Source organism: Seriola lalandi, unplaced genomic scaffold, assembly GCF_002814215.2.
Source record: "Seriola lalandi dorsalis isolate HSWRI2012SDOR001 ecotype SW California unplaced genomic scaffold, Sedor1 jcf7180002054023, whole genome shotgun sequence".
Taxonomy (NCBI): Eukaryota; Metazoa; Chordata; class Actinopteri; order Carangiformes; family Carangidae; genus Seriola; species Seriola lalandi.
In genome coordinates this window covers 1-64,333 of record NW_019524576.1, presented here as the reverse complement: position 1 = coordinate 64,333, position 64,333 = coordinate 1, and the positions used below count along the sequence as shown (strand labels likewise).

Here is a 64,333-nt window from a genome sequence, read left to right as displayed (position 1 = left end):
TATCTATCTATCTATCTATCTATCTATCTATCTATCTATCTATCTATCTATCTATCTATCTATCTATCTATCTATCTATCTATCTATCTTGACCTTTGACCTTTGATTTACAGCTACTGATTTGAGCCCGTAGAGTTAAACATAAGGAAAACTGCATTAGCCCCCAGTCCCCCCTTCTCAATGGAAACTATACCTTTGATTACCACTACAGTATAAACCCAAGCCAAGGTGTGACTCACCACCACAGACCCTCTTGGTCAGAACAACAGCCATAGTGAATCTGCAGAAAAGAGCTAATTCTTCACTTGTACTCTGTAGCAGCCCACAAATAGCAGCCTCTTCATTCAGCACTCACTCTGATAACAGCAGTGTATTAATAACAGCTCTGGTGTTTTGGGAACCGCTGATTCACCGAGCAGAATGAAAACAACATTAAACAGACAGAGGATGAGGAAACAGCAGGGCACAAAACGCTGTTTTCCTCAGCCCACTTTCCTCCGACCGCTCCCTCATTACCCCTCTGTGTGGAAAGTATTAACTAATTGTGGTGGAGCTGCAGGCTGCGAGCCAGAAAATATATTGGGTTGATAGAAACCAGTTGGAGACGTCGGCTGTTTCCTGTCCCAGAAATAGCCAGCCTCCACCAAACAGCTTTGGCCTGTGTAAACTGTGAGCAGCATCGCCACGTCTTCATCTGCAGCTACAGGAAGAATCGACATTTAAAGTCTTGTAGTGATCATCATGTATATTTAAAACCATCACCATCTTTATCCTCTCATGCGGCTTCCATTCACTCGGTGCCTGTAGCTCCTCACTGAAGCACTGAAACACGTGCTCCATCTTTCATGTGAGCTCAGCGTGTTGCTGCTGTGATGTGATGCTGCCGCTGTGAAGATTCATGTAGAGGTGACTGCTGCTGTCTCCGCAGACACCTGTCTCTTCTGTAGAGGTGAGCGGCCTGACGGGAGCCGACACATTAGCCCCCCGCCTGACACGTATTAACCAGACGGCAGCGTGCAGGACAGACAGCAGGTGCTGACCCGCATTGATTTTAAATCTTTGTTTCAACACTGAATTTAATAACACACATATTTAACTATACTAAATATATATTGCTCAGTCTCAGGGAACTTTATTTAATTTTTAACAAGGTTTATAAGCGATATAAGTGCATCTTTAGTTAGGTTTATAAGATTGTTGCATTTTTCTCAGTCCTGCTCCCAAAACACGTGTCATTTAGAAAAGCATGTTTTAAAGCATGGCAACTAATTCCTTTATTTTTGCCTCAAATGGTTTACTTTAAAGAAATGGTTGGATACATGTTCAAATAATTCATGTCTGTGACTAAGAAATCGCTATATACGACGCAAGTTGTATTTTTCCAAAAACTACAAAGCCATTTTTTAAACATTAGGTTGATGATATTTTTTTATGTAATTGATTAAACAATAGGGAAAATGGTGGACCGAACTTAATTGAGAAAAAATGTGGTTTATGTTTATTTTTTTATAGAAAAACTGGAAGTAGCAGGAATGAAAATTGGGTAAAAGAATTGTGTTTCCTCGTGCCTGTGCGTGCATTCTGATGGAAGTGAGACGAGACGGACTGGAAGGGATGGGGGTGGATCCCTGCTTCACTTCCTGGATTGTGGATTACCTGACAAGACAACCACAGCCCCCCCCCCCCCCCATTATCAGAGTACACACTGACCTCATGTGACCTCTTTGACATTACTCAGTCATTTGATCAGTTCCTAATATGAAAATATTGATTAGTGCAGCTTTAAAAAGCCCCCATCTCCTACACACATCTCAGCATCAGCTGTAGAGGGGTGGGGGTGTCTACCTCTGGCTGAAGACACTGCACCACACTCCGCCCTGAGAGAGAATGCGATGTCACAGTCAGGATGCGGGTTATAAATACATATTGATCAACCGATAATAGACTGCTAACAGTGTATGAGATCAATGCTGTGACTTCTCCAGCTCTACACTGCATCGTTTCTGTTGTCAGACTCACAGCGCACAGTTGAGGTGACGTGGACTCTGAGCTCTCGCTGGAGGTAGAACCACGACAGGACCTCTCTTCACTACATACACCCTCCCATCACAAACCATTTGTATTAATATCATTAGCCATCAACAAAAAGACAATATCGCTGAACTAGAAAGTCAGAACTAAAGTGTGCACAACCCACTGGCTCAGTTTACTAGGTCATTCAAATGTAGAAAAACTTTCAACTTCTCTGAAAAACATCAAATCACATGAAATCAGCTGATTTTTCTGACATCATATGACCACTCATTCATTACAATGACATATCTTCACTTCACTTCACTTGTATTATTATATTATTGTATATATTACATGTTATATATCATTATTTATATTAGATGTTTGTGTTGGGCGTGGATGTTGGCCCGTGGGCGACATGTTGGGGCCCCTGGTGGGGGCAGAATGGGGCAGGACCGCCCTCCCTCTGTCTTACAGGGTGAGTAGAACGAAGTTTGTCTCTCCTCAGTGGACAGACTCCCTCGATGGTCTGGGAGTTGTCCAAAGCAGGATAAGTAAGATGAATTATAATGTTGCCCTAAATCAAGATCCACCCAAATTAAAAACCCTTGATTGGAGGGAAGAAGAGGGGGAAACCCGGCCTCCAGGCGGGTTGCTGCATGCTCCCGATTGCAGTGAAGACAAAGAAAAAAACTATATAGGCTTGACAATAGAAGCGAATGGGACACAGAGTGGTGCTAGTGTGTCTGTGTTTTACCTCAAAATATGCACAACTTTAAAACTCCCATTTTATCTCTGGAAACAGCAGAAGAGTTTGGAGATGTTATTTGCTTTGCTGTCAAAACTAATTCTTCATATGCAGTTTATTTATGAAGGTGTTCTGTTTTTGTGTGTTTAATAGCTCTTTAAAGAATAGAACATTGTGCACTGAGTCTATGGCTCGCTCTTTTCTGATGATTAACATGTTACCTGCAGCCTGTAGTCAGCCTTCTTCTTACCTGACAGCGTCCTGCCGTCATGACAGTTGATGGTTCATCTCTTGACCGTGGTGTTGGCAAACACACCACAACAATCACATCTCTCTGGCTTCTGGATGAGCCAGCCCTCCCCTCCCTGTCCTGAGTGCAATGAATAATGTAAATAAGCCGTCTCTTCCTGTGGAGGGCGAGCTGCTGAGTGACATGAACCCGCCCCGGCTTGTCCCGTCTGGTCTCAGAGTCCTGGCTATTGTTGCCTGAAGAGCTGCCAATGAGGCTGGCACCGCTAACGCTCCTGACTCCTGCAGCCTGTCAGCCACTGACTTCACTGTTTCCTCTGCTGAGCGCTGCCAGTGCAGGAGTTTATTAATCCAGTGAAGTATCCAACACTCTGGTCAGCTGCTGTTGTATATGTTTGTTCCCACAGCGCGTTCTGTTTGTTAACCTCTCACGGGTTTAATGTATGGATTCACTGAGTAAGATTTAAAACAACCTTATAAACTGGCAGAAATTTCAAAGTCACATCTGTAACTAACATCTGCGTCAGTAACGTTGTATATGTGTGTAACAGAGGGAATCTGTAATAGCACAGCACATAACTGCAATAATCTTTCAAATGAGGACACAAGCAACAAAACGGACATGTTTATCCCACTGGGGCCATTCATTTGAAAAATCCCATTAGCCACATGGAATGTCAAAATAAGATGGCCGTCCATTTCTGGGATAGGACACATATCTTTCCAGAGAATTTTACCCACGAGACAGAGTTCAATGATTTTGCAATTTAATCTTGTTTTAGACCAATAGGATGTTAAATTCACAACTGTCACTTCATTAAACTTCCTCAGAGCTTCATTTGTGCAATTTCTAACATGTAATGTGAAAAATTCTGCATAAAACACAATGTATTTGTAAACTATTTATTATGAATGAGGTGCCTAAAGGTTCTGTAAAAGTCAACAGTCTACTTGTTTACTTATCTTAACATTAGCTTGCTAGCAAGATTTTTGTAAGTAATATTTTTTTGTGAGTAAAATTTTTGCTGAAATACGCTTTCATTTTATTTTGTATGTGTAATATGGAGGATAGGACAGGGTCTTTTTTCTCTTATGAAGGTTGAAACTGAGTGAAATGAGCTGAAGTCTCTGAGCAGCATCATGATCACAGCTGTTCCACTTCTCTACATGATGAGGAAAGGAGCTTCAGTGCTTCCTATCTTATCTCCTTTAGCCTAGGAAACACTGGAACTTCCTTTATGAAAGGGAAGGAGAAAATGCCTTCCCACAATTCATTGCTGCAGCAACATTTAAAGTGATGCACCGTTGTAGTTTTACCACAGCAGCTGTTTTATGTTTGTGACATGATCTAGAACTGATGGAAATCTCTGTCTGACTGACTGAAGCCCAGATCTATAATCTCTTTAAAGCTCTTTAAATCCAGGTGAGAAGAACAAGTATATTGAGTTTATCATTATCATAACAATCTTTACCTTAATGTCATTTCAAAACCGTTCAAAATAATATCCCCTCTTAACAAATGTAAAAAGGTCAAAACTGAACGTAGTCTACTTATGTCTGAATATAATTGATCCTGGCCCGTACTCAGCTGCTTATCTGTTAATGTGTCATAGTGTTATAAATCACATTGGTTTAAAAAAATCCAATGTGTAAAAAGTGTAAGAGCAGTCCGATTTTTTTCCTAAGTCCTTATGCACTCTCCTTCTCATCTTTCCTTGACCTCACGATGTTTTCCATCGAGGTCGAGGAGAAGTAGTCAGAGAGATTATTTAGACTTTATCACAGTCAAGTGCTCCAGCCTCTTCAGGTGCAACCACTTCACTATATCACTAAATCTGTCCTCTTCTTGCAGATCAGTCTTTATGGACACCTTCTTCACTCTGGAGACGATGATGATGATGATGTTGATGATGATGATGAACAATCAAACCTTCTTCCAGAAACTTCTATCAGTCCATTCTCGACCTGTTTGCTTTGGTTAAACTGAACTGGTGCCTTGACCCAGTTACTGTGGCTTGTTTGGGCAGGTGAGACAGCTGTCAATCAAACGGAGTATACGCTGGACTAAACAGTCAGACCAGGAAGGTGTGAAACCGGCGCCTTGGTTCCAGTCAGACTTTGGCCTTAGGAGTTTATGATCATAGATTTTTTTAAATCCATCTGCTGATGGTGAACTGATCAGGAATCTTACAGTCAATCTGCAGAAGAAATCTACACCATCATGCAAATCATTTTGTAACCATGGTAACGCTTTTCTCTAATTAGTCAGATACAGTTGAAACTGCAGCGTGTTGAGCTTGTGTCTGTGTCGTCTGGCAGTGAATCGAAAGTGACATACTGATGCCGCAGTAACGGCGTCTAATGTTACTGTACAACAGCTCTATGTTCTGTCTTGCACTGTTTATGATTGTTGATAATAATACTAAAAGAAAGAACATAAATATACAGGAGAGATGTTAACGTGCTGTCAGTCACCTGATGATGTAGAATGACATCACTACAACTGTCTGTCAGTGTGAGTAACATCATGCTCACAGCTGCTGGTCTGTTTGTAAAGACTCAGTGTGAGCGGGACGTCGGCCTGGACAGCACGAACACCTGATCGAAGCACCATCACAATGTTTTTCTGTTTGTCACCGACATAAATCTGCAGCCGGTGAAGCGGCTGTTGCTGTGTGTCTCACCTGTCTGAGCCTCTGAACCTCCTCACACCTGTCACAGGTCTCATGGTGGACTTCCTCATTAGTCTCCACCTGCTCTGGACGGATTTGCAGGAGCTGTGCCAGACTCCATCCACTTCTTGACTGAATTTCCTGATGTCTGTGCAGCGCCTCAACAGCCACAAAACTTAACTCAGACTCAGCTAGGGATGATTATTTGTGGCAGCCCGCTGGCTCTGCCACAGCCTCTAGGCAGAGTTAGCGTTAGTGCCTGAGAGCCGAGCCATGACATAATGATTATTTGAAATGCACAAATTAGTTTTTACTCTTTAATCATTTAAATAAATTACTTCTAATAGAGTTAAACATTATGAAGTTAACCAAAGAAAAATGTGTATTTAGTATTTTCTTTAATGGGCATCATCAGTCATGCGATAATTCAACACAAGCATCCTCCATCTAATACAAATAAATGGGTGTGAAAAGCCAATAAAACCAATTACACAAAGAGATTAATGAGTGATTGTCTGAGGAGCCACAAACTGTTGAGAGGAGACGATTCTCTGGAACTGTTAATGGAACCTGAGGTCAGGAAAAACTGCTCTGCAGCATCTGCTGAGCTCCAGCATCAGAGTGGAGGATGGAGTGATGGAGTTCAGGAGGAGAAGCAGAAAAGCTTCAGGGTGAACAACACGTCCAACCTTGATGTGGATAGAATACAACAGCAGAAAACCATATCAGGTTCCACTTCCTGTCATCAAGAACAGAGACCTGAGGCTACAGTGGACACAGATTCACCATCACTGGACAGCTGAATACCTGGTTTGATGGATCTGGATCTGTGCTCAGGCAGCACATGGTAGAGTCTGAGTCCATGGACCAACCTGCCTGGTGTCAACAGTCCAGGCTGGTGGTGGTGACAGTGCGCCTCCTCTGAGTCTCTGAGTCTCCAGACCTGGAGCCAGTAGAACATCTTGATGTGGCAGAACAGGAGATTGGCAGCTTGAATGTGCAGCTGACAAATTTGCAGAAAGCCATTCGACATGTTCTAATCCTGCTATCACTTTAGACCCTGGCCCTCCCAACTACCAACAGGATCACCCGCAGCTCCTTCTCCTCCCCACTCACCTGCTCTTCATCCCCTCATCAGCTCCTAGTACGCTGTATATACTGGTCCATTTCTACCTGCTCGCTACCAGATCGTCTCTGTGTCAGGTGCTCAGCTCTCCGGCTCTCTGCTCTTTTCCCGCCTGTTTTGAATCCTGATCGTGTTTTTGACCTCACCTGTGTGTTATTTATTTGTTTGCCTATCTGGATTTTTCTATCCCTGTTCTTATTTCCTAAGTAAAGACTCTACTCTTACATCTGCCTCCTGATTCGTGATCTCAAGTCCCTTTTCTGAGAACCAAGACACTGTGACACAATCCACTTCCTTTTCTGATTCTTGTGATGGATTGTGATCTTAGTCAGAAGCATCCACTAGTGAAGATATTTCACTGGATAAGTCAAAACCTTGACCTGTTGGTGGCTAGATGAAAAGGTCGTCTGTGCAGCAGGTTAGTATGACCCAGTTAGGTTATGTTGCTAGGCGACACCTGGTGGTCATAGTAATTATGACAGGAGCAATGTTAACCGCATTGTTATTATTGTAACCATGACGACAAAGATTGTCTAATGTTTAGGTAGTACTTATTTCAACCGGAATGATGATCTTTGCCTAAACCTTACCAAGCCATGGATTGTAACCATGGTGACAATGGTCCGGTACGACGCTCTCAGTACAGTCCACGTGTTTCTTATTTCAGGAGAGACTCCTATGGGTTGTATCAGAGGGTTGGAAAAAACCTTCTGTGTGGTTGTTCAGGTCAGAGGACTGGTTGAAACTCAGGGGGATCACCAAACTCAGTGGGCTTCATCTTCTGGGGGCCATGAATATCTGAATATAGTCTGTCCAATCGCTGTCTAAATATTTCAATTTGGCTGAAGTGGTGGGCCAACTGACCAACTGAGGAACATCGTCATCCCTATAGACCACGCTGCTGATGGACCTCCATGATATTTACTGAGCACATTCCTGCTCCCCAGAGAATGAACCCTTTCTATTTTGAGCAGATTTTCACTTGTGCCACCATCAGGCCAAAGCATCAACTTGACACATAGTGATGTAGTGGGCAGATTGTCGTGAAAACATTCATGTTTCCATGGGGGTAAACCATAAACCCCAGGACATCTCCTCAGGACTCACTAAAAATGTCAGTACTAAAGGAAGACCAGAGTCCCGAAAGCTAAAAGCCACAGGATCCTCCTCCTGCTCACACGATTCCTACCATTTATTTCCCAGTCAACCAAATGATTTAATGCGTCGAATAAGCCGAGGTAATAACTCTGGCCGCCCGGGGGTGTAATTAGCCGTGTGATTTCTCTCCTTTTTATTTTCCCTCTGACAGACTGCTGAGAAAAGTGAAATATTTACAGCATTTCAAAGCACATCATGATGTTTGAGGAACATACTCAATCTTGTGAGAAACAGAGTGATGTCGTATTCCATAGACTGAAATATTCACGCAGAGCAGGTCACACTCATCCAGAGCTGCTTTTAATGAGGTGAAATATTCATGGAAGCCTGACAGCTGGCCTCTATAAGCTGTTATAAATCTTATATTTATTTTCATATTGATACTGTCAACTGCTCATTACTGGACTCATTTCTGGAATAATAATTCCCAATCTTCTGAACTGTTGTGTCTTTGCGTTTTCCTCCTTCAAGGAAAACATGAACATCTTTGTCCTGCACTCCCCTTCCTCTGATGGAGGAGTGTGGGGATGTCAAAGGTGTGTGTGTGTGTGTGTGTGTGTGTGTGTGTGTGTGTGTGTGTGTGCGCGTGTGTGTGTGGTAATGGTACACCACTTCATTCCTTATTTATGCCAATGTCTCTGTAATGGCTTCCCCGGCTCAGAGGGTGAAATCCAGAGATGGATTGAGACGGCCCAGAATGGATGATGGGAAAAAGAGCAGAGAAACAAAGAGAGGAGAATGACACTGAACTCACAGATCGTCCCTTAGGTGCATCGCTATAACAATGATGAGCAGTGTATCACCATAACAACTCGTTCTCTCTCTCACACGTAGGAAAAGATGAAAAGAGAAAATGATGCTAATGACAAACTGTCTCCACTTAAGTCAGAGTCTAACTGGGATCATTCATTCTTTTTTTGTCTCTGTAAATCAGGAGAGATTTTGTTATTAGTCCGTTTAACTTTATTTTAGTCCCCTATTTTCTCGTCAGCGATGTTGCGTCATGACTTCAGTTTCATCTCGTCAGCGTCTTTTCTTCTTCATGGGAAGAAAGAGGTTGCTGACGACGTATTTCATCATAATTTGCGTTGACAAAATCAACACTGTTGAAGTGTGAGTGCTGAACACAGTTGATGCTTCGCCTGAAGGCGTTGAAAGGAGTTGGAGAGTCACTTAAAGGGTCTGGTTCTGAAGGACTTCTAATGTTAGTTAAACACGAGAATTGAAAGCTGCTGACGTGTCGGCTGAAGATGATTCGATGAAATGAGCTAAAGTTAAGTACAGCTTGTGAGTGCGAAAGGGATTTCAAGGGTAAATTGAAGCGTTTGCAGTAAAGGGAGCTGAAGTGGGAGGTGAACTGTAAGCACTGAATTCCAGGTCGTGCTATCAATGTTCTACAGTAGCAGAAAGTGCAATAGCAGTTAATAGTGATTAATTCCCGACGGCATCTGTGATTGTTATTCTCCTGCCGGACCATGAAGGAGGCCATGGTCCAGTTTTGGACAGTTTCATTAAATGGTGCGATGACTCATACTTGCAACTCAATGTCTCGAAGACAAAGGAGATGTTTATTGATTTTTGCAGGAACCTATGTGAAAGCTATGTGTTGCTGTGCACAGGGTCATGGTAGTTCAGCAGCTGAAAGACGTGGTACCAAAGGAAAGTGCTGTTTTCACAGGATGTTAAACCACTGAAAATATTCTGCATGAAGCGTGCATTTAAACAGAATTATGATTGTTTCGGTGGGCGTTTTTAAAAGCCTCTAAAACATGTTTTTTCTCGTGGCTCTGTGCACAGCAACACATCGCACTTGTGGGACACGGAGCATAAGCCAGTTATTAATCCTGGTGTAATGTGGTCCAGTCGACCAAACTAACATGGATGTAAGATATGATGGCAGTTTTTCAATAAGCGCCTTGTAAATAAACAACTACATATGCAAATCAGGCCTTTTGAAGAGAATGGACCCTCTAACCTTTTTATACAGGTTGCAGTGATGAGTGTTACAGGCATCACCAGCAATGAACCTAAGAGCAGTTTCACATTCTTAATAATAACATTCGTTTTGACCGACTTCATCTGCAAAAAAAGGTCAACGAGAGATTGTTCTTCTTGAGAGAGCTGAGGGGTTTTAACGTTGACAGATCGCTCTTAAAAATGTTTCATTCATCTTTTATTGAGTCACTTTTAACTTTTGCAGTGATCTGTTGGTTTGGTAACAGTATGGCATGGTTCACAAAAACAGGCTGGGAAATATTGTTCAACTTTGCCAAAAAATTACTGGCACTAATTTGAATGATCTTGGCCATGTTTATCAAGTCAGAGCCACTCAGGGGGCAAAGGTCATTTTTGCAGACCCCCATCACCCTCTCCATTCAGAGGTACACTTTCCCTATAGAAGCCAAATCAAACCGATATCTAAGGTCATTTGTCACTGCAAATACAAATGTGTTCCTCCAAGGAATGTCGTCAGACATCAACATCCCTGCACTCAAGACAGTCTCAGTCCAGACTGTTCAGGTCTGTGGTTCCCTGATGGTGGAACAAGCTATATGCAATCAGAGCAGGGCGTCCCTCTCTATCTTCAAGAATCTGTTGAAAACTCATCTCTTCAGAGAGACTTCTCTCCTAACACCTCCCTGACATGTTTAAGTAGCTCTGACTATCAACTTCTTTACCTGAGCTCCTTCACTTATTGAATAGATGTACTATATGGATGGATGGCAAATGACAGTTTATCACAGTGAATTGATGATTCTGATAATATTTTGTGTGCAGTAGTGGCAATTATTCTTGAAATCATAGAGAAACAGGCTTAAAACAGTTATTCTTTTCTTCTTGTGTCCGGCTACGGTCATCGTCACACAATCCGCCAACATCTCGTTTTGACATCTTGTGTGGTTCTGTGTGATTTCGGCAACTTACAGTTACACCCACATAGAGTCGCCCCTATAGAGACCCTCTCTCTAAAACCTGCAACGTAATCCACTTCTTTGAGTGTGTTTCAGGAGAGCCCTCACTGAAAGACAGCAGTGAAGTAATATTAGTGGGTAAGACACCAGAGAGAATCTAAATAAAACCCAGTGTCTACTCCACCTTCCAGACAGAACACACCAACCAACCTTAGCATACAGTTCACAATGATGAGTATTATAATTATCACCAGTAATAAGTCTTAATACTGACTGAGAAACAGTTTCCAAGGGCTTCAGAGTCGCAGCTGCACGTATGAAATGTCACCATAACCCATGACTGACAGGAGAGTTGCCACAGCAAGAGTCCTTCTACAGTTCAGAGGAAATATGATTTTCTGGACCTTGGAAAGTCACCACTGTTGAATTGCATTATGGTAATCCAACAGTGTCTGAATGGGTGTTCTTCTACCAGTGTATCTGCTCTCCCAAATCACAACACAGAGTACATCAGACTGTGTCTAACTCACAGTCTGTAACTTCTGCCTCTAGGGGTCTCAATAAAAACAATAACAAAAGATGGCGTTTGGTGACATCATGAAATAGCATTGGATCATGGTAGTTGTTCTTCACCACCATTGCCATAAGCTCCGCCCGGTTTGGATTCCTTCAGTGTCAGTGGTTGTGGAAATCAAACAGACCCAGTGATTCTAAAAACACTGAATGAAGCAGTTTGACATTTAAAGTCAGTGTTGGAGCGATGCTGTACGGAGGACAGAGACTCGGGGAAGAGCTGGAGCTGGGATTGATGCTAACCTTTGTCTTTATTGTTTCTCTGATAACTTATGAAGCAGACGTTCAGCAGGTTTTTACCAGCAGCTGAATTATCTACAGAGGTGTCCTCCTCTCCACAACAAACACCGCAATGGGATTAAAACCAGTAAACTAATAAAACAATTTCCCTTTAACAATCAGAGATTCGGCGACGCTCTTCAGTGACACAGGACAGGACGTCTCCAGCAGCTGGGAGCTGAGCTGTCTAACATTTCCTCAGCTTGTTTCTCTGATAACTTCAGATCCAGACGTCCGACGACTAAAATCCTTCATCTGGTTCAAATATAGAGCTGAAAACCACCAAGGTGTAAAAAGTGTATGTGGCTTAAAACTAGATAAAAGTCAATATCCCCACAGAAAAGCTGTTATCAACTCACATGCATCATGTGACCACCTGTGATATGAGAATCAGTGGTGTTAGCCTTCAGTTGCAGTGGTTACATCTGTCTGATACATTTAAAAATAGCCACATACTAATGAAAGTGAAATGAAACAAATCTCTGCTAATGAAGTGAAAAACTATTATCATTCAGCCAGTGGCAGCGACTGAAACATGAACTTCACACACTCGCTGGCCTGTAATCCCCCAAAGTCACCATAACCTTTATCACAGATCATAGAGAGTTGCAGAAAAAATACAGACACCAGAGAGGTTCACAGTTCAAAGCACTGATATACATACTGTGTGAGAATGTGCATGTGTGTGTGTGTGTGTGTGTGTTTGGACAAAACAGACAGAGAGAGACAGAGCAAAGGAGAGATGAAGAGAGCGATGAGAGAAGAGAGGGAGAGTCAATAAAGCACAGCCCTGACTTCAAACACACACAGATTAACCTTACACCTTCCTCACAGTAGCACGTTGTTTCTGTGAAAAGCCAGAAACCCATTAGTGAGTCCAGGCTCCCTCCTGGAGGATCGTGATGGGGGAAGCATACAGAAAAAAAATCCACCTGGAAACTTCATTCACATACAGTAGGTCACTGCTGCCGGCTTAACGGGCTCAGGCTTTATTTGTAATGATGTGTACATTTGCAGCAGTGATTTAAACAAGGTGAGGAAGAACAGGGGAGCAAGATTGGGGTCATCAGGCAGTAAATACAGCTTGGCTGTTAGTGAAAGGTCAACTGACAGTTGGATCTTAGGGATAAAAACATGATGTTAATTCCTCTCTCCCATGGAGGAGGGGTGGTACAGGAGGCGCCATGACCATGTGCTGAAGGCAGAGTACTTATGTACCATAAGGTCTTTTTCAGGATTCTTGCTAACCGCCTGACAGCACACCTCCTGAGGAAGGCATACAGGGCATACATTGCAGAATGCCCAGGAACGCCAGGCTGTATACAGCACACAGCAGTGGAGTGGGAGAATAGAGGAGTACTAGACTGTCGTAGACCCATGGATTCACTCCACATAAACCTAAACGGTCAGCAACAGACACCGTACTTCAGAAGGGAACACAGACCTCGTACTGGCCAGTGCACGGTCCAGTCAGCTCGTATGGAGCTGGAAGTTCAAGGTCACTCCTGTGTTATATGATTTTCCAGTGACCATCATGGAGGGCCTCGAGTGTAATGTGAGACAGGTTCTTTGCAGGTGGCTGGGCCTACCAAAGAGCTGAAGCAGCATCACCCATCATGCACACTGCAGCTTTCTTCCACTAGTCTGACAGAGGAATTTAAGATCACCAGAGGTAGAGAGGTGATAGACTGAAACCAGAGTCTTCTCTGCAGGCATCACAGTTAGAACTGGGAGGAAGTAGCGGGAACAGAAAACAGTCAAGCACGCAGAAGAAAGTCTAAGACATCCTCTAGCCACACACTACGACTAAGACTGGGGGAGAGAGAGACAGCAGCTGATCCAAGATGAGATCCATGTGTGTAAACGCCCCACCTCTTTGCCCATTTTTTGATTAGCTGGGAGTTAGGGGCGGAGTCAGGGACTGCCAAGATGGTGACGGTGCTGAACTCACAACGTTAGATATGTAGCGATAGAAAAACTAATATATAGCCCTTTTAAACGTTATACTGTATTACACTTGTGTTACACTCATCATGTTACATCTTACAATAAGAGAGTGTCAGTCTTCCATTAGTTTAACATTAAAAGAAACATATTCTAAACACTGAAGCTAAACATATCAGCTGCGTCCATGATGGTTTCTGTCAGCGTGCAGGAAGCATTCAGGGTCAGCTGATGTAATCTGAGAGGGACGCTGCTCATGCTCCATAAATACTTTACTTAAATACTTTATAAAAAGTGATTCAGCTCTGAGCTGCTAGTGCACAGCCAGGCCGCATTATCCCTGAATAAAAGTGAGAAGAGTTTTTTCTTTGGTTTCTTAGATCTAAATGAGCAGAGGTGATTGATAAAGGAAACTTGAAGATCTGCAGAGATTTTAAACAGTGGAAACAACACAGACATTTGATGTTTGATGCAAAGAAATCTGACCATGACCCTGTCTTACTTTATTTAAATGTGTCTCTGTGAATTAGATGCATATGATGTTGGATATTTAGATGACAGATTAAAATGTGTTTCCCACAGTGTGTGCTGTGGGAACCTTTTGCATCACACAGTGTGTGTATATTATCTCTGTCAATGTCTCTCTGTGTTTGTTTTTGTGTAGTATAATATATGACAACTTGAAATACAGACCAGCCTGTCACAGCTCCTCCTGTTCCACTGTTCTGTGCTAAAGCTAATAAAACACTGATATAGAGCGGAGGAGGGAAAACATACTTGGAAGGTTATTTCATGTAATTCCATCCCTAATGATGATAAATCTACTCTGGGGAGTTGTTCAAATATTCATTCTTGAGAGGGAAATGAGAAAAATCTTGGCTCATGTTAAAACACGATTAATCTTATCAGCTGTAAGAACTGATCTGCAGTCAGTCTCACTCTTACACAGCTCATCATGTTCACATGATGTCCTTTTAACTCCTAACCCACCTGGTGCAATTATTTTATTTTATGTACTTTATCACACACATTCACACACTCCATTACACAACAGTCCATCTCTCAGTGCTGCTGTGCCCCCCCCCGATCCAGCCCCAGGGAAGGCCACTGTCACTTAGCCCGCCGCTACCCATCTGCACCTGTCAGGTGGCATCTCGTCTCTGCGGTTAAGCTAGCAGAAAATAGCCCTGGGAACAGAGAGCACCATGGGAGCTGCAGAGCTGCACAGCTGGGCTGAGCCTGAGCTCTGACCGGGCAGCAGATCGCTCCATTGCCATGGCAACCCAATGGTGTACTGAGCCGCTGTGGACTTTTTCAACTCTGATCACTTGTTAGCATGTTTCCTGGGCAGCGTGCACACAGTTTATTTAACACAGTAAGAGAAAGGTCACATGCATATGCAGAGTGTGAAAGACAACACACACTGACATCCAAGACGTGTTCCCAGTGTGGTGCTTGATGTATTGACAGTGCTGCTGCATCCAGTCCCTGAGGTAGAGAGGAAACATACAGTATCTACGGAAGTCCATAAAACACATCTGCTCCTGCCTGAATAAAGATTTAATCCTCACATAATCTCACTTAATATCAGTTAAATTATCATCCATTATGACATTTCAGTCTAAATGGCTCCATACACAGTGTATATTACACATAATAATTTGGTTAATTGTGTAAAAACACACAAATCACCATCGAGGTAATGAGGTCAGGAAAGTATCTTTTCTTAGTAATGTTATAAAAGATGCTGCTGTCAGAGGCTTTACAGAAGGACTCACCTTCAGTTTCACCTCGAGATAAATTGGTTGAGATCATCTAGATCAGTGGTTCTAAAAGTGGTCTACCTCAAGGGTCCTTAAGGGGGTTCCTGGAGGTCCAAAGGGGAATCATTTACTTTCATTATAATTCCATCCATAAGTAACACAATGGCAGAATGTATGACTGTTTTGATTCATGGGTTTAAACACTTTCTGTAATAGAATGTGGGACCCTGGGACCAAATCTTATCAGATGGGGGTCTGTGGTCTATTTTCAGTTAGGGTCCTTGATGTGAAAAAGTTTGAGAACCACTGATCTAGATGTGGACAGGAAGGAAACAAGAGTCTAGCATTAGGACCCTGGTGAGGGACCAGAGTCTATAAAAAGAGGTGGGGGAGTACATGGAGCAGCTGAGGCCAGCCTTTCTTTGGTGCTTGAGTTGGTATTTTACACGGTTAAAAAACATGATTCTAACAGGGAAATTGAAGCACAATTATGTGTTTCTTTTAGCTGATTAAATCAAATTAAAGAAATGTTTTTAAATGAATTTTAGTCCCTTTACTGCAACATGAACACGTGTTTTTATAAATATAGACTCCAGTCACCTGTATGTCTCTAACTGGGGGAGGTTGCTGTGCTCCAGTTAAGCGAAATATATTATTTACTTTTTAGTTTTTAGACAAAGACCCTGCGAGAAGAGCCAACCACTGTATTTTCCGTGCCTTGAGATTTTCGTGTACTGTGCCCCACATTGTTTATTTCCTTGGCTTTTTCATTTAACATTTGACTGGGTTCATACATCTATGGTACATTTTACCGCCTCACTCCTTTAGTAAGGCCTACACTGAGGCCTCCTATAGAGAAACTCCCTTGCTGCTTGTTGAAAGTAGACAAGCCTTTTATTCCATGTATTGTAAATAAATGTATATTTTGGTGCAGCAGTCTCTGGTTCCAGTTTATTCTGGGTGTATGAAGTATGACCCGGTCACATAGATAATAACTGTTGCGTTGTTTACAGCCTCATTATCTGACTGTTTGTGTTTTCGCCCAGTCAGACGTTGGTGTAGTGATGTCTCTGTGGACGGAATTCATGTCCAAATCTTCATCAAATACAAGACCAAAATGATAATAAAGTGGATTTTTCGTGGTTAGATTCCCAGAGAGCACGTTGTGATTCCACCCGCTGTCCAACCTCAGTAAGTGAGCTGGACTGTGGACGACGGCTGGTCCTGCAAAGCACTGGTAATCACTTCTTCTGCCAAATGCATGCTGGGATTGGCTCCAGGCCACAGTGACCCCGTACAAGAATAAGTACAATTAATTACTGAATGATTTTTTAAATGATGATGGTAATTAAAACTGTTTTCCTCCCACTGTAGAAGACTGTTACTCATCTACTCCAATCAGAAACATGTGAAACTGTTTGTCAGTGACTGATACATGTGCACCTCCCCCTCAGTCAGTGACGGAGTGATTATAAAATCTGACCTGAGCTGTGTCGGCTGCAGGAGAGATAACAGATCACCCAGCTTTCATCCACAGTTCACACTCAGAGTTCTGTTGGACTCAGGGTTAATGGTAAACTGTGGCCTCAGGCTCCAGTCTGCACTTCCTCTTGTGTGGCAAATGAAATATAAAATGTGATTATGGATTAACCTGCTCAGGGGCCCCAGGACTAAATTAGCTGTGGGGCCCCCCATTCCTCCCAATGTGTACAGTGTCTATAATGCAGTCCTATGTGGTCCAAGATTGGCTGTGTGGTAATTTGATAAAAAAACAAAAACAGATGAATTTATGAACTTGTAACCATCAGGAAACATGAATCTGAAATCGCTAAAGGTCTTAAATTTAGATTTTGTCGCTGGGCCCCTCCTCGACAGGGCCTGATTAAAGCAGAGCCCGTCAGGCCTTTCTCATGTCAGTTGATGTTGTCAAATTCTCAGTTAAATGACCACAAACCAGCTGGCACACATGAACTTGGAGCATGCGGGGTCTCTGGGGTTTCACAGCAGCTTCCCTCTATGTATAAAGTGAACTTGAGAGTGTTGTTCACTTTCTTACCAACAGTGAAATAAGAGGACTGATCCCACTCTCATGTCTATAGGCTACATATGAAGCTACAGCCTGCGTCTGACAACATCTTGTCTAACAAACCGAGCTGTGACGACAGGTTGTGGTCGTGCCGGACGACTTGTTGGCTGGACACAGGGATTTAAAGGTGATAGTTCAGGTTATCTGACGTGGGGTTGTGTGAGGTACTCATCTATAGTCAGTGTATTAAGTGCAGTAGATTCGGCGCACGCTCCTTGTTTGGAGAAGCAGCAGGAACACTGGCATAGAAGCGGAGTGATGAGCTGGTGTGGACGGGGTCAGCAGAAAAACACATTTCAGCCACTTTAAAAAAAAATACCCACAGAAAAAAGCTAATATCTATTATAGTCAGTTCATTTTCAACAGTTTCACTACTTTATGGTCTGTTTGGCGGCAGATAAAGCGGTGAAAATATATAAAGCGTCCCATTAAACTGATGTTAGCTTTTCTCTGTGGGTAAGTGGCTAAAACAGGTTTTTCTGCTGACCCCGTCCACAGCAGCTCATCCCTGTGCTGAATCTACTGCAGGTAACACACTGACTATAGATAAATACCTCACACAACCCCACGTCTAATAACCCAAACCTTCATTTTAAACTGCCAATATGTTCCATTAGAGCTGCCTGTTGGATGGACAAAAAGCCCACAGACCTCCTCCCCCGGCACCTTTCTGACATCATAACTGGGGGCTTTGTCCAACAATTCATGCGACTTACTGTTCTGCAACTGACAATCGATCATTCACGCGCTGACTGGCCGGCTGAGTGGAGGTGAGCTTGGAGGCGAGACTGTACAATTGGTTCTCTCTTAAGCTTTCTTCTTCCAGGATGAGACTGTCTGAAAATGTGCAGCCAGCAGGGATGTGGGACATCGTAAAACCAAAACCTGAGCTCAAATGAACCTAACCAGATACAACATGATAATTAGTAAGAGCGTTAAGAGGTGCTGACAGGCAGATTTTGTTACCTTAGGACAGAAACAAGCCAGTTGTTTGTGTATCCATTCTTCAGGCTAAGTTGTTGCTGTCGTGTTGACAGACATGACATTGATGAGACATGATCAATCCTCTCATCTCACTCTCTTTGAAGCTTAATTGTACAATTTTGGAACACAATAGCTGTACAGTTTTTATTTGTTAAGATGGAACCATAGACTGACATTAATCTAACCTTTTCCAAACAAGGAAATGCAAATATAAAAGAAAATCCCGACAGCACAAGTTCAAAAGAAAATGTTCTTCCTTCCAGCAGAAAAATTTGGTGCCAAGATAAAAGGTTTATTTAATTGTGTTTTAGTACTAATAGTATCCTCATATGTTTCTTATAATCTGTTTTGTTATAACTTTATTGTCAAAAAACAAACAAAAAAGCATTTTAATCCAGACAGACGGGTAAGAAATAAGCTTCTTTATTCGATCTGACAAAGAAACTCCAAGTACTGCTAATGTAGAAAACAGAGACACTCTTCTTCTTCTTCTTCTTTCACTCAGCACAAACAGTACGGCGTCTCCACTGAGCTAGGACACACAGATCTAACAACAATACAAACACATACACATCTACACAATCACATCCTGCACAATGGCTCCAAATAATCTCTTAAAAGTGCACAAATGAACGAACACAACTGCATCCGAGAACTTCAGAGGAAATATAAGTGCGGTGAAAAACTGAAAACGCATGGCAAAGTCCAAATCATTACAGACGCCAGTGTAATGTTTCGAGGACAATAATAAGAATGACACTATAAAAACAATGGCACATTATAAAACAATATGTTGGTGGCAGTGTGTTGTCTATAAACCATCTGCTACATTTCTATGACCACATCAGTTATCATTTTTACACTTGTAATTAGCGCCAATTAGAGAAGAGTATTTATTCATCCAGTTATAAGACATGAGGAAATCATTAAAAGGTGATGCTGTTACAGAGCACAACATCCTCCATTAACCAATCTGAAATTACACAAGTCTTCATTGATTCGAGTGGCATTCAAGAAAAACTCCTGCTTGACACGTCTGTTACACAAACCTTTTACGATGTTATTTTAGAGACAATGTTTCAAGCTGAATCAGACGGTGAGAAATTAAAGGAAAAACTGGTGAACTGCCTGGTACCATTAATTATAGCTGCTCTGTGACAGGTATAGAAATGCTGATCAGGCCCAGCTGATTCTGATTCTGTAGCAAGAGGAAAAGGGACTTTCAAAGAGGGTTCATTGTTGGAACTTCTGTCACAGAAACTGGCTGGTGTTTCCGTAGTAACAATAGCCGTGTTTTCATTAAGCTGCTCAATTTGAAATTGCGAACTTAAAAACGAGTAAAAGAAAGACGTGAATTTAAAAAAAAGTATTCACTCACGAGGTGGTTTTTCAGACTGTTCGACAAAACTGTTTTTTGCAAAAGTGAAACGGAAAGACTTTTTCCACTTTCAAGTCACATGACATCTAAAAACATTGCAGACTGTTATCTCCCAAAAATCCCTGATACGTGGCCGCTGCCTTCCTGTCATTACATGCCCCCAGACGTCCTCGTCACCTTCGGTCAAATACTACAGCACCTGCTGTGGTGGACGCATTCGTCCCAACAATTAGCAGATGCTGCAAATCCGTCACCACGTTTACTTGGAATGATATCTTGAAGGGAGAAAACCCAGCTTTGTTCACATAACATCACTAGAAACAGACCATTCACAACTGTGTTTAATCGACTTTTCTGAAAAAGAATTGGTTGTATATTGCGCAAAACTGCGGTGGAAACACAGCTAGTGACTGAAGTGACATCTGCATTTAGCTCTATGGGACAGACGTCAGTGAACAGGGTCAGACATCAGTGTAATATGTAAGAAAAACACAATGACTGACTTGACGTCCACAGGGGTCACTGATGGTCTGATGAGGATGAAGATGATGTCAATCATATGCTGTGGCCTTCACAGTCACCAGATCTCAGTCCAGTTGCACTATGGCAGGTGTTGGACAGCGCTCTTACCACCATCATCTAAACACCACATGAGGGAATATGTTGATGAAGAACGGTTGGTCCTCCAGTATAGGTCAGAGACCTGGAGCAATGAAGCTGATGTGGAGACAACAACACCTGACTGAGACACTTTACGTCGTTTCCTTTAACTTGTCACCGTCTGTGTGAGAGATCATAACATGAAAGAGTGATATGGCATGAATGATGACTGGCTGAACTAACATGGGAGAAGTTGCTTTGGTATTGGCTCATTTATGCAAACATGGTGTATGAAATTAAAGTGGGGAAACTAAGCCACACAGATATCACACACACAGTAAACATTGGACAAGTCAAAAAACATAAGAAATCTTGCTAATCTAAAATCTCTCTAGCTCTCCACAGAAAAGCTACATTGCATACTGTAAAAGGTAAAGAACCAGTGTTCGGACTAAAACTAAAAAAACGTGTTATATATTATTCTGCACATAAATAAATCTGCTGATCTGAATTCTGTTCTTATCAGTAGAAACACAGTTAAGCACTTTATTTCCTTCATAGTTACATGAAATATACTTTCCATTCATTAACGGCTGTTGAGTTGAGTTCTGACCCTGTGGTTAAAATCTTCGTCCAGTTCGTCCAGAAGTCACTGTGCTCTCGGCGCTGGGCGGGAAAAAGTCCAACAGCCTCTTCTAGGTTTGTAAAAACAAGTCACAACATTGTCCTGACTGATTTCATGTGATTGTCTGGAACAAGCATGACTCAACCTTTGTGTGAAGCTGCGCAGCAACAAACTGGCGAGGTGTTTGTACTAGGTCCTACACATGAGAACATCCGCAAACGGGCCCAGGAGGTTCTTGTTGAAGATACACCTGACCCACACCAGGTAGGTGGTGAAGGGCTTAATGTTCTCTGAAAAGGTGTAGTTCTGCTGGGGGAGGATATAAGGCATGTAGGTGTTCTCTCCTTGCTCCTGGATCCACACCTCGTACTTCACCTCTCTTACCTTCAGGTACTTCAGATTCCACGGGATCTGCCAGGAGACTGTGAGTTTGGCCTCGTTAGTGGTTTGTACTGAGGTCTGACACTGAGGCTCTCTGACTCGGCCTGGGTGGACCGTGCTGGCCGGTTTTGACTTCTTCAAGCTGGGCTTGGTCTTCATGCCCTCTTTCAGGACTTCCAGGAAGGAAGGGATGTCCACTAAAGTGTCCTGGTAGATCCGGAAGAGCCACTCTGGGTTGCGGCAGCACAGGTGCCTGGGAACGTCCTTACTGGCCAGTATCCGCTGCTGCTCCTCCTTCTCCAGGTGAACAATGCCTCCTTGTTCCCAGGGTCTGTCTGGGTGGGTGATGGTGTTTTCCTCCTTAGTGTTCCTCCAGGAGATATAGTGAAGGTCCATGCCTGGAAGGGAGGCCAGGGTTTTGTACGGGGTGTACTGCTCTGGGTTCACAGCGAAGGGGAACAGTTCCATCACAGTAGCTCCTCTGGGGAGGAAGAGTGAGGTGATGAGCTGAGCTCCGTGCATGCTGACTAGCATGGCCGTGCCGCTGATCACCTGGACGATGCTGGAGAATGACTGTTCCTCCAGGGACACTGTGACCACTCTCATCTGGAACTCCTGGGCCAGCGCCATGATTAGCTCCGCCTCATTAAGTATCAGCCTTGTTGTTGAGCGACTGAACACGACAATGTAATCATCCTTCTTCTCTTTCTCCTTCTCGTCTTCAGCGCTCCCTCCGTCCTTCTCGGCCTCCTCCGCCCTGGTGGTGTTCATTTTCTCCATCAGAGCCCTGGCAAACTGCCGGATCTCGTTCCCTGAGACCAAAATGTTGGCTTTAGGCCCCTGCGGCTGGACGAACCCATACTGGTACCATGTGGTCATTTTGGACAAGCCAACATAAGATTTGGTAAAACACATTAGCTTGCCAAAGTTTCTTAGCTGTTCTTTGAGGAGTGGCTGCTTGCTGCTAAGGAGTCGGTAAAGGTCAAAGTGCGGGCCTTCACTCCACCCCTCCATGAACACCAGACGAGCCTCATCATCCAAGTCTGAATACTGTTTCATGGTATAGAAGACTGGGAGTAGGTCGTCGTGGAATACGTGCATTAAGTTATCAGGATTAAATCTGTTCAGGATCAGCGTCACGTCTGGTACGAATACAGGCTTGGGCATGAACTTTAAAGCCGCGGCTGGCAGCTCTAGAAAGTTGAAGTATTGGGTGTTGTGATCCTCTACTGACGACAAGTCCAGCAGGGCGGGTTGGAAGCGCCTAGACCCCAGGTTAGGCAACATGACAGAGGAATTGGAGTGGAAGAACACAAACTCCTCTGCCTCAGAGCTGTAGCAGAGGTAGTCGAAGCGGCAGATGCGGTCGGTGTGCATCTTCCCGGTGCAGACCATGCGGGTGCCGTGGTCCTGAAGGTCCTGCAGGGCAACATGGTAATCGATGCGGGCCTGCGAGAGCTCCTGGGACTGCCGTGTCATGTGCAGCTCCTCCTCCAGCAGGGCAGCGTGCTCGCTCAGCTTGGAATACTTCCAAAGCAGAGCTGCGACCACGGAGACCAGCAGCCCGTTAAGGAGCGCACCCACGCTCATCCTGCAGCCTGCGACTGAAGCTCGCATCACTGCTGCTGCTGCTGCTGCTGCTGAGGACCCGCCCCCTGACTCCAACTGGCCTCTGAGCTCTGAGGGAAGCTACGAGACATCTGCCGCCAGGCAACGACTTAGAGAGGAGAGGAGAGGACAAAGGAAGGTGGGAGGAAAGGACAGGGGAGGTAAGGAGGGGAGAGAAGGAAGGACATCAGTTAAAGAACAAACTCATCATAAAGCTAACCCTAAAAACACCAGTGCAGCAGATATAAGAAAGCACTAATATAACAACAATAGCCAGGCCTACAGTAAAATGCTGCAGTGCTCTTTATGTAAGCAACACAATCCAGTGATTCATCAAAGCAGGCTTCAGCTCTCACCTGTGAGAATAGCAGTTGTTTACCTTGGCAAACAAATGAGACATTTTCCTAACCTTACAGCCCCTGTCACCCTCCCTGGATATATCAAGACAAATTACACTTTGAGGAGGCACAGAGACAAGAACAAGGGTATCGCTCTCAACGATGCTCATCTGCATAACGAGAGAACAAGTGAGTCATTGAAACCAACGGCTACCGGCCAGCAGCTGGCTGCACACATGAGGCAACTAGCATGTTAAATACCATCCAGGGGCTGGCTTAACCGACTTACAACAAAGGTTTCCACATGAATTCAACACCCGTCATCTTATTCCTCCCTTTTGCAAATTTGTGCTCATATCAATATGCACCTGCACACAGCTGAGAGGAGGGAGAGGGACGACCTCAGGTCAGTGCTTTGATATGACACTGAAGCAACTCTTTCCTTCTCGAGGCAGAAACTAAACTACACACACACACACACACACACACAGATATGATACCAGATATGAGGATAAACTTTTTTTTTTTCTTTCCTCTCTCAGTTCAGTAATATCCCATATTTTTATATTTCTATTACTTCTCTAACTTTGTCATGACATTTACTTTATAGACCGTGTCATTATATTCCCAGTTACTCTCTTACATGATTTACACTTTCCTGCTCCCTCGTACTCGAACTCTCTCCTTCTTTTCCCGCTCCCTCCTACGTTTCCTTCGTGCCGCCTCTGTTCTGCCGGAGCTGAGCTGAGTCCCTGGGCTATTTCTGACATCGCCGCCGGTACAATATGTCACAGGCAGCAGGGTCACTCTTTGTGAAGGGAAAACGCACAGGCACAATATGGACAGTTCATGCAGCAACGTGCAGCTGCTACAGAAGGACGACGGACGTAACAAGTTTTCCTGCTGAACAACAGATGTGTTAGAAAGATGTCGCTATCTGTCGTCTGCTTTGTGATTAAAACACACTGTAACTAATGTATGTTTACACTTTATGTGCTTCACATTCACCTTATGGATAACTACTGTTTTTGTTCATTTTCCTGGATGAAGATAATGATGATGATGATGAGGATGATAAGGTGGTGACAGAAGAAATACAACAGTAGGGAAGTCTGTTTTTATATGGAAAGCTTTAAAAAAAAAAAAAAAACTGTTCAAACTGTTTGCATATATATATACACACACACACACACACGCACACACACATATATATTAGATAGCTATGTCTAACTAAGTATTAAGTATCTAATTAATTTTGTTATTTTTGTGACAGTGATGGGTTTCAAGAAGCTTCAGAGAAATAATGGATGACAAAGCCTGAGAGAGGAAGTGGAAGAGCAAGGAGAATGCAGCTTCGTGACAAAGCTGAGACTGTGGCTCACTGTCGAGTCAGTTTTTATAGCTCAGCAGCCACTGTGTGATTTCATAGGTCAGTCATTGTGGAGCTCACACTGAAGACAGGAATGAAGCTCCTGGTCGGTTTTGTCCATCGACAGTTCCAATAAATTAAAAAGCGTGAGAGACTGATTTTATGTACGCCATCTGCAATGCATGCCAAACATGATCGGTATCAGCAGTGGACTGGCCGATCTCACAGATACAGAGGAGAGAGTTGGTAAAAAAAAAAAGACTTAATTTTCAGTTGTCAGAATAGCTGCAGATTAATTGGACATCATTGGACTTGGTCATGCTGTCAAGATTTGAAAACAACTTTCAGCTTTTACTCTCCTTTCAAATTAGTCTGGTTACAAATTCAGAAAATAAATAAATGTATGAAATAAAAAATAAGAAAATAAAACTCCTCTTTTTCCTCTGTCTGCTATATTTTGTTCTCATTAGCCTGATGGGTAGAGAGAGACCAGGCACAGAGCTGCATGATGTACACACTAATGTTCAGTGCCCTTCCCATGACCGTGGACATTATTTATTTATTTTAAGCCTGAACTGTTCACCACCCTCCACTGAATGATGACCAGAGGCGGAGGTCCACAGTCGAGCCTGTGGCCCTGATGGCTCCTCAACTGGTGACCTCACTATAACCCACAATACTGTTGTGTGAGAGTGTCGTTGTTGGATAAGCCATAAGTTCAAAGAGAAGACAGTGAATCTGGATAAGCAGCAGGGAGAAAACACTTCGTTTATATGCAAATAAATGGTCTAAAGCAATCCTTCAGAAATCACTTACTGCATAACAAGACGAGAAAGAAGCTTAATGACAAAACGTCACGGAAAAGCAGAACGAATGAGAATCAGAGCACCACAGACAGCGTGCGCTGTAGCACCGCCTCGATGCTGATGCGGCAGCCAAAATAAAGTGAAATGAAGTGTGAAGAGGAGGCTGCTGGGCTAACATTAGCTTCCCGCATGCCTCCTCAGTCTGCAAGGACAAGGGCAGCACGAGGCTCACAGTGCCAGCAGTGCTGCTTAATCCCTCTCACTGCACACTGGCTCCCACAGGGACACATGTGAATGCCCTCTGCAGCGAGCCTGAGCCAAGACACCGAAAGCTTGGAAATGTCAAAGACACTGCAAGACGCCACAGCAGCACAAAACGTCCTCATTTCCATCACCACGATCCAGGCTGCACACAGAGACCTGGACCCTGGGAGAGGTTCTCTGGTTCTAGATGAGGTATTCAGAACATGATGGTTAAAATCAGGATAAAGGAGGAACACGTTAACCTAATGTCTGTAAGTGTGTGTGTGTGTTTGTGTGTGTGTGGTAATTTAAACTGGACAAGAAGAGGATTTTTTTCTTCCTTTTGTCAGCAGAGTGAAGGAGCGAGAAAAGAGTCAAGATACTGACTGAGAATAAAAATGTTCAGATAAAGAAAAGGTCACATCTGGAATTCATTACAACCGTCATTGGCTGAAAGGTGTCACAACTCCACTAACAGGACAAGTGTGATTATGAAATAAAACGTGTTATTGGGAAAAATGATATTATAAATTAAAAACTACCTTTTTAACAGCTAAAAGCGTGTCCTAATATTCAGGAAGAAGAAGCAGGCCCTGTCCTCACAGTCATGTCTGAATGAGCTTACACACCTTTTATCAGGTAACTGGGAAGGAGCAGTTGATGCTATGTAAAGGATCAGGGTCAGGCCTGGTGAGGTCTCCCTTTCCTTGCCTCTGACCCTTTTTGACATGTCAGACAGATTAAGTAGTTTATTTTCTTGTACGCTTCAGTTTTGTTCCCTTTTATCCGTCACTGTATTGTTGAATACACTGGAAAAACCTGGAAACCATAAATCAGCTGTTATAATCTTTGCACCTTCTGTCAAATGATTCTCCAATAAAACTTAATTGACAAAAAAAAAAAACTTTTGAAAAGAGCTCTTTTGAAATATAAACAGACACATTAAATGCATAAGAAAAAGCACACTGAAACAAGACCTGCTTCATAAATCAATCAATCTGTTTGAATTGAAACTGACTGACTGATAATCCTGTAGTTGTTCGTATAGCAAACATGTTGGCATACAGCTACATCCAGGAAACACAGAATAACTTCCAGTTCCAGTATTCACTCTCTTTAAAGCTCCATATTTTCCTCTTCTCCTGTGTTTTATCTGAGGTGTTGATTCATAGGAAGATATATTTGTGGTTTTAAGAACCAAAAACCATCTCAGTGTAGTGTAGGCTTCTCTATGGAGCTCTAGTAACAGGTCGGTGAGCCAATCAGAAAACAGTTGCTGACTGTTTTCTGAGTGATTTTCTGAGTGATCTAATAAAAGTACAGCAGATTTCAGATTTCCTGCCTTGTTGGATGGTGAGTGCAGGTGGGTGGGGTTGGGGCATGGCTGTGAGTGCTTTGTTGTGACATCACAAAGTTCCAGAAGTCCTGACGGCTGGTTTTAAGGCTCAGTTTCTGAATACAGGCTGTGTGCATTTCTCTGTGGACTGAGGCTTTGATACTTTCACAGTATTAATATAGAACCTAGACCTGATCTATAATCAAACAACACATGGACAGAGACCTTTAGACTGGATTGGACCTTTAAGCTCTGGTCCTGGGATAAAAACGGTTGGCTCTATAGCTGCTATCTGCTGTTGTACTTTCCTCACTGTGTCCTTGCTGTATTTGTCTGTATTTGGTCCTGGGCAGGTCATGTTCAGTCGGTTTATTGGAGCAACAGCTGTGTGTGAGTAACAACAGAGCTCTCAGCCCCTTGTTAGCGTTACATCAACATTTGACTTTGTACTGACTATCACTTCATGACAGCCAAATAATTACATGAGATTTAAAATGAAATAAGCTGGAGGTCGGATGTCTGATTTCATTAGGATGAAGTTTATACACTAGTTTTGACAGTTATTTTCTCAACACGTATATCAAGCAAAAAATCAAAAGCAGAGTTGAGCAGACATCACCAGGCACCACTCTGCCTCACACACTGGCTGAGGTGTGAACAACTACCTAGTTAAAAAAAAAACCTCTGCAGTTTGATTCTCTGCTCAATAAATCTTGAGGCAGTCCGCCTACATGCACAATATTTCTCCTTGAGCTGTCTGAAAGTATGAAATAACACACATACTATACATGCAGCAATGTAGAAAATATCCTCTCTGAGGGACACATTTCTGGATATAAGATATTGTGTATGTTCAGTTTCTTCAAGGGCAGTGGTCTCTCACATCAAGGACCAATTAACTGACACAAATCATACCATGATGGACCCCCATTTGATAAGATTTTGTCCCAGGGTCCTCCATATGATAATATTTTTGCTTTTAGATGTTTTATTACAGAAAGTGTTTTAAAGCCACGACCAAAACAGTCATACATTCTGTCATTGTGTTACATATGGATGGAATTATAGTGAGCCCCAGGAACCCCCTCAAGGATCCTTGGGGGTCCCCGGATCCCACTTTGAAAACCAGCATTCTAGCACCTTAGCTCCCAAATATAATGTCTATGGTCACAACTTCCTGACAAGCATAACAGCAGCCATGTTGCTGGGGTAGACAGCAGCAGTAAGATAAGGCATTTCTCCATAACTGTGATATTTTGTAACAATTGTACTGATTCATGTCTCCATGTAGATTGATTGGCTAGGGAGAGTCCTCTCGTTGTGGGTAAGTGCCGCTGGTAAAGATTTGGCCAGTTCCAGAGATGTGTCGGAGGTAGGTTTCTTAGCTCAGCATTGTATCAATTTTTGTCTATTAATATCAGTTTGTCCTCTGTATGAATACATAAACAGTGACTTATTGAAATGTATTCTTCAAGAACTGAATGTACGCACTATGCTAGCTAGGTAGCCGCTGTAATAAAAACACAGAATCACCAAGTGAAGCATCTCACACGGAAGCTCCAACACTTACAGTAGAACCAACCCGGGGATGAGACATGACAGATCATTTTTACCAGTTTGTACAGCAGCTAACTGCTCATTCTCTCTCCCCTGCTTCTGCCTGAGTGTGTGTGTGTGCTCTGTAACTGCATGTGATGACATTGCTACTTTTTTTTTGGCAGGTTTAGCTGTGTTTGAAAACCCCAGCTTATATGTCGTAATTCTGGCGCAGTAAGGGTTTAAAATCAGCTACACGTTTTTAACTGAGCCGCTAACTGCTAGTTTGCGAGTGTTGACACGTCCACAAGTGAGGCCACGTCCACACTACTACGTTTGAAAACGATCTCTGTCCCAGACGACTGTTTTAGCTCTGTATGGGAAATGATCTCCATCCATACTATCACACCTGAAGACACATACATACATGACCGTTCACCTACACTGGGCATGTGCGTGCTGGTGTAAACAGGAAGCAGGTGGTCTATTCTGCAGTTGGTTAGTTGCACAAAACGCTACGAACAGACAGTTGTAGCATTAAAATACAGAATTTAACTGAACAGCTGCTAGCAAAGACAACAAGATCAGTAACACTTGTAATTCATTATTAGGGATTTGTATCATTAAGATTTTAATGGTAATAATACTTTTGTCGATATCACTTATCAATCCGATACTTTAAGGGAGCGACCGTGGGTGTCTACGTCATCATTTCCAGAGGTCTCAGTTTTTCCACACTACAACGTAACCCCAGAGTCTTCGAACTAAAACGGGGCCAAAAGCCGAAAGCTTGGTGATAAAGTCAATACTCACAAGGTTAGTGGTCAAACTACTGTAACTAGCAGGTCAACCGCCAACAAACTGGGAGCATGTTTGCATTAGTCACAACAGCTCTTCAAGATAGAAGATACGGTCTGTCAGCAAACTACTTAGCTCGGTGGCTAAAAGGATGGGAAGTTCCGTTTATTTAAGAGATGGTGTGATTGTAACATTGACTCCTGTCTGCAAACCACTTTTGTGGATACTCCAGCAGACAGTGGTTAAATAAAAGTGAATGGTGCAACATTATCTTAAAAGCGAAGCAAAGAGGGGATGAGTCTTTATTAACCGCTGGGGGGAATGTCAGCATCACAGCAGTAAGACACTGCTGCAAGAGGCTGCCGACCGGATGGCACCATTTATTCTGTCATATGCTAACCATTCTGTCTCTAGAACACAAATTCTCTATTAACCCACTAAGATTTAAATATCCCTCGAAAACATCAGCACTGTTTGAAAACTTGACATTCACTGAAACATTTATTACTCAGCCTCTGAAGCAGATAGAGACATGAAATAAAGCCATTTCTGAGCTTAAACCTTTGACTTTTATTGTAAGTCGTTGGTTTTGCCTTGGAAATTGTATATGGCTGGAAAAACAAGCGCGTATATAAACATTCTCAGTTCTGTTCAATTTTTTTTATAGATTTAAAAAAAATAAAAAAAGTTGATGAACATTAGGACGAAGGCAATGATTTACAATAAAAGCCAACGGCTTATGGTCTCAGATTTTTTTTTTCATGTCTCCATCTGCTTCAGAGGCTGAAAAATAAAGTTTTTAGTGACAGCATTTCATCAAGTGAATCTTTAACTCTGGCTAGCTGTGATACTGTTTAGCTGCTCTTCTTCCTCCTCCTCCTCCTCCTCCTCCTCCTCCTCTTCCTCCTCCGATGTCTCTCGCCCTGAGCCTTGACTAACTGGCTAGCAGGTTGAAGTCAGTGTCTGAAGTATGCATCTTCTAAGTCGTTGTCATTGTTCTTTTTCATCCAGGTAACTGCTGTACTCTGCTGCAATTTTAAAAACTTTTTTGCAGCTAAAACACAAAACAAAATACATTTCCCATAATGGATCTCGCTTTTCTGACACAAATTTCTGCCAACTGCATTGGATTTCATCAGTCACACATCTTAAAAACAATATATACTATGCATGTATTTCTCATCCAGTGTTGATGAGTTAATCCTAACCCATGATGCCAATTCAAAGTCCAGAACACCAACATCACTGAGCAGTGGATGCAGTTCGGATCATGATTCAGCTCTGCATGTACACTATATCAAAGTAAATTGTGTAAAAGTCCACTCATGTGTAACTGCGATGTCTCGTTGACCATTTTATTCCTCATCATCCTACATACAGTCAGTTTAAGAAGACCACCCCTCCTGTCAGTCAACACTCTCAGTGCTGCCTTCCAGGCTGACACTCAAGCTCTGGCGTCCCCAGTGTCACTGGTTAGCATATCTGTTTGCTCCGGAGATGATAAGCACCCCGATGATGTGATGGAAGGCGGTGCAGGGCAGCCTGGAGAGTCTAATGCATTTTAATGAGAATCCTGGAAAGTCGAAGCTAAGGGGGCTGTGGGGGGAGTGGTGGCAGTAGCCCTGCTCTGAAGCCCCCCCCCCCCGGTGTTCAACCATCCCCCAATGTTGAGGTTAACCTTCTCTCTTTCTCTACATTTCTTCCCCTATTTCTCTCCATTTTAAATCACCTCAGAGCCCTGACAGCATCTTCAGAAGAGGAACAGAAGAACATCGACTGAATCACTTTAGTCCCGTTTTCCTTTTCTTCCTCCCTCTACCTGCTTCTCTCTCCTTTAGGCCACTTGATTGCTGATCTGTTCTGGCCGCAATGATGCGTCCTTACTCGTTGTCATCTTTATCCCCAGACCAAATGTGGCCTGTCAGGTTGGATCACGCTGCTTGGAGCTCAGTGTGGCTCTGTGGAGAATTAATGGCCCAGCAGCCATTATCTGGCTGTACAAAGACAAGTCTCATAACCTCTTTCTCTCTTTGCAAACTGCTTCGCAAACATGTTTCGACAGACAGGCGCCGACACACACACATTGTCATAGATCACTTTTGGGGACATTACATATACTTATATTCATTCCCTGGATACTTGCCCTAACCATAACCATAACCATAACCATAACCACTACCTGCCTAACCCTAACCCTTGCCCTAATCCTGACCCTACCTGCTTACTGACCCAAAAATCAGCTTTTACCCAAATGTAGACACAGCCTTTGTCCCCAGCTGGACAAGCCGTCCCCAGTTAACTGGTCCTTTTAAATTTGTCCCCACAAATAGCTTATGACAGACACACAGACACACACTGTTCTGTTACATAAATGCAGTGCAATGTCGTTCAGTATAGTGGTGAAAAATAGGCTGCCTGCTTCTTAATGACTGGCAGTGAGTGTCAGAAAATGCCCCCGGTCTCTTGTTAGACACACGACATGTCTGACGACTATTCCAAACAGAGACTGATTTCTTGCCTGATTGATAGTCTGCTTCTTAATAACATTTTCGTCCTTCTTAATATCATTTGCTAAGAACAATTCACTACGCCCTCTGAAATACAGCAGATATAGGAACAAGACTGTACACAACATCGTGCTGTCTCTTCTCCCGAGGGGCGCTAGAGAAACTGAGGCTGATTTGGACAATCTGCAGAATGTGTGTGTTTGCGTGAAAATGACGGACAGACAAAGAGGAACAAAGTGAGAAGGACATTCACTAAAAACACCACAGCACAGCACTTCAACACTGCCTCAGGACAACAGGCAATATTCCAGAAAGGGACAGAAATAGAATACTAGGGCTGGATGTACACTTGAAGATACAAGTGTTCAGATCTCTAAAGATGCTGACACCATCCATTTCGGAAACTTGGGTAACCTGAGAATCCAGAGCAATTTTCATCCTGTTCAAATCCTGAGGGAGAGGGGGAAGGGGCAGAAACCATTGTGTCCTCTGCCGCATAACTACCTTATTGGTGAATATGCAGTATTCCAAACAGACAGTAAACACATGTGCAATTCAATTTTTATGACAATAAGTGTCATGTTCGCTCGTTCACCTGCACACATGGTCCCACGTCCACGTGGACCCACGTGGACATGGGTGACGACACCTTTACCTCACTTCGACCCTCAAGGTTGCACATTGTTCCCACTCAACCACTACTTGTACTCATTAGCTCCGTCAATAATTAGAAATTGATTGTGTTGAGTGAATGAGTAGAGATGTTCTGAAACCTGGGTGGCTCAACAACTTTCCTCAATGACCCTCAAGGTGTTAACGACCCCACAGGAAGTTAAATGCCTGGAACTTCCCACTAGCCAGCAAGAGCTGAAGAAGCATTTCAGAGGAGAGGTGAAATATCTTCAAGAACCTCAAGCAAGTCCAGTTCCCTTCATAAAGCCCTAAGAGGTGTTGTCATTGTTGAATGGCATGGCCCAGGTTAAACACTGTAAAACATGAATAAAGACAAATAGATTTTCAGGAAACTGCCATTTTATCTGGAACTGAAACTTCAAAGTTGCTACTTTTTTGGATTGGTGAATAGACTTGTGTACTTGCCAATACCCGAGTGAGGTATTTTAGGCTCTATCTGAGGCATTTCCGATATCATTCCTTATCAGAACTACTCTATCAACGAGATTCTCCACAAGCACCAGAGCAGCTGTCATTACACACAACCATTACACGCGAATGCAACTTTTTATTGCACCGTACAACTAATTTATCACAAGTACCTCAAAACCATGATGAACGGTGACTTCTAAGTCTTCATTATTTCACATCAGAAAGATCAATAATGGAGTAATTTATGCCGCTCATACTGAAACAAACTTTACAAAGTCTGTCTCTATTCAGAAAAAATTTTTATTCATTGACAACGAAAAGATCGTGTCCAACCCCAGGCCATATCTAGAAAACTGTGTGTACACGTGATCTGAATCTGAGGTGTGTACATTCTCACTGTACACTATCCCATACCAGTTTATGTGTGGGAAGTGGCATATTCATGGTTTTTGTGCCTATGCTTCATTTATGAGGGCCCCAGAGGTCATTCACAATGCAACTGCCAAGCTACTTGCTAGCTACCTAACATGGGGCAATCACTTAAATTGTTTATGTACAGGAAGAATTGATACTCCGTTGGTCTTTTTTTTGACAAATTGTCATGACATCACACTGAACCTGAAGATGAGACAGATGCATTAAGCATGTTTTGATCTTTGAAGGCAACTGGATTTGCTTGACCTCGAGCAAGTCCAGTTGCCTTCGTAAAGCTTTAAGAGATACCATGACCTGGACCTGGAGAATCTTCACAGCCATATTTTGGTTTTAAAGATACTGAAGGAATTGGGTATTGGATACAAGGTTATTTAGTAGAAAAAACAATCCCAATCAGTAATTACTAATGTTGTTCTCAAGGTACTGCAAACCCAAGACAGAATCTCAGGCGAGAATGAAGGACAAGAAACCGACAGAAAGGCTGGTTAAACTAATTTCAAGACTACGACCTGTATATCAAAAACTCATCTGAATTTCTTATTCATCTTATTCTAGATGTCTTGTGCTTCGATCTATATGTTTTTCCCTAAACCCAGCTCAATATTAATTACACCTTTGGAAGATTTGGGATCTCCACTGAAATTAAAAATAATGTTTGGCTGCACAGCAGGACTTTGTATTGACTGACACTCCAAAGCATCAGTGAGGTCCGACTTGGTTGATATGGATAAATCAATGGAAATGGATATATCACATAATAAATATTAGCTCTCTCAGATATGTATCTGAATAAATCGTTTCTTATTTGGATGAAGCTTCGGGCTATTGTATTCCCCTCGTCCCTGACACCTCACACAGGCCAAATAAAACAGATTCTGCTAGAAACATGAATCTTTAGACAGCTCAAGTGCCCACAAGCTTGTAATCCCTTTCACTGGACCATTACTGTCAAAAAAGACTCCAAATTATAGCCTACATAATTCATAACAGCTTTCTGATGATCAGAGGTTCTGTCGACTTAGAAAGATTTTGAATTTCTTTGAAAACACAAGATTTCTTGCCTGAGCCTAAACTACATTTAAGGGTAGAGACCAGTCTCTGAACACTTCAGAACATGCATCATCCTGACTCACTAGGGAACTGGCAGTGCGCTGCTCTTTACCTGAGGTGGGCAAGTTAACCAGGTGTATTTCTGCAAAATAAACCAGTTAGTTTTCATCTTTCAAGTCTTTTCTCCAGTAAAACAGAAACAACTGTTTGAAAACACTTCACATTTTCTTTTATTTCCATTTATTTCCCAACATGGGCCACAGAGGGCAATCATGAGTCCAGTCCACACACAAAAATAAACTTAGACAAGTGACACAAAGGTGAGATTTATGCCTCATCAAAGGTGATTTTGAGCAGACTTTCTCAGCTTTAAAAGAGGAAAGACTATTTTGCAAATATACATCTCGTTAACTTTCCCCACATACAATACGGAGCTGTGCAAAGTTGTGTCCTGAAACTTTTCTGTGGGAACCATGGAGGAGCGTCACCCACTCAGTGGATAAGATACTAGACATCTAACAGTACAAAGCAATCACTTATGAGCCAGTGTTACATTTACTAACCAAGATGCAGAGAAAAACACAAGAAAACATGGATGAACAGCTGGATGAAAATTTTAACTCTGAAAAAATAAAATAAAGAGTCATTTGTTGCAGCATAGACGTTCACACAGACGCAGTCTAGAATGACATCAGCCTGTTATTGGATGCACCTTTTTTAGTTGCATATTGAGGTCACTGTGCCAGAAATCCTGCCTTGCCTTTGTCTGACACTCACGACTGAAGACTTGATGCGCATGCACAGCTCCTCCACGAGCCTCTTGAGCTATGATCACCTAAAAGGCATAAAATGACCTAAAACAGTATGTTTTTAGATTTACCATGATGCATAATGTGTTGACAAAGCACTGAGCCACATGCTGTGTGACTGCATCCACTGTGACACTTTGAAAAGCCATGCAAGTCAATTCTGCTCAGCAGCTCGAGGATGTGGAAATACATGAATATCAGTTATTTTAGAGATGAGACTGAAAGCATATTTTCCCTTGAAAATGCAAAAGTATTCACAGAGGGTGACCAAACCTCATTTCTTCCTGCACTTGTCAGTTTCAGCTTTGTAAAAAGTTGCACAGAATTGCTGTGAATTATTCCAAAAGACAAGACGTAGAAAGGCAGATCAAAGTGACAGTCTAATGGGGAGAGCTCCAGGGTCTGTAACAGAAGACCCCGTTGAACGTCTGCACTCATTTCTACATGAAAGAGGGAAGGAGGGAAAAAGGGGAAATTGACAAATAAAATATAATCACATGTGCTGATGTAATCCAGGTCTAATTAGATCAATTCCAGTTAATCTACACACTGTTGTGACAGCTAGTGCAGCCAATCCAAGCCTACATAGGGATGCTAGCCTTGTAAGACTACGCAACAGCTTGTAAAACATGTATTCTGGGGTCAAGACCCTCATTTGGACAGCAGGAGGATTAAAACAGACTGCATCAATATTAAATGAAACTTCCCATTTCAGGAGACCTCGGGCTGTTTGCCACAACTATTTGTCTAGTCTGAGTCAGGAAACACGCTTTAGAATATAACAAACTCCAGGGACATAAAATAACATCTCATCTGGGAGCAGAGGGACTATTAATACCACACAAGGCAGCGTTATGGTATTTTTATTTACACAGCGCTGGTGTTATTATTGTGGAACAGACAAGAAGATGCATGTCAACACATGTAAACATCAAACTGTTCAGTGTAGCACACTAACAAAATGAATAAAATAAAAGTAAAGTAAAAAATCATTCTTGGATTTATTTCCTGAACCTTGCTACTATTACTAAATACACACTAAAGAGCTGGGTACAAACACCTGGATGCAGTGTGACAGGTGTGTCCACTAAAACTCAATTTACTCTCCATTTTATCTTTGATCGTAGATATGTGCTATTGCTACGTAGCCAATGTTAGCATTAGCAGCTTTTACTTAAGCAGTCTTGCCAAGAGCTTCAGCCATTGTTTTGTTTACAATACAAGAGGTTATAATACGTCCTCTGAGCAGCTACTTCTTTAGCGCAGACTGGAAGCTAGTGACTCGGCATCAGAAAAGGATGAGAGGGGCCAGCCAGACCAAGCTAGCTGGTTAGCATGCTAAACAGCAAAATGAGAGAGTTGCTTTCCACCTCTGGAGACAGCTCTTAGTGAGTAAACGAATGAAGTTTGATGCTGAACGTTTCTTCTTCACTGTAAAGTAAAGAGCTGTTAATGCTAACGTTAGCTATGTAGCAATAGCAAAACTTACAAATAGCTTCCTTACAAAAGGTAGAAAATGTAACTTTTCCATATTAAAGTTTCTAAAAACAACTAGAACTATGTTGTGTATTTTGTTGAGTTGTGTACTTACATTACCCCAAATGTTTCCAGCAATTTTCAAACCAAGAGAAATCTGTAATTTCAATCAAGGTTACCTGTCAATGGCGTCATGGCGATACACCTTTTGAATCTGGGTTGTTTCTCGCTATATATTTCAACTGGATGAAGGATTTTATTCATTAAATGTCTGGATCTTAAATTATCAGAAAAGCAAGCTGAGAGAACGTTAACAACAGTCTCAGCTCCCACATCCTTCCTGACATCCAGTGCCTGCAGAACCGTGTTGGAGAAACACTGATTTTTAAAGTGAAACAGCTTTTCTCAGTGTTTCTACCAGCTTTAATCTTCTGGTCTGTTTGTTTTGGAGAGGAAGACATATCTGTGGATACATAGGCTGCCGATAAAAACCTTCTGAACAACTGATACTGAAGGAATCCTAACCAGGAGAAGCTGACTGCAAACTGCCATAATCCCACGCTACTTCACGACATCACCAAACTCCCTCTTTTTTTTTTTATTATTTTGACCGAGAGACCCCAATCAGCAGAAAATTACATTCTGTGCTTTTAAGCAAAGATCCACAAATAGTAGATAGTGTTATGAAATTGATGAAAAGAAATTTCAAATTGACCACACTGAGATAAATGGTGAATTATTTCTCATCTCTTCATATCACTGTTTGTTTTAGATGATCACTGACTGGAGGTCAGCTTTTACCCACCCTATTACTGACCACCTCACCACCATCTACACCTTAACACACTGCAATTCTACTGTAGTTGTTTGAAAATGTGTTTAACTGTAATAAAATGTTTTATATTCATTCGAATTACAAATTTGGTCTGCTGACTAAAATAATTCATTCATTTAACACCCCTGAAACTCACTTTTGATATGTTATAGAATGGCTTTGATGATATTGTAGCAGGAATACAATATTAACGCACTGATAGCTACATGTGTAAATGTGTTTTCCAGGCTGTGAATGCTATATTTACACACGTGTATAAAAATATCTTCAACTGTGAATCGGATGGAGGATTCTCTCTGAAGTGGACACGCTCCTGTCTGTGATAAACCAACATCTGCAAAGGCAGAGCACGTTCAGGCTGAGAGGATCTCATCCACACAGGAACGATACCCCGCACAAACAAATACAAACACGACCTGTACGTCCATTCTTACCTCGGGTTTCAGTGAAAGTGATGCTTTTGTCTTTGCAGACAGTTGAGACGTTAGCTCATTTCGGCAGCATCAGTGCCTCAGTGTGTTGCAGAGACGATCCTGAACAGGAACACGGGACATGAGGTGGAAATGGACGCAGGGACACCGGCGGACGCCAAAACTGTCGGTAAAAGCACCGGCGGGCTCAGTCATGAGATTCTCCCACAAACAGCCGGGGCTCTTCGGTGTTGTTTACAGGCTCGGCTGGTTCTCAACAGACAGAGAGAGAGAGAGACGGAGAGCGGAGCTGCCGAGACACCGACTTCACTCTGCTGTGTCCAGTCTCCACCTACCGCTGAGGGAAAATCCCGCGCTCAAATCTCGCGATGATACTCGACCTCTCTAATTGTCGCACGTGATAATCCTCGAATTTTGTGCTCATTTTTATGACAGTCGTGGAAGAAGTATTCAGATCGTTTACATAAGAAACAGACACCACGGTCTAAAACCACTCGATTACAATGTACTTAATTAAAAGTATTAACAGCAAAATGTACCTATAGGCTAACAATCCAGCAATGTATATATACTGTTATATATATCTTTTTTAACTACTATTATAGAATGCACTCACGAGCGTATAATTAAATATGATTTTATTGTGTACTTGATTGTATAGGCTATTTGAACACATATTTAGATACATTTAAATATACACTTATTGTTATTTATACATAGAATATCTGGATGTGTATTTACAGTAAATCACTGAAATTTTGTATCTCTGTTGTCAATATGTCTTTTTTTTATACATAGACACATATATATCTATATCTATATATATACATATAAAGATATATATATGTATGTATCTCTTGGGACATGGAAAAGCAAATGCTTGGACACCCAGAAGAACCATGAGAAATAATGAGTGTTAGCGTTGGCCTTCCTCATAGCATAGGAACAGCACAGGTGTTACTAATAACATTAATGATGGCCCCAGGCTATTCAGGTGTGTCAGTAAGCCAAAGCAGTGATAGTCAGCCAGCATGAACAACACCAGGACCCTAAAACTGAAGCAGTTAAATTCAAAGCCACCATTCATTTTACTGTGGAAAAAGTGCAGCCCAGTCCAGTTAACATTTCACCGAAGCTCTGCTGCCTAACAGATGAAGCAGAAACCCAGAAGAAGACCTCCATTAATGCCCTTGGTATGAGGAATATAAAGGTCATGGTGAGTCTGGGTGAATGTGATATTGAAATGTGTCCAGTTGCTTTTTAATAATAAAGGATGAAGGTCTCTGTGTGAAATGAAATTTATTTTAAAAATTAAGAAAATGAAATGAATGACATATCCATGACACAGTGAAGAACTGTGACCCACCCGAGATTCTTGAGTAGCCCTGTCTCTGTTTTATTCTGAGGTTATTGGTGAAGGGAAAAGGTCTAAAATGAGTCCGTTAATCCCCTAGTGGAACAGGTCATTTGGCAGATGTGAGGAAATATGTGCTGGTCATTTATCTGGAGAACACACACTAGATTTCTTCCCTCAAACAAAGTCCTGTAAACCTCCTGAGAAGAACACTGTGTGGTGGCAAATCAAACACAAAGCAACACCCCCATCTTGAGTTTGAAAAAAGAAAAGCAGGTGGCACTGTCAGTGATGTTTCTATTGCTGTGTGTATGACATAATATCCAAAGCACTGGAGCTATTTGCAGACTCAGTAAGCACACACACGGCCTGTAGAATTTTGTCTTAAACGCTAGCTGAAACCCAACATACCTTCAGACAGATGACAAACAAAAGGAAAATCCAACATAATGTGACTCAGTAGTGTCGTCGTACTAAAAGTGTCCACAACAGACTCAATGCTCCTTGTCATCAATCCTCCAAGTCTCTGAACTCTACTGGAGGAGCACAATCCTTCATAAAGATCTTCCCTCATGTGTGATTTAATGATGGTGGTGGAGGGCGTCAATCATATCACTCCATAGGTGTTTCATTGGGTTGGACATCAGGTGACCAACATTCAATGTCAGGACGTCAGTTTGAGTTTAGGCCTGATGAGAGGTAACATTTTGATTGTTTTAATTTGTGTTGTTAAGTAACAAAAGTCCTATGTCTTCCAAATTTCTGATGTGTGAACTGTTAGGATTTTAAAGGTACTACTAATCTTACCAATACTGCTTACTGATCCGATCCAGTACTCTAACGGTTCTCTTATCAGTTCTTTTGTTATTCTTGAAAAAAGCAAAAAATAAGAACTGCATTAACATGCTGTTTTTTATCACATGTACTGTATATAGATGAACCCTCTTGAGAAGCAAGCAGCAACAGCATTGTTTTGAACAAATCACTAATGGTTAATCATTAACCCATGTTAGTAGAGTTTAGTTAACTCTGTGTGTGGGCACCACACTGCTAACACACATAACATACCTGAGGTAATGACAGATGAACTACGAGCTAGGCAGTTGAAAACAGCATTTCTCTATGAAACCGGCAGGACTAGCTAGACTGTGGCAGAGGACATCGGTTGAGTATGAGGTCCTCCAGTGTGGCCCAGGACACATTTGCGTTCACACTGCTAATGAAGAATGTGTCCACATGTGGCCAGATCTCAAATGCATCCTCGATGTGTCCTGAGCTGACCTCTTGTGACACGGATGTAAAGTATAATGCCAGGTCTGAACAGAGCCTCCCTCTCTCTCCCTCTCTCTCTCTCTCTCTCTCTCTCTCTCTCTCTCTCTCTCTCTCTCTCTGTGTGCGAGCTCTCATCTGGATTGGGATAAATGCATCATAGATGAATGTCTGTAACAGAAACATAACATGACATAAATTGTAAAAAAGATCATTTTTTATTTTGCATTGATAAATATGAGATGTATTTTCTTAATTTCTCCAGAACAGAAACATCAGAGCCTGTTTAATATTGCTGACATGTAAAATACCCACATTCTCGTTGCGAGGTATGATGACCAAAACTCAGAATCTGCTGAACGTCACAATGTCAATTAGCCAACATTACCCAGATTGCAAAATGAAACTTCTGGCCCAACAAATGTTTTGGTCCTCTGCCCGAGTTTGCCCCATATACCTCCACATCAGGGCAGAGTCAGTCAGAATTGGTTCAGATGTGGAAGTAGCATATGACAATCATGCTGCATATGAGCCAGATTTGGGCCATGGAACCTGGATTGTACTGGGCCAGCAGAAAACAAGCATGTGGCCCAAGTATGGGCCAGATATATTTTGCTATCTGGGTACGTTTTAACCCAATTTTCATTTCCAAAATTTTACATCTGTTGGACGTTATGGTCGTGAGAGTCCAACGACTTTCCCCCATTACTGAAGTCCAGCGTCTGCTGGGTTATAACCTGTGTATGGAGAGAAGACACCACTCCCGTCAGGATAGAATTGTTTCATTATAGGATAAAGGTGATCACTCAAAATAACTATTTAATTTATTTATACCGGTAAATCCCCATAATTCTCAATAATGGCAATTCCCCAGACTATGCCAGGAAACTGACCTACTCAACATAATGAATCACTTCAGGTCTGTACTCTTTGGGTCTACAGCACACATTGATTCACCCACTTTTCAGTATAATGGTGAAGGATGACTCATCTGGACAGATTACTTTTGGTTTAGTGTGACTGCAGCTCCTGGCTGCCACCTCTGCCCCGATAATCAATCTCCTTCCAAACTCATTTAGAACTTTCCTCTCTCCATCTCATCTTGATCCAAAATCAAGTTCAGCCCTCTCTAGCATTTTTATACATTACGGACTATGATAGCCTGCAAACTGCTTAACTGTGTCATGCAGTCCATGTGCATGGAAGCACCTACATCTGTTATGCATCTCTAAAGCAGAGATGTAGCTAATTACATTAATCATGACTGCATTCCAACTATGTGTGAAAGCTGACAGATGCCGGTTCACTGGGCGTGGTTAAGAGGACACCTAAATGGAACTTAATGTTATTAATCACATCTGGATTTTTTCATTTATCAATTAACTTCATAAAAAAGCGCAATAAAAAGAACAAAAACTAAATGGAACACACTCAGTCTGTCTCACTGTCTCCTGTCTCTTCATGTGATACCAGACTGGTTCCATGCTGCGGAGATCAGGATTCTGTGGGGCCCGAAACCATCTGTATCAGGACGCCTTGTTCTTCTGTTCCCTGAAGATAGTTCTCCATGACTGGCTGTATTTTTAGGCTCATTGTCCTGCTGCAGTCAGACACCTCCCTGATGGTGTTGCATGCTGGGTAAGAATCTAAACATTTGAAGCACCTTAAAAGTTTACACAGTAATGTATCTGGGCGTCTTTCTTTTTAACATTCTTTATTACCTTATTACATTCTCACATGGGGCTGTTTTCTACTGTTAGACTACATCTCCTGTCCTCGTTGTTGTGCCTAACACTTTAAGTGGTCAAAAATAAGATGATACCCTTTTGATTATGTTTTTCTTAATATTCACTACAGTAAATACAGCAGTAAACCTTTAGGTCAAAGTTCAAAGAAAAAAAACTTTAAGTTCATACTTTATCATGCCATGCAAAAAGTTAAAATACACAAATGACTGAAAATCAATTTTTGAATGAATCAGGTAATGCAAAGAAATACAGTAGTGTTGAGAAGGAATATTAGCAGCTCACACATGGTGCAGGTTGGGAGTTCTCTGTGGCAGCTATAGCAGAGGAAAAGGAGGAAAGGAACCTACTCCATGTCAGTATTTGATATAAAAATTTAAAAAAAGAAATAAAAAAAGTATTACTTTGTGGAAACAATTGGTGATGCCTCCAACCCAAACCCAAATTTTTCTTAGAAGGAACACTCTCAGGTAAGTCAAATAAAGGTCATAACACGTCTGTCTCCGTCCGTCACTAGATGTCACTGCACGTCCTTTATTGAAAAGACCACTCAGCACTTACAGGAAACGGATCCACTGCACAAAAGCGCAATCAGTGAAAATATTTTATCACCAGCTATGATGCGACTGATCGTCACATGTTGGGTGGTGACGTGTTTGTATAAAACCGTAGATTAAGGGGGGACAGATTGCAAGTCCTGATGTTCATATCACAGAACAAGCTAATTTAAAACGCTCCCTTTCATTAAGACACACGATCCTTTGTCAATCACATACTTGTTACACGTTTTTTTATTGTTCGGTAAACTGTTCTACAGCCTTTCTCAATCCAAAGACTTTGTTTGACGTCAGAGTTGAATGTAATTGGTGATGCTCTTATGTTGCCTTCACGCGGTCCGCGTAAATACCTGACTCTAGGCTTCCTAACTGTGATATAATAGCCTTTATACGACTCAATGTGTCAATGTATAATATTTCTTATGCTTTTGTTGGTTCTGAAAAAATACCAGTCTACATGTGATATATAGAATCTGTATATAGATACATTTAAGTATGCAACACATATTTAATATTTATTGTATTGTATTAATGTATTATAATATTCTTTAAACTGTTTCAACAACATTTTTGAAAGCTATTGGAATTTGAATTAGTAATAGATTTAATGGGAGAATTTTAGCTGAGTTTATTACGATGTCATGCATAGTCTCTTGAAAAGTGGGGGTGATTTTCAAATATGTGTACGGTGCTTTTTATATACAGTCTATGGTATGGTGTTTTATGGTAATTCTGTGAGTGTGACCGTTTTGGAAATGTCGACACTTTTTTGAGCACGTGAAGGCAGCATCACAGCCCTACCGCCTCGGCTGGGAGGATACAACCGTTCCGATTAGGGCGACCGTTGCCAACGATGCAATTCCTCGTTTTACGAACGAACCCTGGGCACAGGCACCTCCTGAGTGCCGCGGTCACCACCGAGAGGCTGCACCACCCTCATCTTCTCTGATAATTTGCGATAAGCTTCAATTGACAGCACCCGAAGGACTCCAAGGCACCCGGCGAAGACCGGACTCAGGGCTTTATGTTTACCGAAGACAGGCTGGAGAGGTGAGCTGAGCGAGTCGTAGTAACTTTAGCTTGCTACATGCTACATGCTAACCACGGCTAGCTGTGAGATATTTAAAGCAGTCCCTGGTGTACCTGTGTGGTCAGCGCTATGTTACGTGGATACATGTGTCTGTGTAGAGCACATTGACGGGTGGGTTTGTGAATTTGCAGGCAACGTCGTAACGTTAAAGACGGAAAGCAGTTAACGTCAGTCAGATTGCTAACGTTGATCAATCAATGTACAACGAGCTAGCCCCTGGTAACGTTTGGCTAACGTCAGTTGGTTGTGCTACCGCTGGGCCCGTTATGCAGCTGACTTCTGGGCTAGTTTGTCAAACTCAGTGGACAGCGGACCTTACATGCGACCATGGGAAGCCTTTATTTATAGTTTCAGGAAAGTTTAACGTGGTTCTTTGTAGCAGGACGAGGCAGCACATGAGGATAAATGAGCTAACGACCGTGCAGAAGCCATTCTGTCAAAACAACAGCTACGCCTCCTCTCAATATTCGGCAAACGGGAGGGGGGGGGGGGGGGGGGGGGGGGGGGGGGGAATTCAGGGTGCAGTTTTTATGCGTTAAGCTAAATATACTTTTTGTACAATGCTCTTAATGAGACGCATTTCATTCTGTAACATAGCCAACCATTATTCCGCACAATGCTTCATGATGAGAAAGGGAGTGGACAGGTGTATTAGTATTGTCAGACAAATGTCGTAAATCTTATTTGGACTCAGTCAGTGTTGATTGTAACTGTAGTAATTCTGTGTTTCTCATGTCATTCAGGAAGCCGGAGCCATGGGTTTCTCTTTTCAGCCTTTGATGAACTGAACTAAGCTGGACTCACAGGACTCAGCCAATCAGTCCCTACCTGCAGTGGGGGCTCCCCTCTCCCCATCGCACTCTATAGCTATGGCAGGCTTCAAGCGGGGCTATGATGGCAAGATTGCTGGCCTGTATGACCTTGACAAGACGCTGGGTCGCGGCCACTTTGCTGTGGTCAAGCTGGCACGCCATGTCTTCACCGGGGAGAAAGTGGCGGTGAAGGTGATCGACAAGACTAAGCTGGACACTGTGGCCACGGGTCACCTCTTCCAGGAAGTCCGCTGCATGAAGCTGGTCCAACATCCCAACATTGTGCGCCTGTATGAAGTGATAGACACTCAGACCAAACTTTACCTCATCTTGGAGCTAGGTGATGGAGGGGATATGTTTGACTACATTATGAAACATGAGGAGGGTCTGAACGAAGAGCTGGCCAAGAAATATTTTGCCCAGATTGTCCATGCTATCTCCTACTGCCATCGGCTGCACGTGGTGCACAGGGACCTCAAACCGGAGAATGTGGTGTTTTTCGAGAAACAAGGGCTGGTCAAGCTCACTGACTTTGGATTCAGTAACAAGTTTCAGCCGGGGAAAAAGCTGACAACCAGTTGTGGATCTCTGGCGTACTCTGCACCAGAAATACTGTTGGGCGATGAGTATGATGCTCCAGCCGTAGGTATGCAAAACATGTAGGCTGATGAGTGATGCTAAAGTAATGAGATGAGTCACACTCTTAATTAGAACAAGGCAGAGTTATAGTACAGTGCTACCAGACAGGATGCGAGCAAGATCTTTGATTCAGATCATTTAGGAAACTATATTGATTTCACCCAGGCACTGTAATCATTTTATCTTGTATGATCCATTCTCTGTTTTGAGTTGGGCGGACCAGGCTTGTTGCCTGTGGTGCCAGCTCAGTGTCCAGTCCACTTATTAACTCCCTTACCTCCTATCTTTGTGTCAGAACACAGGCTTTTGGCATCAAGCTACACAGGACATCTTTATCAGAGTCATATTAAATCCAGCTTCAGAACAGCAGTGTAATGTAGTTGGCACTGTGGCTAGCATCTGTTTCACACATTTTTTTCACACCTTGCTGTAACACCTTGGCTGTTGGTTTGCTTACAGAGCCTGGACACGTGTAATGGCTTTTCTTGGGTTGAGATAACTTCAGTACAGAGCAGCCATCAATCATGTGCCAGGGGCCTGTGCTGCACTGAATATTCACAGCTGGACTATGTGTTCTAGTTGTTTGCTTGTAGCAGTACTTGACACTGATCATTTTGCAGCTTGCCATAGGCCATGTGTTACAAGGTCAGCTCTACTAGCAATGATGTCCATGGGTGTCCCATTGCACTAAATTAACTGGCTCATTGATTTTCTATGAGGGCTGACAGAGTGCAGACAGACGGATTGTGTGTCCGTCCATGACTGATATGATATCTTTCACATCAGGTAGCTTCATAGCACTAGGTCCAGCTCATGGACTGGATAATGAGATATGCTCAGTTAAGCTTGTTTTGCAGCTGGTGTGGTTGTTGATGTGGTGCTAATTCTGAAGGAGTCTGAAATCGGCCTCATGATTGTTTATGGTCGTGGAGAAAGCAGTCACCTATGTTTTATTTACTTCCCCTTTCTTCTGTCATGGTTCTCACAAACTGAAGAGAAAATGAGGAAACTGTGGTTAATTTCAAATCGAACCTGACACACAAACCCACACACACTCACTCATTTGAAGAACTGTGATATGATAGACCCTGGACAGTGAAGGTGGTAGTATATTGCTCTGCAGTATTGCCCTGTACTGCTTGAGCAATTGCTCACAATGAAGGGAGTTGATTGGCGGGAATACATGAAGTGAGTGGCTGCATATGGTGCACAGGGACCTGATGGTCAGGGAACACGGGGTTCTTACAGGAGCCAGGCTGGTCAAGCCTACTGAACTCTGATATGAGCAGTGTTATGAACACCTTTGTAGAACTGGATTTTGAATTTCTATTTGTCTTGAATGCGAAGGTTAAGTATTTTAATTAACAAGTTCTCATGCAGGGATTAATATTACAGATATGAAATCATAACACCAGGTGCAGGGAGACAGCAAGATATTCTCTTAGAATAAAAGTACTGAAAGACCAGGGTTTGTTAAAATCCTGTAAGCACTGACATCTTTTCTTCTTCTTCTATGATCTTCAACATACTGAAGTTACAGACTAAGTAGGAGTAGAAATCAAATGTCAATACTTTATTTTCAGTATCAGATATCTGGTCAGATGGTTCATCTTGTTTATTTGTTCTTTGTTTAGATACTTCCTGTTTCAAATCAAAATTTTGACAGTTTTAACTTCTCTGGTTGTGTGTACTTGGACATTTTACTTTTAAGCACTTCTGCTTCTCTTGCCAGATGAAAGAAGTTAGTTAGTACTGTAGGAAAACATGCTGACAGTATATTCCTCAAATTAGGACATTGGAAAAGTCAGGCCTTTGGACCTGAAAGTAATTAATCAGCACTTGTCTTGAAAAAGTTCTTAGAACTGAGGTATGATTAGTGCTCACAGCTTTGAAAATACAGTTGTGGTGCTTTGTAAAAGGCATATGCTTGTCATGTTGATTGATGCTTGATACCCATTCACAAAACCCTCAGTTTTTCTTTTGTGGCTTTAGACTGCAAAGTGTCAGTGTGCTGTAAATTTCTAGTTAAAGGTTTGACCAAAGACAAGACAGAATTAGCTTTAAACCAGTCCAGGGGATCAATGTGAGGAGGCGGGCAGTTTTCCTGGCAGTACTGATTTAGTTTGGTAGTTATGTTCTGCATTTTCACGTTGTGATATTATACAGCTTGTTACATTACCAGATGCCAGTAAAAAACTGGGAAATTAACATGACAGTTGCATAAACTATTCGATTTTTTTTTTTTCAAATTTAATGACTGTTCAAATATTAGAAAATCATCCCTACTGGTCATTGCAGGTATCATTGATTGTTAGCATGGTAACATTGGTCATAGGCCTGAGTTAGCCTGGAGGTAAGGTGTCTAATGTCTTTGGCTTAAAATTAGTCAGTCTTTATTTTTGTGAAACAGTCTGACTAACATGAGAGTGATCTATGAGCAAAATTAAGACTGGACCAATACTGGGGTCTGGAGAAATGGAGTCATCATTTATACTGGCTGCTCTTCACTGTATTAAACTATGTTCTGGTGCAACTACAGATGCTGCAGGGGGATTTATGAACAGAGGTTTGAGTATCCAGAGCATCGAGCCAAAAGTGAACCCTGTGTATGTGTATTTTGTTGTTATGTAGCTGTATGAAATGCCTTTTCCATTCTGTGAATTTGTAGTGTATTACCATCTGCAGCGGTTGTGCGGAGAGGCCGTTTGCCTCTGTTCACCCAGGATTATTGATAGTCACTGTCCATATGTAACTCACTATACATGATTGTGCTGAGCAGAGCTGTTTAGTAGATCTAGCTGTCTGCGCTTTCTGGCAGGTGGCTGCTGTGTGTGATGTACTTACAGGCACTGGTAGCAATTTCATAGGTGCTACTTTTGGCTGTGTTGTACAGTCACAGCCCTCTGCAGCTGTTGGGTTGAGTGTACTCGGAGCCATTGATGGCCACTCTCTGGCGCTGTGTTTATCTGCTGGTGCTCTTCTGTGCGTCACAGTGCAGTTTAGACAAGTGCTGCAGGGGCTGTTGTGATCAGAGCAATTAGCCCTGTGTGTATGTTGCTCTAAAGAATGAGGGGAAAGTGCTTACTAGAAAGGTGTTCTCTGTGCATTTTCCAGCAATATGCAGCCCAGTCAAGTGCTTCTCATATCAGGGAACTTCAGAGAGGAAAGACTGGTGCACACCAACACTCATTATGGATTTTCCTTCGTTCGTCCTCTGTGTTTTACAGTCTTTTCTCTCTGAGGTGAAAGTGTTTGTTGTTTGCACATGTGCAGCTCAGACCACAGAAAGGTTTACTTTAGTTTTTCTTGTGGCCTGGGGAGCAGGCTCGTCATCTACTAGACTTAACAACAGGATAGGAGTGTGTTTGTTCGTATGTCTGGGAGATAAACATGACAATCATCTCTTCAGCATAACTGAGAACCACATTCCGTGCCTTTGCATTTCTTCATGTTTCTGAGTGGTGGCAGGATAAAGTGTAGTGCAGTTAATGATAATTAGTACTTTCATTACATAGGTGATGTTTTACCTTCAGACAGGCTAAAGATTTTAGTCAGAGGTCAGCATTCTCTTTAGCTGAGCGTTCCTGTCTACAAGTACCCATTGATGACCCATATCAACGTATGTATGTGCGCCTGTCCCCTGTAAAGCTGTTTAGCACGAACCATGAAGTAACCTGAACCTTGTCTTCAGAGAGGGGCTGGAGGGGCTCTTGTATACACTATGTGGACAAAAGTATTGGGCCACACCTCTTAATCATTGAATCTAGGTGTTTCATTCAGTGCCATTGCCACAGGTGTATAAAATCAAGCGCCTAGCCATGCAGTCTGCCTTTACAAACATTTGTGAAAGAATGGGTTGTTCTAAAGAGTTCACTGAATTCGAGCTTGGTACTGTAATAGGACGCCACCGTTGCAACAAGTCAGTTCGTGAAATTTCTTCCCACCTAGATATTCCACCATCAACTGTGAATAGTATTATTGCAAAGTGGAAGCTTTAAGGAACCACAGCGACTCAGCCACGACGTGGCAGACCGCGTAAAAGTTACAGAGCAGCGTCGCTGAGTGCTGAGGCGCATAGTGCCTAAAATTCGCCAGCGCTCTGCTGACTCAATAACTTCACAGTTCCAAACCTCCTCAGGCATTAACATCAGCACAAAAACTGTGCGCCGGGAGCTTCATGGCATGGGTTTTCATGGCTGAGCAGCTGCATACAAGCCTTACATCACCAAGCACAATGCCAAGCATCGGATGGAGTGGTGTGAAGCACGCCACCACTTGACTCTGGAGCAGTGGAAATGTGTTCTGTGGAGTGACGAATCACGCTTCTCTATCTGGCAGTCTGATGGACGAGTCTGAGTTTGGCGAATGCCAGGAGAACGTTACCTGCCTGACCGCATTGTGCTAAATGTAAAGTTAAGTGGAGGAGGGATAATGCTATGGGGTTGTTTTTCAGGGGTTGGCCTAGGCCCCTTAGTTCTAGTTAAGGGAAATCTTAATGCTTCAACTTACCAAGACATTTTGGACAATTCTATGCTTCCAACTTTGTGGGAACCGTTTGGGGAAGGCCCGTTTCTGCTCTAGCATGATTGTGCCCCAGTGCACAAAGCCAGGTCCATAAAACGCATGGTTGGGTGAGCTTGGTGTTGAAGAACTTGACTGGCCTGCACATAGCCCTGACCTCAACCCCATCGAACACCTTTGGGATGAACTAGAATGGAGATTGCGAGCCAGGCCCTCTAGTCCTACGTCAGTTCTGACCTCACAAATGGTCTTCTGGATGAATGGGCAAAAATTTCCTACATTTCTGTTATAGCTTCAAAAGGGGGGACCAACTCCATATAAATGCCTATGGATTTAGAATGGTATGTCATAAAAGCTCCAGTTGGTGTAATGTGTAGGTGGCCCAGTGCTTTTGTCCACATAGTGTATGTCGTGGTTACTGTTTCCTGCTGCCAGTAGATGGGAAGAACAGTTAATCCATGCTATTATTTGGACTGGGCCAGGAGAGGATGAGAGGGAGGCAGGATGCTGCAGTTACGCAGTCCTGTGTTGACACAGACTGGCTGGCTGTGATTAGAACTCATTCAACTGGTTCACACCACCAGGACAAAGACCAGCTTCCTCATTATCTGACGCACTCTCCAACCCCAAACAAAATATTGTAAATCTTTCCATCAGGGAGGGGTTAAAGTAATAGTTGATGTAATTGCTTCTTCTTCTTCTTCTTCGGGTAAATACATTTATTCATGAGTCATGTTTGTCAGCTCAGAAAGAAATGCTTTGTATCATAAGAACAATAGATGTATGTGTATGCATTTTCTGTAAAACCTGCAGAAGGTAACAGACTTTTATTTCTATAATCAGTCATATATTGGTAAGAAGCCTTGTTTTGATCCGCTCCCGTTTGCCCCTTTAACATTACTGTATTATGATGTTAGTACAAACTCATCACTTCCTGTAACTGCTTCACATTAAAAGCCCTCTAGCTTTTCAGTTGATACAATCCCCACCCCCCAATACTTTTATTGTGAAACATTTGCAAGCATACCATATGTAACAACAGCTGGATGGGAGCAAAGCAAAACAAAGCAAAGGGGATGAATGAATCAAAGGCTTAAGACATAATCCAGAACAAAGTTCTGAGCATAGCATGAATATATTCTTGAAGTTATTAAATTAAAGCAGTTGAAATTTACATCATGCTTAACTGACATGCACATTATATGACAGGTACCAGGAGTTTATCCACCCTTGTTTTTCCCTGGCCGACCTTTATTTGTGTTGACGACCCCCTGATCATTATAGGAGACTCGGCTATTAATTGACTTGTAGTTTTTATTTTAGGAAATACAGTATCTCAATTTGTCCTGATTTTCTGGTCATTTCTGAACACTGGTCCTTCTGACTCAGTGACGTGTTAAATGGTTTAGTGTTAAATGGTCAGGGTCTCAGACAGCCTTCAGAGGCCCTGCTGGCTTTTGTTTCTTTGCCATCAGAGTAGGTTTCAATTATCTACATATGTTATGTCCCTGCTCTTGGGGAAACTTAGACATAACATGTTGTGTGACTCCGCCACTCTTCCCATTCCCAAGATAGGCCAGCTGCTAAGTGTCAAAGGTCAGAAATTCAGAGTAGCAGTTTATTTAGCTTAAGAGTTGAGCCATGCCCAAAGCAACAAACAGAAGTTCACTAATCTGCCCTGAATGCTCCTGTGAAAGAAAACAAAATATAAAGAAATGACAAATTTCTAACCTAACGTCCCGAACCACAAACAAGAAGGGCCTCTGACTCCAACCAGACTGTTCATCCAGTCAATCAATATCTCTCAATATACTAATTTAACAAACTTGGCAAGCTTTCCAAAAGGCTTCATCTACGATAACTCTACTCACAGAACACTCAACAATACAGAGAAGGAGATGCTGCTTGTTGGAGGTGAAGGAGAGACAGGTGGCTGTCACCTGAGCTTTAAAAAGACTGCTGTCAGCCATTGGTCCAATCCAGAGGTGACAATCCCTTCGAAACCACAGGGCCTCACTTGTTTCATCATCATCATCACACACACACACTGCCACTGAGGGGAAGAGAAGGACATCTGCCATATTAAAGCACAAATAAGAGACATGGTCATAACAAAGTATGATCTGGTTTAGCTTCAGTGTAACACTGTTTCTGTCTCATCTCCACTTTTTGTTCGATGGATTTTAACCCAGTCGAGCATCGCTGTGTCGAAGGTGAACCCTGGTGTGTAACAGTAACCTGTGGCTACCAGTTCATTCATGCAACCACTGTGTGAATCAGAGACTATGATTTTACCTTCTTGTGAATGAAAAGTGCTGCTGATATTACAAACCAGTCAAGAGAGGAATTTCTCTTTTGTAGTTTGTGATGGACGATGAACACAAAGTTATATTCAGTGCTGATGCAGAAAGTTGACCCTGCTGCTCTGACTGCCTTTATTCATCTGCGAGTCTGAGTCATGTTCTGGTGAGAGACCAGGATGAAAAGATGGACATGTTAAGACATACACACACTAATACACACACTCCACTACAGTCACTTCTCCTAATTGTGCTCCTTAAAGGAGTTACCCCTCTCATGGTCAGGCCTCAGTCAACAGACGTCTTTCATAGCAGATATTTTGACTTGTTATCGTAAAAAAGCACAGGTGTTACTAATATTATTCATTCATCAGATTCATCAGGTGTCCTATGACAGTACAGTGGGCTCAGATCCCCTCACTTTTTGCACACTTTATTATGGCTCTGTGCCAGCAACAGCCATGGCTGGAGGTGTTATACTTTTTTGTTGCCTGTACATCTGTCTATCCATCCATCCCATTCTCATGGAGATGATATCTCTGTAACGCCTAGAGGGAATTTCTTTAGATTTGCCTTGAAAGTTCATATGGACTCAAGGATGAACTAATTAGAATTTGGTGGTCAAAGGTCAAAGTTTTGACTGGGTTATTGGGTATAGATTGATTGTAAATTAAATGTACAACACAAAATGAAGGGGTCTGTTTGTGAAGCCACTGTAAGTGTGTTTCCATTTTTCCTTTTTATGCGCATTTTCAATTTGCACATGAAAAACCTGAGTTGCACTGGAAAGTTGGAAAGAATGGTCGGACCAGTTGCTGCATGTCACTCTCCTACTCTCCCCTTGCAATTCCTGTCTGTCTTTCTCACTGCTGAGTCTGAATTTTTGATCCTGCTGTACCTTTATTAGTTATCGATTTGTTTTCACCTTCACTTAGGCCCAGCAGGTCTACAGCTAAGTTGTATAAGAGTTGTATAAAGTGCTGGCACGCTGAGTACCTGCCAAACCCCAGATGTTTACGAGTCAAGGTATGGAAGGAATGGGGAAAGAGTTGAGAAGTGGTTTATGTTGTTGGTTGACACTGCTTTTAGGGGAAGGAAAAATTCCTCCTGCTTTGTAAACATAAAAACAAAATGATAGGTCATGACAGCTGGTTAGTTCTGCAGTTTGACATCCTGCTTCTTTGGATTGGAATTCCTGCTCAGGAATAAAGTAATTGTGCTGCCTTCACTGACTAGAGTGAAAGGAGCATGAAAGCGTGTGTAGAGTTACCATTGAATAGATTGTCCAGTCTTAATGAAGTTTCTCAGGAGTTAGCGTGTGTGTGTGTGTGTGTGTGTGTGTGTGTGCGTGTGCGTGTGCGTGCGTGCGTGCGTGCGTGCGTGTCCCACTTAAACCCTGTGAAGTGACTCTCTTGAGAAATATACACCTAGCAGAGGGAGGACAGGGGAGAGAAGGTGTGGAGGAGTGGTGCATGTGGATGGGAATGTCGAAACATATGAATCAGGTTCTGTTTCCATTAATTCCATTGATACTGATGACCCCAGAGGTGGCAGGTTTGGTCTCGTTCTTCATATCAGGGAATATCAGAAGCACACTAATGTGAGGATTTCTACTTTCAATACATGTTGTCAATCGGTCTGTTCTGTATAGGTAAACAGTAATAGATGTCCATACTTAGTGGGACTTTAGTTTTTCTCACTGCTTCTTGTACTAACTTCAAAGCAGTGAAAGACAGTGGCTACGCTGATATGTGTCTGTATGACTGCCTGTAAAAGTGATTTTGAAAGTCAAGGAAGGAAAGAGGCTGACTTAAGCACCTGGTCAGCTATCAGTCAGGCCCTGTTCATACCTGCATTAACATGCACACATTCAGAGGTGGTCTGAGCTGCATATGGCCACATTCTTTTAGCATATGTACTGGGCCACATTGGAGGACTTGAAGTGAGTATCAGTCTGTAAGAGCGTGAGTAGAAACCATGAGGAGTGGAAGTAACGAACATTAACTGAAAAAATGGAGGTGATGAAAATACATGTGAAATGAAAAATTGAGGGATAAATTATCAAGTGATTTGATGAATTCAAAGCTGATATGATTAAAAGGGTGGTGATATGACGAAAACAGAGACGACTGTCAACATTCAGAATCAGAATGTCACTTTATTCGACAAATGTACACAGGAATTTGACTTGGTGATAACAGCACAAGAGGGCAGGAACAAGAAATTAACACAGTTAAAACTACATAAAAATGTAAGTTAAGTTATTTAACTTAAGTTCATCGACAACACAGAATTAATATTTATCATTTCAGGAAAGTGGCTTCAAGGGTGGAAGTCACAAAAAAATAATTGAAATTGTGCATTGAAAAACTGATAAATTGTCAGATGATTACATTTTATTGGCGTTGTATTTTCCACAAGTCACAATAGTGTTGACATTTATAATTTAACTTGCTGATGTTAGCATTTAGCTCAAAGCCCTGTGGTGCTTCAGAACAGACTCACAGAACTCAATCAATTAACAAAATTACACCATCTGTTTAATTAATTTTGTGACTTACACATCATCTTGATATTACAGTTCTCAGCTGTCATGTTGAACTTCTTCAGCTTTTAACATGAGAATAGATTGGTAAGTGCTGCGGGCACTGATGGTCACACCCTTTATAATTCCAGTAAAACACATTACTCATAACAGATAGTGCCAAATGTTTTTCACATCACTGTCAATGTCTTTCACTCATCGTCCATCAGTTAACAATAAGATTAGGACACATTAAGTAATATAGCATTGCCCGGGGACAGGTAGTTTGACACACCTGCTCTGATGCGGTTACCACGGCAGCTTCGGGCACCATATTATTTTCAGTAAAAGTAAGCTGACTACAACAGTCATTAGCTCACTTACCTGTTGTTCCCAGGTACAGATTTTACAGCAGGGAATTAGTTTGTGGACGGACAGCTGTGGAGGACACCCTTTGGATTTCCACTTGACATAACTGTAACAACTGTGCACTTTCTGTTGTTTGGCCTCTTTTGATAAAACCAAGACTCTGTGTGATCACCATGCTCACTTCACACAGGCAGTGTGGACCAAGCTGTAACTGCTGATGCATTGGCAAAATGCTACTCCACCATCCCCTCACTCAGTCTTAGTCTTATAAACTCTAATTCCTTGCCTCAGCTAACTATTATATTCATTATCCATTAAACCGACAACTTTGTGATTAACAGATAAATCGCTTGGTCTATACAGCTTCAGAAAATGGTACAAAAAACCAAAGATAAACCTAAAAATATTAAATTTTGCAAAACTGTGAAAAGCAGCAAATTGTCACATTTGACAAGCTGGAATCACATATTTAGTGTTTAGTATTTTTCCGCAGATATGAAAGGAATCTCATCTCATGTCTCAGGTCATCATCTGTACTTTGTTAAGATGAGTAAGGGTTAGTTATACCCTTTTTACACCAAAATTAGTGGATATGATGATTTTTTTTAAACACAGGTAAACCCGCTTAAAAAGGCATTCCTCCTTTTACACTGCCAGCCGAGTTTGCTGGAGAGCACACGCACACATGCAGTTACAGAGCACACACACACAGATGCAGTGGAGAGAGAGTGAGCTGCTAGCCGCTGTGCAAAATGTTAAAACAGATCTGTCACGTCTCATCTCTGGGTCGGAGCTCCTGTCAGTGTCGGAGCCTCCGTGTGAGACGGTTCGATGCTGGACAGGTGACAGGGCTGTCTACAGTGTGTGTGTGCTCTGAACCGGGAGAAAATGTGCGTGTTCACCTGAGTGTTGTGCTTACATCACTGCTGATTGCATCCCTCTCCGTTGCCCACAAAAGCCAGATGTTAGCGGGTTTTAGCAGGTTTTTTGACCGGGGGCAAAGGGGGTTTAGGGTCAGTCATGAAATCATGACTTCTGCTGCATCCGTTCTGTTGACACACAGCTCTGCCTTTGTCTGTGAGATAGCAGCTCAGAGAGGAGCTGTTACCATCTGCTACCAGTTGCTGCTGCTTGTCTGTAAGTCAGCCAGGTTACACACTGCCTCATGTGACACAGACACTGTTAGTGAATCAGTCTGAATCTGTTGTTTCTTCTGTCCCGACCAGACAAACTCTGGATTATGATTCACAACAACAAACCTAGGCAAATGGGAAAGTGTGCAGCATTTGTACGATTACATTAGCAGCCAGCTCTGCCCTTTGACTTCCCAGAGATATTACAGTATATGTTACAGTATCATGATGTACCACTGTTTCCATTGAAAAAGCCATGATACACTGTAAATTGAAGCTGTATCATTCGTCACTGCCAAGATGTGTAGCCAAAGTTTACAGCATGGTGTGTGTGTTCTCAGCTGGAGGCAGAGGAGGTGGGTGATATGTCACACAGTGTGCTGCCAGGCTCTACATCAGGATCTGGTTTCACCCTCGGTGTGAGCTGTTTCCATTTTGACTTTTCCATCTCACTGTGGCCTGTCCTCTCCTGTGCTCTTGACATCTTCTCCACTCCCTCCACTTCCTGAACAGCAGTCTAGGTTGGGGTGGCAGATGTCTCCACCGCTCTGTATCTGACACATCAGCTATTAATACATACTGAGCTGCTGAGTGGGACAAGCTCTCTCTGGTTGACTTATCCACAAGTCCACATCCCAGATAAAGCAGCCAGCACTGTATTGTATCTGGCCAGCCTTCAGTGAGCCAGCTAACCAGTGAATCAGTCAGCTGTGTTCTCATTGGCTGTCAGTGTCTCCTTCCACTACCAGCTGAGATGGACATGATGAAGATTTTAGATCCTGTTAGTACTTTCCTTTGTCCCAGACTAAATAAGGTCTTGGAGACATGTTCCCTTTGAAAATGAGAGCTATGAAGGAGAGGTGATGAAGACAGGAAATTATGTTGGCCTGTGTTCTAACCAAAGACAGAGCTGCTTGATGAACTGTTCCCTCACTGTAGAGAGAGGACAACAAGCAGGCAAGGAAGCAGAGGTGATTAAGTGTAATTACTCCTTTCAGTGATCCGTGACGGAGTAGAGGTGGTGCTGCTGTGTGCAGTGATGCCCGTCTCTCTGTATCATCACAGGCCACTGGGTCGGCCCAGTTGGCTGCTTGGCAGGCTAATTGAATGACCAGTCTCTCAAACATGCAGACTAACATGTCTGTGGGATAATTTACAGGCTGGTCAGTTGGACTGAATGCTGTTGCTGCTCCACACATATTCTTAACCTCAACAATGACGCATCAGCTGAAGTGAAGACTTCTGGTAACACTTTATTTGAAAGGAGGGAGTTAAAAAGTTTATCCAGATCAGAACTTTAACCCATGAGGACCTGAGGCGTCCCCTCTGTTGGACAACAACCTCCTAAAACCAGAGGGGTTTCACTGAAATAAAAACCATGTGAGAGCTTAAACATTTGACTTTTATTGTAACCATGGTCTTTGACCTGGTAACTGAATATGACTGGAAAAACATTTTCAGTTCAGTTAATTTATTTTTATGTTTTATGTTTGTTTTTTTAATGTTTACAAACATAATGTTTAAAAACAATGATTTACAATAAAAGCCAACGTTTTAAGTCATATTGCCCTACTGATGTACACTATAACTGGTTAAACCACTGAATATAGCAGTGTCACATAAAACTCGGTGTTTCTTTGATGGACACAGGACGTCAGGAGGAGCTGCGGGCTGTTGGTGTAGCTGCCGCTAACATTAGCTCAGCTTGTTTGGATTCCTTCAGTGTTCATTGTTTTTTACCAGCAGCTGAATTATCCACAGAGGTCTCCTCCAAAATAAAAAAAAACAGGTGAATAAAACCAGTGAAATCACTGAATAAACTAGTTTCATGTTAAAAATCAATGTTTCTCACAGGGCATATGGAGGAGCTGAGCTTGTTTCTCTTATAACTAAAGATCCAGATGTCTCATGACTAAAATCCTCCAGTTATGGTCATGAGATTATCAGGTTATCAAAAGTGACGGTGATGTGACTTAGAACTGTGAGAAAGTAGTTGGCTGACAGACGGTGTATTCAAAAATCTAAAGTCAATGCCAAAATTCTGAGGGTACTTTCTGAATGTTTTTCTACAGAAGCGTCGGTACTGAAGGTACCGTAGATGTCGTAGGTTCTGGAAATGTGATTCTTCCAGGGCTGATGAGGGCAGTATAGTAACCCTACAGGTGTTGTATTATGACATCAAACTCAAAGAGAAGAAGCAGGTGCAGGTGCAGCGACAGGTCCACTGTGATTTGCGGTAAAAAAGAGACACCAGGACTGGTGTGTGGAGATAGCTAACGTTAGCTTGTTTAGGCTAACATAGCTACAGCTAATAACATGAGCGGGGAGCTTACAACATTAACAGGCTACAGTCAGAATATAACACTGACTTCTTAAATGAATATTTTCACACCATGGGTCTGTCACCTCGTTAGTCAGTTTAAACTACTGCTGTACACTCACTATATGGAGGTGTGTGTGCGTGTATGTTTTAGCACACTGTGTGTGCAGCAGCCTCTGTTGGTTTCTGTTTTACTGTGGTATTGAATTAGGTACCAACTACCCAAATGTCAGGTATCATGACATCACTTCTGAATGCAGAGTAGGAGAGGACAAGATTCTAAATAAAGTATCATGGTGCCACTGTAATACAGAGAGGAAAAGGGTATGTTCAGTAGATCGCAGCGTACACATGTATGTAAATGTATTTGGGGTAATGGGGATCAGGAAGAGGACAAGATGAGAGATGTAGGCATGACAGGCAATTTTAGGACTGGGATTGACTGGAGGATTTAGTGGGTATATATATGATATATATAAGATATAAAAATGCAGAGGGGCTTTATTCTTCACTTCCTGTTTCCTCATTGTTTGTTTATAGAAAAAGAAAATTTTATGGTGTAGTTGTATTTATTATTTTCATAGTTTTCAGTTTCATACAAGCTGCTTGCACTGCTGGTATGAAAATTAATTCAATTCTCTTCTGTTAGTGAATCATTTGGGAACACAGCACTTCAAATGTAAATGTGAGATATAATTGTAGGTTTACATGCCCGACTTTCCCAGGCTGAGAATCTACAAATAGCAATGTGTACGGCTGCCATGTTGTTGTGTGTCAGTGTGTATGTGTTGACAGATTTGCCAGAGGGCCTGACAGAGGCACATTTCAGTCTCTAGTTTGAGATCGGGAACTAGTGTTGCCATGGTAACGGATGCTGTGAATGTGAGTAAGCCAGGTGTGAGGTAGTACTCCTGTGGTCCCTGGGGGTCTCTGCCTCTAATCCCTACCCCTCTCCATCACTGGCTTTGGTCAAACACATATAAATGCAGACAAATACAAGAGACGATGTTGAAGACACAAATAAATTCACCTGAGGAGTATGTAATGCTTAAGCCTTTTGAGGTTATAGCTTAAAGACAGAGTGTGTGTGTGTGTGCGCGCGTGTCTGTGTGAAGGAGTGTATGCGCTGCAGGCCACTGCTGGGACCAGCTCTTTGACCCGGTTGTGACACCTGTACAATTTTCTTACACACTGCAGCAGGTGTCAGGAGGGCCCCGGGCTGTTTCATTACATAACCCACATTTCACCTCCAACCATGACTGAATGAAATATGTTCATAAGAGCAGATCAAAAACCCTGGTGGTTTATGATTCAAAGTGAACATCGTCTCCTTTCAAACTATAAGCTCCAACAATTACAGTTTTTGTAAGCCCTGTTGTGAAGGGATTTTATGAGTAAATATTAGTATTCACGGAGCATACACGATCATATACACAGTAGGTCTTGTTCAGTCCAGTGCTGGCTTCCTTATGTTGGACTAACACATGAGTAATTATATGTTGGTATGTTAATTAGCTGCAGAGGAGAAATGATAGATGATTTGCTCTCTGCATGGATTTGTTTTCCTGTCAGGTCACTGTTATTATATTTATTAGCTGCTAAGGACGCTAACAGAAGCACTGACTTTGTTTCACAACATTCAGAGGCCTGTGTTGTCTTTGTAGCACGTCTTCAGGGTAGACATGAAATGATATTTCATTTAGTATCACAAATATAATGAACAAAATGATCACGGTTATCAGTATTAAAATGCACTGAAAATGTTAAAAAAGTAATAAAACACAACCTGAAATCATTCAAATCAAATCAGTCAATCATAAGGGACTAGTAGCAGTACTGGGTTTGCCTGCTGCATGCCCACTCCGTAAACAAGGGAATAGCATTTTTTTTTTTAATCCGTGCTGTAACGCCTTTCAGAGCACAGACACTGTAGACACACCTGTCACCTGTCCAGCACGATGCTGTTAAACCAGGAAAACGGCAGCTACACTGTGCTCGAGGATGACAGTGAGCTGTAGCTCTTTTTAAAAGCACTCGATCACTGATTGAAGCATCTCACACGGAGGCTCAGCGGCTATAGCTTACTCTTTCTCTCCTGCATCTGTGTGTGCGATCTGTGTGCATGCAAGATCGTTCCGAACACAAAAGCAAACTTGTCTGGCAGTGTAAAACGAGTCAATTCCCTCTAAGAGAGCTTAGTCGCTTTTGAAAAACCCGCTTCTACCTGCTAACATTGGTGTAAAAAGGTTTTAGAAAGCTGAGAAATCTCCAGAGCGGCGCTCCCTCTGCCTTCTGCCATGTTTTGACTGACACATAACAAACCCACATCTGGGAGACTGTTGCTGGTTGATGCTGTCCATTCATCCATTATCTATACCACTTATCCTCACAGGGTCACGGTGGGGGGCTTTAGCCAATCCCAGCTGACATTAGCGGACATACAGAGACAAACATGCACACATTCACACCTATGGGCACGTCGCCGATTAATTGTGCATGTTTTTGGACTGTGGGAGGAAGCCGGAGCACCCGGAGACAGCCCACGCAGGCACAGGGAGAACATGCTAACTCCACATAGAAAGGCCCCAAGCCCGGGGTTTGAACCCAGAACATTTTGCTGCATGCTGTCAGTGCTAATCACTGATCCACCCTGGTTGATGCTGTACAGAACATAATGTGAGTCAAATTAACCGCAGTAAACCACCACAGTTATCACAGTGATAATTAGAATTTTAATGGTAATACTAACCATCTGGCATTTGTACCATGACTTAGCATGAAACCAGTAACCATTTCATCTCTACTACAGGGATAGACATGTTGGTCAGTCATCTGTGCTGTCGTCAGGTCCAAATTTCAGTTTGTCTCATACTTTTTGTTTATGACCAAATACCTTTTAAAACTAATGACAATCCCATTAGTCTCAACTTAGAAGAAATATTTTGATCATTTAGTTTAGTAAAAGCAGCAATACAACACTATTGAAAATACACCAGCACCATCCTTCTAAATTCTATTACTGTATATACTTTTTGGGTTTAATCTGTACAAGTTGCTACAGTAAATGCAGTAGAGTAGAAGTATAACAGTGTTTCCCCTGAGGTGAACTGCTTTGGGGGTGGGGTCTTTCTTTGCAGCTGTATCTGCTAGCATCCTCATCACTGTCACCAGATTGTGAGTTTAAAAACAATGATGTCATCCTGAATTTCATACGTTTGGGGTCAACGTCTGCTAAGCTTTGTTTTAGAGAGATTTCTGACACTTGTTTTTACTGCACTTAACATACCAAGTTGTCGACGTATCTCTCCTCTGATTTGTGCTGGGTGTGAGGGGAGGGGCTAAGACACACACAGGTGAAACATGAAGCACAGGACAGGAGAGCCAAATGTAAATGGCAGCAAAACACAGCAGAGACTCACACACTGAGCTGAGAAGAAGACCAGATACATTCAGTAATAACACAAACCATTTAAAAAAACAAAATATCATTTCATTTTTGTGCGTGTCGTATTTAGTACATGAGGATGCTGACATTAGCTTCACAGAGCTGCTAGCATGGCTGTGACTGTCTTGCTCTCTAATGAGAGAGTAAACTTCTCTCTTGGTTTTGTGCTGCTGGTCGGACAAAACAAGCAAATTGAATGTGTCACCTTGGCCTCTGGGGAAGTGTGAAACTTTATACACCAGACAGTTAATCAAGAAAACATATAAATCAATAATGACAGTTCTTGTTAGTTACCATCCATAATTCTAAGTAAATGTCATATCCAGTAAATACCATGTTAGTAGTTTATGAGTGAGGGATTTTAGTGTCTTTGATATTCAGATGAGGGGAGCAGCCCCCAGCCATCATGCTAATATAAGACAACATGAGGCAGGAGATACCTGGGAGAGAGCTGCACTTTATTCTGGGGCTCTGGCTCTCATCCATATTCAGAAACAACAGCTCTGGTCCTCACTGAGAGACAGCGGATTCCTCCTTTACTTCCTCTATCAGTCTCACTCACCCTCACTCACTAACACATGAGCGCAGATCCTACACACACATACATGTTATACTATTTTATGTTCTTTCATTTGTGCCAAAACACACCCTCCCTCTCTGATCAGTGATCACTGTCTGCATCAGTGAGTCCTGGCGGTTCCTGTGTGCCACAGTTCTTTCAACATCTGTTGCTGTTTCTCTCACTGGCAGGACGAGCAGAAGGAATATGCCCCAGTGATACAATTAACATTTGGGATGGCACAGGAAAAAAAATCCCACACAACTCTCCACAAAAAAAGTTGTGGCACGATTATTTTTCACCTGCTGGAAGCTGTTCCGGCCTCAGTGAGTGTTTGTGCTTGCTAACAGAGTGAGAGAGCTGTGGGATGTCTGTCTGCTCTATTTATTCCTTCCATCCTCAATGTCCAGAGTCAGGTCTGATAACCTGCATTCTGTCTGAGATGTCACTTGTCGTCCAGCGCCTGCAGCAGTCTTTAGATGTCAACATGATCAGTTGATCTATTTATTACCAACTCACTTCTGATGCTACTACAGGCTAACATCATGGCAAAAAGAAGGGACAGAGAATGAGAGTGAATAAAACATGTCAGAGGTTCTCAACAGGATGTAAAGAATTACCATGCTGTACAGTCTAATTATGTAATGCCCCCAGGTTTCAAGGCTGCTGTCACACTTTAGAGGCAGAGTGAAATAATTCATTTCAATACACTAGGTTTTTAATTATTTCTGCTTCAACCTGTATTTATTTCATAAATATGTAATTATGTTGAACTGCTTTAAACTGTATAAACGGTATAAATCTTAGTTCTGCTCATCCGATTTAGACAAAAAGACCTGTTTCCCACAGGTGGAGAATTTACTTGTGGGTGGTGCGAGTTGTGACCAATGTGCTTACAGAGCCTCAAACAGTTTATAGCGGGAGACTGTAACATAACACAGTTAATTTTGTAGCTACAATTTACAGATGTCCCCTAAACACCTCACATGCAGGCTGGTGGTAGATGTTAGCTATAGAGAAACCTCTAGTCCACATTTAAGTGCACCCAACTCATCCATGATGTCCAAATGTAGGTAGTTTGAAATAAGATTGAAATAAGATTCTAATGTCAGATTGAGCTCAGATGAAACTGAGTCATTTCATCCACATGTGTGGGCCGCCCACGTAGAACCTCCGTATGGAAAAGACTGAAGGATCTCACTGGTCCAGCAGCTTTCGTGAGCAGGTCTTCTGGACCATTTTGAGCTCAGCCAGCGGTCCACAGCCCCTCTAAGCTGATCCACATCAAGTCTACAGGTGTGGACACAGGGGTGTGTAGAGGGCCCTTTGTAATGACAATGCGTCATGGAATTTTTTTACAACAGAAACGGCACAATCACATGAGTGAAATGTTTGTGATGTCGAGTCCTGGAAAGTAAATTTCCTCTGTGATATATTCAACCACTGATTCCATAGAATGGAATATAGTGAGATGATGTTCTGTTGAATTTATTTGTCAACATCCTGTAAGTACAATTTGGACTC

The 64,333-nt window shown here is 42.3% G+C and overlaps 2 protein-coding genes across 2 annotated transcripts; one reads left to right on the top strand and one right to left on the bottom strand.

Annotated features, from left to right (window-relative positions):
• Window positions 1–18,914: 18,914 nt before the first annotated feature.
• Window positions 18,915–38,490, bottom strand: pomgnt2 (protein O-linked mannose N-acetylglucosaminyltransferase 2 (beta 1,4-)). Its single transcript, XM_023402811.2, has 2 exons — window positions 38,176–38,490; window positions 18,915–23,208 (listed from the first exon to the last, which is right to left on the bottom strand). Exon 2 carries the CDS (start codon window positions 23,106–23,108, stop codon window positions 21,300–21,302), a length of 1,809 nt encoding a protein of 602 aa, XP_023258579.1. The 5' UTR covers window positions 23,109–23,208; window positions 38,176–38,490; the 3' UTR covers window positions 18,915–21,299.
• Window positions 38,491–43,910: 5,420 nt separating this feature from the next.
• On the top strand, window positions 43,911–45,678 carry LOC111652529 (SNF-related serine/threonine-protein kinase). The gene is made up of 2 exons (XM_023402813.2): window positions 43,911–44,147; window positions 44,931–45,678. Exon 2 carries the CDS (start codon window positions 45,057–45,059, stop codon window positions 45,660–45,662), a length of 606 nt encoding a protein of 201 aa, XP_023258581.2. The 5' UTR covers window positions 43,911–44,147; window positions 44,931–45,056; the 3' UTR covers window positions 45,663–45,678.
• Window positions 45,679–64,333: the final 18,655 nt, after the last annotated feature.

Bases quoted from the DNA above. Each gene is read 5' to 3' on its own strand.
- pomgnt2 (XM_023402811.2), bottom strand. From the start codon at position 23,108: ATGCGAGCTTCAGTCGCAGGCTGCAGGATGAGCGTGGGTGCGCTCCTT.
- LOC111652529 (XM_023402813.2), top strand. From the start codon at position 45,057: ATGGCAGGCTTCAAGCGGGGCTATGATGGCAAGATTGCTGGCCTGTAT.